Source organism: Callithrix jacchus, chromosome 15 (genome assembly GCF_049354715.1).
Source record: "Callithrix jacchus isolate 240 chromosome 15, calJac240_pri, whole genome shotgun sequence".
Classification (NCBI taxonomy): Eukaryota; Metazoa; Chordata; class Mammalia; order Primates; family Cebidae; genus Callithrix; species Callithrix jacchus.
Genome location: NC_133516.1, coordinates 6031456 through 6103544, shown reverse-complemented (window position 1 = coordinate 6103544; position 72089 = coordinate 6031456). Strand labels below are relative to the sequence as shown.

Here is a 72089-nt window from a genome sequence, read left to right as displayed (position 1 = left end):
GGGCCGGGGCCGGGGGAGGGTCGCGGTCCGCCCCGCTGTCCCTCCGTCGCGCCCTGCCTAGGACTTGCGTTCCCCACTCGGCTGCCTTCGGAGGGAGCGAGGGACGCGGCTAGAGGGTCAGGGAGAAGGAGCATTCGCCGGAGGCTAGAGGAGGCTGACCCGCGCCCCCGTCCAGCCCGCCCCTAGGCCGTACTTGAAGGATGGCGAAGAGGTCGCGCAGGTGGGTGGCACCGCTTTCACCCAGGCCTGTCGGCGCCTTCTCGGCTCAGATTCTCTTTCCTTTCCCGCTGCCCCCTCCCGCCATAAGGCCCTCCCCGGCGAGGGCAGAGGTTGTTCTCCCCGCGGCCGCTTGGCCTCGCTGGCCCGAGCGCAACCGCGATGTGTGGAGACTTGGGGACCGGGGTGTTTGAGACGCGGGGCGTAAGAGATGCCCAGGTTGCTCCGTGGTTCTCCCCACAATGCGCGTCCAGACTCCTGTCCTCACGCTGCCACTTCTTGGAGGCAGGTTTCTTGCCAGGTAAGTCGAGCGCTTTTAGGGAGTTCGCTATGCAGAGAAAAGTGGCTGTGTCCTGTCGGGAGGACTTGAAAATGGTGTCCGGCTACTCTTTTCTGAATAACCGTACGGTCAAAATAGGAACTCCGCGGTGAACCTGGGTGGCCACCCTTCTGCCAACTTGGCTACCTTGAAACGTTATGGAAAATCCTCCGGGGAATAGCTGAGAGGACTTTTTGATGTTTTCTGTAATTCCCATACCCATATTCTCAGCTTTATGTGTATATGCATATTTTAATATCTTCTACCGGGACCATGCCACAGTGTTACTATTAGTAGCTTGATGTTAAAATAAAGCAATGTGTTTGATTCACTTAAAAAAAAAACTTTCTAGAAAAATGTATTACCTGGTAGGGTACATTCCTGTTCTTTTCAAAATTATCTCGACTATTTTTAGTTCTTTTGTGTAAATATATAATCAGTCAAGTTTCATTTTTTTAATTGTTCATTTTTAAAAACTATTTGGATATTGAGTGGCATTACATTGAATTTATTTTGGAGAAAACCCCATCTTTATAATCCTGAGTTATTGTATTTATAAATATGGTAGATCTCTCCATTCTATGCATTTCCTTATTAACCTTCAAAAAACTTTTAATAAGTGTTTTCTTTCTTCTTCTTCTTCTTCTTTTTTTTTTTTTTTTTTTGAGATGGAGTCTTGCTCTGTCACCCAGGCTGGAGTGCAGTGGTGCAATCTCAGCTCACTGCGACCTCCAATTCCTGGTTTCAAGCGATTCTCCTGCCTCAGCCTCCTGAGTAGCTAGGCTTACAGGTGTGCGCCACCACACTTGGAAAATTTTTGTATTTTTAGTAGAGATGGGGTTTTATCAGGTTGGTCAGGCTGGTCTCAAACTCCTGACCTCGTAATCTACCCACCTTGGCCTCCCAAAGTACTGGGATTTACAGATGTGAGCCAAGGCTCAGGCCCATAAGTGCTTTTATCTCTAAAAGTTGATTAAGATTTTCCCAACAGTCTCTAACATATGTCTTAAGGACTCTTCTTCCATGTATTCTAGAAACTGGAACCACCTAGAACTACCCAGAACCAGTCAGCAGCCACCAAATATGCCATGCTCTTTCATGCCTCTGTTGACTTTGTTTCGTCTTCCTGAAGAACAATGCTCTAGGGAACTCTCAACTTAAAGATTCATCTTGAGTATCATCCCATCTCCTGCGTGAAGCTTTTGTTAGTCCTCCCAGGAGTATTCGTCCTCCTTAATTCTGTAATACATTGCTTTCTCATAGAAATTTTAGATTACATTTTAATTATACATGTCCATCTCTCCTACTAATTGTGAGCCCCCCAAGCAAAGGCAAGGATTATACTACTTCATTGTGTATCCCTTGTTTCTACTCTAGAGTATAAAACATAAGTGTTCATTAAGTGTTCACTGAATGAATGAATGAATAGGAAGACATACTCCTAATGTCTTTTTGCAAATGAAAAAATGTTCAGCTATTAGACTTCCAAAAATTGTTTCTCTACTCTCCTCTCCAATATCCTTTTGTGTAATTTCTATTAAATGCAATTTAGAGTTTATTGACCTGTCTTTGTATCCTACCTACTCTTTTATATTTTACCCCTTTGACTCTATGTGAGTTATACTAGGTTAATTCTCCGGCACTCCATTTCATTCCCTGATTTGTTCTCTGTGTTCAGTCTAAAGTCCAACCCATCTATTTTTTTTGTTTTTAAGTGACTATATTTTTACTTTTGAGATTTTTAATTGGCAGTTGCAGTGGCTAATACCTGTAATCCCAGCACTTTGGAAGGCTCAGGTAGGAGAATCCCTAGAGCCCCGGAGTTTGAGACCAGCCTGGGCAACATGGCGAAATCCTGTTTCTACAAAAAAATACAAAAATTATCAGACATGGTGGCACACAACTGTAATTCCAGCTACTCGGGAGGTTGAGGTGGGAGGATCACTTGAGCAAGGGACGTCAAGGCAGCAGTGAGCTGTAATTGTGTCACTGCACTCCAGCCTGGGTGACAGAGTGAAACCATGCCTTAAAGAAAAAAAAAAAGAAAGAAAGAAAAAAGGTTTCTAATTGTTTCTTTTTCTTATCCATTTTTATTTTTTATCTTTTTGTGTCTTATAATTTATTTATAGATACTATGTCTTCATTTATTTATGGGCATCTTAAACATACCAATTTTAAAGACTTTGTCAAATGTCTTTATGATATCAGTATTATCTGATGTAAATTCATGTTCTAATTGTTTATTGTGTTTATCATCTCTTTTTAAACTTTATTTTATAATAGAGGTGAGGTCTCGCTATGTTGCACAGGCTGATGTTGAACTCCTGGCCTCAAGCAATCCTCCCATCTTGGCCACCCAAAGTTCTGTTGTTACAGGCTTGAGCCACTGCACCTGGCCTGTCGTCTTTCTTAGCATTCATTTTATCTATATACTTTGGAATGCTGGTCTTAAGCTCATTGTAAATGAAATGTTTTGGTTTTGGTTCTTTACTCCCTCTATCTCTTCTTTTATCTTTACTTCTCATAGTCCAGATATTTTTTCACTAACTCTATCCTTCTCTCCAACCTGAAACTCAGTCCAGAAACAAGATGTTCCAGTGTTCCTGGAGGTGATGTTGATGACAGCACAGATCCCATCAGCAATTCAATTAGGAGCTCAGGAGAGTTCTCATCAGGAAGTTATGTCTACAAAGGCAGAGTCTCAACCTGACTCCCAATTTAAGCTCGAAGCCTAGATTTTGGTCCTGGTCTTATGTAAAACACTTTTAATTCCTATTTTGGTAGAAAAGGTGAACTCGCAGCCACCATTGCCTACTTCTAGTCCTGGAGCAGAGAAGGTGGATGGCTTGAATCTGACTACCATTTAGCATTGATATTTTCTTCATGTTCCAAACAGATTTCATTTTCTTTGTAAGGCCATCTATCTATCTTTTGTTTGTTTTCTCTCTTTATATTTATTCTATGATTTCATTATGTTTAATGTGGATGGGATGTCAGAACTTGAACTTATAAAATATTATTTTTAATGCATATGTGTTACTAATGGATAATGAGATTCTTAGAAGAGGATTATACCCTAAATTATTGCCCAGCTTCACTCTATTAATCCAAATGCCTGGTGGGATGGCAGGAGGGACACTTAAGACTTTTAGATGAAACAAGCAAAGGCCAACCTGTTAGAGCCTGCTTCTAATCCTGGTGGTGGTGGTTGTTGTTTCCTTCCAAAATGATTCATCTTGAGGCAATAGGTTGATGACATAGAAATGCCAAGAATTAGGGAAAACAAGATGAGAAATCACATATTTCCCCACACTGGAAGAAGACCATCAGCATGTTTCTGTTTAGCTACTGAGCTGAAACTCCTGAAGAGTGTCTTGATGACATTATATTTTAAAATAACTTCTTCCCAAGTACATGTGAATAAAGCCATCTCCAAGTTTAAGGTGGCTTCCAATATTACCTATGTCTTGGTATCTCCAAATCTGTCTTTTTCCCAAATGGTTTTCCTGAGCTCCAGTTCCATACAATTGCTAATGGAATATCTCTAATTGGATGCTCAACAGAGACCTCCAACTACTCACCACACTCCCAAACCACTCGTTCTGATGCTCCCTATCTGGTTAAATGGCTCCACCACTCACCCAGTTGCCTGAGACTGTAACCTGGCCATTACCCTCTGCTCCTCCCCCTCTCTCAATCCCCACATTCAATTTTTCCCCAATCTTGCCAAATCTACCCCTTATATATCTCCTAACTCCATCTCCACTCTCTTGGTATTCTAGTGTCACTGCCATAGTTCAGACTCACCATGCATTAGCTGAATAGTTTACCAATTATTTAGTTGGTCTTCCTAGCTTTAGCATTGGTCAGCCTGTAATAAATCAGTCTTCCATAGGCTCTTAGACTGATCTCTTTAAACAACAAATATAGTGACTGACCTCCACTTAAAAACAACTCTCCACTGAACTTAGGATAGAATCTTGTTTTGTTTTTGAGACAGAGTCTTGCTCTGTCACCCAGGCTGGAGTGCAGTGGCACAATCTTGGCTCACTGCAACCTCTGCTTCCTGGATTCAAGTGATTCTCCTGCCTCAGCCTCCATAGTAACTAAGATTACAGGCACACACCACCACAGCTGGTTAATTTTGTTTTATATATATATATTTTAAGTAGAGACGGGGTTTTGCCATGTTGGCCAAGCTGGTCTCTCAAACTCCTGACCTCAAATGATCTACCTGCCTCAGCCTCCCAAAGTGCTGGGATTAGAAGTGTGAGCCACCACACCTGGCCAGGATAGAATTTTAATTTAGTATCTTTGCATATGAGGCCTGTCAACACAGATCTCTTCTCATCTTCAGCCTCATCTCTCACCATCTCCTCTCCTATCCTCTAATCCACGCATAGTTAGTTGCTGTAAACCTGAGCCAACCTCACCCACTTTCTCTCTCTGGATTACTTTCTCCAGCCTGCTCTGCCTGGGTACCTCTTTCAGATCCATTAGAGTCATCACTTCCTCCAGAAAGCCTCCCCTAGACCCTTCGTTCTATATTCCTTTAGCACTCTGTGTATTCATTCATCCATTTATTTATGGCGCAATGTTCATACAACTGTGAACAAACCAGCCAAGGTCCCTGCAGCCCAGGCTAGTTTAATTTGTGTAGTTGTACTTAGTGATGTATCAGCACTGTCCAAGAGAAAGAAAACGTGATTTAAAATTTTTATTAGTCATGTTTAAAAAATAAAAATAAGTATAATTTTAATTGTACACATTTATCCAAAATATTTGAACATGTAATCTACATACATGTTACAGAGATGTTTTATTTTACATGTACAGCACAACTCAAGTTGCACTAGCCATATTTCAAGTGCTCAGTTGCCACCTGTAGTGGCTACTGTATTGGACACACAGTAATAATCTAGAGCAATGGTTTCAAATGGTATTTTAGCAGTGGCCACATTCCTCAGATAAAATCTGAGGCTGAACCGTATTAGGTAAACTGATTCAGGCAGAGCTGTTTGGATGGAAGCAGAGGAACCACCTCAGAGCCCCATCTGATGCCCGTCTCCACTACTCCCAGGAAGCCCCTAAGGCAGCTCCATAAAAATTTTACCATATAGTGGTTCCCAGTCTGTGCCCATTCGCAATTGACTCCTGCCCGTGAAAGAATTAGCCTTCCAAACAGCAGTAACTACTCATTAAGCCATGTTATCTCTTTTTCATTCCAGAAACACATGTGGTTAATGCTCAAAACATCTAACCAGAATTAGATAACAGATGAGAGAAAATACACTGAATTGGGGTGGAATGGGAGTGGTAGAAAGCTGATACTGTCATTGGCCACGTGGTGGTCAATATTGGCTATTTGATTTTTTTTGAAAAGTTGAACTTATCTCTGTTACCATGATTATTGGATGTGTGAGACCTTTATTTCAAATAGAGTTGCCTGATAAAATACTTTATTTTCATTTGTGGAATCTGGCAACCCTAATTCCAACCACTAGTGTTGTGCAGTGAGCAGCTCAGTGCAGTAGGGGGTACTTGGTTTCTAATTAAGATTAGGCAGCCATCATTAGGTGAGCTAATGTCTTTTACTGGCAACCAGACAAAACAGGACAACACCAGCCTTTGAAGTTATTTGTGGGGATTAGAGAAATGATTCATGATATTGTAAGCACAGTTGGAAAAACAATATATTTTTTTCAACTTTCATTTTAGATTGGGGTTATATGTGCAGGTTTGTTTCAAAGGTAGATTGTATGATGCTGAAGCTTGGAGTATAAATGAATCTGTCACCCAAGTAGTGAGCATAGTACCCAATATGTAGTTTCTCAACTCTTGCCCCACTCCTTCTCTCCCTGCTCTTGTATTTCCCAGTGTCTATTGGTCCCATCTATTTTATTAATTTTATTTTTGAGACAGAGTCTCACACTGTTTCCCAGACTAAAGTGCAGTGATGCAATCTCAGCTCACTCCAGTTTCCACATCCTGGGTTTAAGTAATATTTATGCCTCAGCCTCTCAAGTAACTGGGACTACAGGCATACACCACCATCCCTGGTGTATTTTTGTTTTGTTTTTGAGACAGAGTCTTGCTATGTTGGCCAGGCTGGAGTGCAGTGGTGCAGTCTCAGCTCACTACAACCTCTGCCTCCCAGGTTCAAGTAATTCTCCTGCTTCAGCCTCCTATCTGGGACTAGAGGCACACACCACCAAGCCCGGCTAATTTTTCTATTTTTAGTAGAGACTGGGTTTCACCATGCGTGCCAGGCTGGTCTCAAATTCCTGTTCTCAGGTGATCAGCCCACATTGGCCTCCCAAAGTGCTGGGATTACAGGCATGAGCCACCACATCTGGCCGAAGTCTTACATTTAAATCTTTAATCCATCTTGATTTATCACCTACATGGTGATTGTAAAGGGTCTAGTTTTATTCTTCTGCATATGGCTAGCCAGCTATCCCTGCATCATTTATTGAACAGAGATTCATTTTCCCATTGTTTATTTTTGCCAACTTTGTCAAAAATCAGATGGTTGTAGGTGTGTGGCATTATTTCTGGGTTCTCTATTCTTTTTCATTGGTCTATGTATCTGTTTTTGTATCAGTGCCATGCTATTTTGGTTACTGTGGCTTTATACTATAGAAATACTATACATGTCTTTATTTGGGTTTGAGATTTCCTGGGTGAATCAAGGATGATGGTTTGGGCATTACCAGTCTCAAAAGTTCATCCTCACAGTATCCATGAGATTGTATTCAAGGGATGAGAATTACAGGAAAATTGCTTGAACCTGGGAGAAAGAGGTTGCAGTGAGCTGAGATCTATCACTGTACTCCAGCCTGAGCAACAAAGCAAGAGTCTGTCTCAAAACTAAAAAATTTTCTGTCTCAAAAATAAAAATTAATGAAGTTTAACGTATCTGTAGGGTGTTAAACTTTAAAATAATAGAAAACATTCTAGAACAGGAGTTAGTGGATGAATCTTGCAGCCCTCTGGAGTGTTTGTACCTCTTCCTTCCGTATTTGACATCAACCCATGGACTTGCCCAGTTGAAGTTCTCTTTGATACTCATTTTTCCTTCTATCATTCTTTTTTTAATTAAAGTTTTTTATTTAAAGTTATTTTTTCTTATAATTCTTTGCAGTGAGCAATCCTTTCTTTACTATAGCACATATGTCCCTTGCTGGCTAGGAAAATGTTGTGCTAATCATCTGGTTTTGCAGCATATAGATACAAAATCTGGAGACAGGTTTTTCTCAGGAGAATAAACTAGGTAAAAGAAAAGATGAGTTCCTTCCTTCTTAAGTCATTAGCTCTCATAGTAAGAAATGAGGATGCATGAAAGAATCAGGAAAAAATTTGCAACCTAAAGAAGAAATTACCAATTATGTATTTTATTCACTTTGGACTGCCCAACAATTTTAAGATATTGAAAAGAAAAATATGTAAAAGCATGGAAGGAGGGGTAGACTGGGAAAATGTAGCACACTCAGGCCTAATATGTACCTTTCTCTGTAACTGATACCTCCATAATTAGCTCATTCCTTGCCTTTACATACTTAACTTTTTACTTATCCTCCTCATAAAATTTTATTTTTTCTATTTTGTTTTTGTTTTTTGATTTTGTGTTATTGTTTCTTCTCCTCATAAAATGGTTTGGAATCAAAATCCAGGCTGAGTAACCAAAGCTTCTTAACTCTCCCAAGATGCATCTTTCTGTGGGGACTGAGGCTCATGAACAGAGCTCAGAAGTTGCTTCGCATTTAAATTCATCCCATGGGGTTCAGTCTGAAGGAGAGTAGATGGTGAGCTGCTCTGAGTTTTAAAGCAATGCCAAAATGCCTGTCTTTTAGGTCCCAAAGCCCCTGCAGATCCTTAGAAGCAATGATAGATGTACTATATTAAACTTTAAACTAACAGAACGCATTCTAGAAATTAACAAACTGCCTTTTGCAAAAGATTCTGGGTACCCTAAGTGTGCAGGTTTGGCAATAAATCAGTGTAGGAGATGTAAATGAAGTCCCTGATTTGTCACCCAAAGCTGACATGTAGTGCCCTTGGATATTGCCTGGGATCTGGGCCTCAGACAATTTATTGTTGGTCTTCGAGAAAAATGTAACAAACCATGTCCAGGCACAGTGGCTCATGCGTGTAATATCAGCACTTTGGGAGGCTGAGGTGGGTGGATCACCTGAGGTCAGGTGTTCAAGACCAGCCTGGCCAACACGGTGAAACCCCATCTCTACTAATGAGAGTAAAACTTTGTCTCAAAAAAAAAATGTAACCAATGTTAAGGTAGGAATTTTGTGACCTAACGTAGCTATGGCCTGTTCCCCTCTTTTGGTGTTTTCTACTTTTAATTTATTTTATTGTAAGTTGACAAATTATAATTATATATATTTATAGGGTACAAATTGATGTCATAATCTATGTATACCATGTGGAATAATTAAGTCAAGTTAATTAACATGTCCATCAGGCCAGGCACAGTGGCTCACACCTGTAATCCCAGCATTTTGGGAGGCCAAGGTGGGTGGATCACTTGAGGTCAGGAATTTGAGACCAGCCTGGGAAATATAGTGAGACCTCATCTCTACAAAAAATAAACAAAATGTGGCCAGGCATAGTTGCTCATGCCTGTAATCCCAGCACTTTGGGAGGCCAAGGCAGGAGGATCACTTGAGGTCAGGAGTTCAAGGCCAGCCTAGTCAACATGGTGAAACCTCAACTCTACTGAAAATACAAAAAATTAGCCAGATGTGGTGCATGCCTGTAGTCCCTGCTACTCAGGAGGCTGAGGCAGGAGAATTGCTTGAACCTGGCAGGCAGAGATTGCAGTGAGTCCAGATCACACCACTGGGTGACAAAGCAAGAGTCTGTCTCAAAAGTAAAAGTAAAAATAAATAATATATATTAGCTGCATATGGTACGTGCACCTGTAGTCCCAGCTACTCAGGAGGCTGAGGTAGAAGGATCACCTGATCCCAAGGGTTGAGGCTGAAGTGAGCCATGATTACACCATTGCAATCTAGCCTGGGCAACAGCCCAGGATTACAGATGTGTGCAATTGCACCCTGCTGAGGTGCTCTTTCTACCACACTATCTGCCTTAGCCACCAGATAGAGGAGGTCCAAAGCTTACAGCCTCTGTTTCCTGTGAAGGCAGTTGGAGAAGAAAAAACGAGTTTGTCACCTCAAATCCTTACTCATTTTTGTGATAAGAACATCTGAAATTTACTCTTACCAATTTTGAAAGTACATTATTAAGTATCATCGCAAGATATAGTAGATTCCAACAACATATTCTTCCTGTCTAACTAGAACCTTATAACCTTTGACCACCATCTCCCCAGTCCTCCCAGCCTCTGGTAACCACCGTTCTATTCTCTACTTCTATGAGTTCAATTGTTTTAGATTCCACATTAAAGTGAGAGCATGTATCTACCCTTAATTTCTCATCATTAAAAAGAAACTCTCTTTTGTGTTAAAAACTGAAGTAAGACATCTAAGCTATATTTTAGAAAAATGTAGAATGGGAAAACGGAACAATGAAAATAAGAGAAGATTGATTTTTCCATCAGAGACCACAATAATGTTCCCGAACATGCAGGAAATTCTGTATGAAGCTAGAGCTAAGGTAAAACTAAAGTGGTTTATATCACTACAGGCAGCTTCCAATCTAAGAAGCAGTTCAGTAGTAAAGGTGTTTATTCTCTAAGCTGTTGTTAGAGCTCAGAATTAATTTTTCCACAGAAGCATTATAAATGATTGAGCTCACAGATCAGCCATGAAAAGTCAATGTAACTACATTGTGAATGTAAAGGACAGATTCATGGTTCTACTTCAAGTTCAAAAACCACCCTTTACAGGATTGTTCTGATGGGAAGACCTATATCAAGTTCCAACTTACAATACCAGGCATATTCTATGCCCATTAATCTGATGCTCCCATTTTAAAATTAACAGCAAAAATGCTCAGGCATTCCTAACAGAATGAGCTAGATTTAGTTCTCCTATCCCCAAAGTTTCCAGAAGTTATTATCCCTTGACACCTGCATAGAAAACATGTCTGGGCCTGTCCTTTTTGGGGTGTCTGAGTTAGGAGAGAAGAGTACTGCCTCCATAGGAAACAGAGGCTGTAGATTCCAACTCCTCTATTTGGTGGCTCATATGATAAGACAAATGGTGTGGTAGAAAGAGCATCTCAGCAAGGAGCAATTGCACACATCTATAATCCCAGCTACTTGGAGGCTGAGGCAAGAGGATTCCTTGAGTCCAGGAGTTTGAGATCAGCCTGGGCAACATAAGGAGACTCCATCTCAAAAAACAAAACAAAAAAAAGAAAGAAAGATCAAGAGGTTATGAGTCAGCAAACTTGAATTTGAATCTTGACCACCACCTATGTAACCCTGGATAGGTGACATTACATGTCTGGGCCTTAATTTTCATTTATTAATATTTTTAAATGAGAAATAAATAAGAAATAAATGTCAAATTTCTGAGAAGAGAACTTACAGCATTCAAGAGAATTTCAAAGGAATCTATCACCATCATTACAACCCCAAAATTAAGAACCGCCAAACAAAATGAGCTGCTAAATTCTTTCAGCCCTAGCATTTTAAGTGCCAAGTTTAGTGTTGTTGCTCAATTAGAAACCGTCTATTCATGATTTATGCACTGAGTATTGCAATCGTCCAAACAGCTAGTAACATCCTCCACACTAGTTAAGCAATAAGCAGGAGGATGAACAAAGGTTTTATATGCTTTCAACATGATTTCTCATTCCCTGAAAATCTTTTCTCTTGCTGTAATAAAAGATCTGTCATCCCTAAATCCTCAATTTTCAGACTGAGAATCTACATCGATTGAACTAATTGTATTATTTTTTACTTTGTGTGGGAGATATTTTTCTTTTTCATATCATCAATCAATTCACCCTTCTTCAATTTACTTGACATATTCCTTGTTTTTAAGTGTTCTGGAACAAAGACAGAGGTTGAAATCTAAGGTCAATATCATAACTTAAAGTGTTTCTTCTTTCAGGAAAAGGAGCATTGAATTGCCTAACCTGTGTGTGGAGTTACCACCTCATGGGAGGGATCTGCACCTTGGACTGTCTTGTTGGAAAATACAGAGTGGGAGAGGTATGGAGGGCAGGGGGTGTGAAGCCATCTGCTCTCTCCAGAGAGGAACATGAGCTTAGTTCCTTCATGTCATTCCGGGCAATCAAAAAGTCCCAAAAATCTCATACTATAGAAATAGTGTATGTTTAATATTTTAAAATCTTCTACCAGCCAGGCACAGTAGCTCACATTGGGCACAGTGGTTCACACCAGCACTTTGGGAGGCCTAGGCGGGCAGATCATGAGGTGAGGAGTTCAAGACCAGACTGGCCAATATGGTGAAACCCCATCTTATACAAAAATTAACCGAGCGTGTGGCACACACCTGTAGTCCCAGCTATTTGTGGGGCTGAGGCAGGAGGATTGCTTGAACTCAATCACACCAGTGTACTCCAGCCTTGGCAACAAAGTGAGATCCTGTCTCAAAAAAAAGAAAGATTATATGAGTGGTAAGTAACAAAGCTGGGGTTAAACCTGAAGGATGTGGTAATACATGAGATACAGGATTCAACGAGGTAACACAGCTGAGAAAACCTTAACAGTGCCTGAAACATGCCAAGGTGCTCAATAAAAGCAATTTATAGTCCTCTTTATTTCTCTATCATACCATACTTCCAAAGTTACAGAAGTAAAATAGGAATGCATCTTCCCTAACCCACATTTCCAGTGCCAGTTAAGGAATAACTTGTTGGGAAGGAAGCCACTTTCTTCTCATCTCTCTACTCTCTTCCCATAGAGACTTAACTACTTGAGCTACAGGGCCACAACATACCTTATTCCGGGGCCACACTACAAGAATCCAATAAGCACAGAGGCCGAGCAGGTCACTAACATACATGCTGGGTCAAAGAAAACCACAGCATAAGCTTGAAGCTTGAAGGAAAGGAAATTGATGTATCACCTACATGTTGGTGACAAAATAGCAAGTGCTAGGGATTGTGTCAAATAAAAGAGTAAAAATCAGGGCCATTGCCATGTGGGAGTAATGAATCCAGTGTTGACAGGTCTTCTAGTTTCTAAAGAGAAATTAAGAATGAATTTACATGTGAAATATCCCCCTTTTGAGATGTGAGAAATGAATGCAAAATATTTTAAACTGAAAGTCAATAGTGTGGGCCAGATAAAACTAGTCCTTGACCTGAGCTGTCCTTGAGTACATGAGCTGTCAGTTCCTAACCCAAGCTGTTCTATACATCTGTTCTCCCACTGTTACTAGCAGATCTCAAAGGGCAGTGCCCAGCCATGATTCTATCCCATCACAGACAGTTGGTTTTTTCACCCAGCACAGTTAAAATGGGCTCAGAACACACCATCCTTCTGCTGTCCCCCATACACTGCCCTCCTTCTGGAGACAAGATGAAATGCCATCTGGAAACTCCAGTGCCTTGTTAATACCTCTGCACTCAAAAGGAACCTCCTGATTGCTCTTAACAGGGAAGGAAATTTAACTGTGAAAAATGCCACGAGAGCTGCGCAGAATGCAAGGGACCAGGGGCCAAGAACTGCACCTTGTGCCCTGCCAACCTGGTGCTGCACATGGGCAACAGCCGCTGCCTCCACTGCTGCAACGCCTCTGATCCCACCAGTGCCCAGGAGTGCTGTGACTGCCAGGACACCATGGGTGAGGGGAGAGCAAGAGCAGTCTGCAGAGGAAGGGCATGTGCTCAGAACACCAATGAGGACGGAAGGAGAGGGCATGGGAAGTTCAGGAGAATCAATATGGCTACCTTTTTATTGAGTGCTTACTATGGGCCTACTGTACTTGAAACTTCACGCCCATTGTCTCATTTCACAAGTAGAGATTATCAGTCCCACTTTACAGATGAGGAGACTGAGGCTCAAAGAGTTGGATTTGCATGCCCATATCCACACCAATAATAAAAGTTTCATCTGGGGACTGGGTGTGGTGATTCACACCTGTACTTTGAGAGTTCACGCCTGTACACATCCCAGGATTTTGAGAGTGTAGGGTGGGCAGATCACTTGAGTCTAGGAGCTGGAGACCAGCCTAGGAAACTTGGAGAAACCCCATCTCTACTAAAAATACAAAAATTAGCTGGGTGTGGTGGTTCATGCCTGTAGTCCAAGCTACTCAGAAGGCTGAGTGGGAGGATCTCTTCAGCCCAGGAGGCAGAGATTGCAGTGAACTGAGATCGCACCACTGCAGTTCTGGATGACGGAGCAAGATGCCATCTCAAATATTTTTTATAAATGGCTCATCTGGAATTAGATTCTCTGCTTGCCTTCGAGACTAGAACTCAAGTAGAGCTAGCATTTTATCTTTATGAATTTACTTTGTTCCTTTTTTTCATTTTTCCCTCCTGGGGAAAAAAAGGAAGAGAATCAACTATCAAGGAAGCTGATGTCAGTATTATCTTGATTCTGTGGAAGAATCATTCCATGAAAGTCAGCCCAAACCTAGACTTCTCATTAGAGACTGATGACATTTCAGAAATGAATTTTTCTTGAAGCATAAGAAGTAAAACTCCCTTTACCAATTTCCAGTCCCTCAGCTGTCTCCACATCTAACCCCATCCATGTAGGTACTTGATTCTCATTGGTCACAAACTTAGAAAGATCTCAAACAGAGATTTCTTCTCAAAAAAGAAACACATATTCTTAAAATATACTTTCTATACCAGAAGTAGATAGTTTCCTTGGGGTTCAGAAATAACATTCCCCAACAAAAAGAGATGCCATATTTGTGAGTCTGTCCATTTTTAAGTTAAGAAAACCCCAGACCCGTAACTGCTACCAGCCATTTCTTTTTTATTTTTGATCAGCATTTTCAATTGGGTTTTAAGTATCATATCTCCAAAAACATTTTCCTTCTTTTAGCTTTCCTACCCCTCTGAGCACCTGGTTTTCTCTGTTCTTCATACACACCTACATTGAGGTCTGATTGCCTAATATCCACAGTGTCAGCTAAAAATAATAACCCTCACAACATTAACACCTTTAAATGAAATTAGTAGTTTGTGCATGTTGGGTGCAGAGTTCGTGAAAGCCTGTTCCAACTAAGAACTATCTTGTCAGCTTTCCTGATCCCCCTGAGGCTCCTGATGAGACACCTGCAGCAATCTGCAAAAGTCTAAATGCTCCTGATTACCTGATCTTTCTTTACAGAGACACCCTTCCCCCTCAAAGAAACCATATCACAAAGGCTAACCCTGACTCTGCAGATCTGGGTTGGAGAATAGTATGCAAGGCATGGTTGCGTATGGCACCCTCGTAATTAAAACAACCTCAAAAGGATTTTTATATTGATTCTACTGCTTCAGGCAGTATTTATCTCACAGTACCACACACAGATTGCTTATCAATCTCTCCAATAGCTTTAATGTTTTCTCCAGGGAAGAATTTTGTGCTGAACTTGCTAATGATTAATGTAATAATGGTAGGTCTGTTACTTTAGAAGAAGAAACTTGGCTTGATAGGTAAAATCCCGTGAGAATTATGATAAAATAGAAAACTTGCTTAGCACTAGCAAAAAAGAAAAATACATAGTCATGATGAATCAGATTTCATTGGTCAATATTTAATAAGCAAAAATCATTGCATCTTGCAGCAGTGTTATATTCGTTTATCTAGTATGTAGAACATACCTAGAATCTCTCATGAAAGTATCCCCTGAACAAGGGAGACCCAAGAGGCTCAATAAATATTTATGGAAAACCTACTGTGTATTTCAGCTTGTACATCCAAGATGGCCTGACAGATTTTTCCCTCTGGTTCTTTCAAACTCCCATGTGGTGAGTTAAAGAACAGAAAAAAAAATAGCCTTTTTTTTTGATTACCCAAATTATACCACCTGGATAAATGAATAAAAAGTAAGACAAATCATCATTATTACTAAAGTTATAGTTGAATCTTTCCTTCCATGAAACAGTTTTGGTAACTCCATATTCTCAATCAATGCATCAAAACAGAGGCTGACGGATGACAGGGTCAGAGCTCTGGATTTCAAAACTCTTAATAATGGCTGGCTGTGGTGGCTCACACCTGTAATCCCAGCACTTCGGGAGGCCGAGGCAGGTGGATCACCTAAGGTCAGGAGTTTGAGATCAACCTGGCCAATATGGTGAAACCCATTTCTACTAAAAATACAAAAATTAGCCAGGCAAGGTGGCATGCACCTGTAGTCCCAGCTACACAGGAGGTTAAGGCATGAGAATTGCTTGAGCTTGGGAGACAGAGGTTGCAATGAGCCAAAATATTGTGCTACTGCACTCCAACCTGGGTGACAGAGCAAGACTCCAACTCAAACAAACAAAAAAACCTCTTAATAATGATAGAAAAAAACTGCATATCATTAAAATTGATAGGATTTAAAGATGGTACTTCTTTTTCTAACAGGCTAGGAGCACAAAATTCCAGGAAGCCATGGAACAGTTGTCAGAGCCTTCTGTCCTAATGTCTTCAGACTGTAGCATGGAGCTAGGATTCCTAGATTTGAATTCTGATTGTTCCACCAACAGTCTTGTCTCTGACAATGTGACAATTTACTTTCTCTCAATGGAATTTAGTTTCCTCGAACGTCAAACAACAAATTGGGCTAAGTAATTGTTAAGGCCCCACATGGTTCTCAGAGTCAGCAGTTTTATAAATTCTGCTCTTGCCCTTAAGTGGTGGGACAGTCAGGCTGGCCCCAGCGTAAGGTAGCTTGGGAGAAGACTCAGTCTTAGAAAAGAAGTTGGAATCGGGGGAAAAAAATAGAGCATTTAGCAATAACTAAAGCTTGGTCCAAGATGAAATATTTTTTTAGGAGGGAAAGAGAAGAATCAGTTGATAAAGTTGGACACCTGGTGGCTGACCTATGAGATATAGGGATAAGGGAACTCCCTTTGAATGGCAAACTGACCTTTCTAGAAGGATTTATTGACTTCATCAGACATAGACTAGAATTCTCAGGGGGTACATACTCCAATTTTATACAGTGGTGTGCCTTCTAGGAAATTCAGAGACAGGCCAGGTGCAGTGGCTCATGTTTGTAATCCCAGCACTTTGGGTGGCCAAGGTGGGAGGATCTCTTGAGCCCAAGAGTCTGAGACCAGCCAGGGCACCATAATGAGACACTGTCTCTACATAAAATTAAAATTAAACAAAGAAAAAGCAGAGACAGTGATTCCAGCATTTTCGATTTTGAAAATAAGGGTGAAATTCTAGCTCAGAAACTAATTCTCTCTATTCTATTTCTTCCACCTTTTCCCTCTTGCCTCTTCCTTTGGGGACTTCCAACAGAAGAATGCATCCTTCGAACAAGCAAGGTTGGGCCTGCAGCTGAGCACTTCAAGACAGCTCTGTTCATCACCTCCTCCCTGATGCTGGCCCTTCTGCTGGGGGCAGCTGTGGTTGTGTGGAGGAAGTCACGTGGCCGAGTCCAGGCAACAGAAAAGGCTGGCTATGAAAAGCTGGCGGACCCAAACAAGTCTTACTCCTCCTATAAGAGCAGCTATAGAGAGAGCACCAGCTTTGAAGAGGATCAGGTGATTGAGTACAGGGGTCGGGACTATGATGAGGATGACAATGATGACATTGTCTACATGGGCCAGGATGGCACAGTCTACCAGAAATTTAAGTACGGGCTGCTGGATGATGATGATGAAGATGAGCTGGAATATGATGATGAGAGTTACTCCTACCAGTAAACAGGCACACCGCCCCCCCGCCCACCCACCATTATTTCACTAAACAGGCACACCGCCCACCCACCCCCTACCCACCCACCATTATTCCACTCTCAGGCATGCCTGTGAGCATCACTGTTTTTGGTTTTATCCACACCAGGCTGATGTGTGAGTGTTTTTATTTGTCTTCTTTAATCACGAGTCCAACCAAAATATGTAAGAATGATGAAATACTTTGTTCTTCTTTTGAATGACTAAACTCAATTAACAGTTCCTGTTCAACCACAATTGAGGAGCAAGGATAAAATTCAGAGATATTTTCCTCAAAATAATATGTCAAGACACAAAAAATGCAGGAAGTGAAAAAAATGAGATTTGTGCAAACTCTTCTATGTGATTAAAAAAAAAAGGACAGCAGATCTATAGAAATTTTATTTCCAAGCTGCATTGTGGAGGCGTCTGCTGCCTCCTGCTATTCTGATTTTTCTTTATCTAATTTTCTGTGATTAATGGGGGTACAAAGGAGTGGTCAGTTTGCAGGTATTTTTCTCCCCTTAAGCTGTCTTTAGGCAGAGATTTGTTTTGTAAGGGCCAAGAAAAGAGGATTCTTATCAATTGACTCCAGACCACCCCTGGTGAGGAGAAGAGATCACCTCTGTTGGGCTGCTCAGGACCTACTTGAGTTAAGAGAAGAAAAGAGAAGTTGCATCATAGCTGAGGAGACAGGAGGTCACCAGGCCCTAGTTCCTCCACAGGAATCCAGAGTCACAAGGATTCTAAAGGCAAAGCAGGCCCAGGAGGGAGACAGGCAGGGCAAGCTCAGTGAGAAAGAAATCACAGAGTTTCCAGGAAATGCACCCTCATGATTTTCTGAGTACCATTCCCCTGGGAGACATCAGCTGCTAAGACATCGAATAATAAAAGAAAAATGGCAGTGTTAACCTAACATAAAATGGAATAAAATGACAAATACTTCATCCACTCTAAAAAAATTTAGAGCTTTCCTTCATCAACAACCCATCATAAAACCATGGACTCTCCATAGAAAGAGCTGGAATAGAGTCTAACATGGAAAACAAAAATCCCAATATGCTGCTCACAAGCTGTACTCCAGCTGCCGACCAGCCTTCCAGCACTGCTTACCACTAAGATTTTTGTTTCTAGACCTCCTAGGCTTCCCTTTTTCCACTCTTCTGTCAAGCGTGTTCTTGGATTCATGTACCTGAGGACAGTTTTTCTCCAGATTGGAACACAGAGTGGGGCTCTTGCTATGCAAAATGATGGTTGGCAGGGTCTTACAGATTTTCTTTCAGACCTTACAGGCAGTACTAGAAGTGGAGCACCAGAAAGTGAAAGTGACATTTTCAGAGAATGATAATTATAATCTATTGCACACCTATGACCAGATAACAAACTAAGTAATTCCTCTAAAAAAACACCCCACTTCCCCACTTTGGTACTCAACATACTCCCATGATGTTGGTGTTGCTATTACTCTGTTTTCGTAGGAAACCTGAGGCTTACAAGAGAAAAGTAACCAGCCGAAAGTCATGCAAAGCTCATCAAGATGCAAGAAAAAATAATGGCCACCCTAAAGCGTGTGTTCTTAAACTATCTACTGACATAAGGTGGAAAATAAGCATCCTATATATAATTAAAGGCATGCCTATGGTTTTCATCTGTAATATCAATTTTGTCTTTACTAAATTCATGCATTTTCTTTTTTTATCATATGTAATCACTGACATAGAAAATTTTTATGAAGAAGTCTTCAGTTTACTAAAGGCTTGTGTTTCTTTAGAAGAAAGCTCATAAAACAGGGTTGACAGTCTCTGGAAAGAGCCAGCTAGTAAGTACATTAGGATTTGTTGGCCAGAAAGTCTCTGTCATAAGCACTTAGCTTTGCTATTGTAGTATAAATGCAGCTGGTACACAATGGATTGGTGAGCTGTACTCCAATAAAACCTTATTTATGAACACAGAAATTTAAATTTCAGATAATTTTCACATATTATAAAAGTTTATTCTTTTGATTTTTTCAACCTTTCAAAAATTTTAAAATTCAAAAGCTATTCTAGTTCACAGCATTACAAGAACAGGTGGTGGGTCAGATTTAGCCAACAGGCTGTGCTTTGCTGATTTTACCTTTAAAACACTCTTCAGAGATCATGTGCATCACGTACATGAATGATACACGTCCACAAATTGTGATAATTTACAATTATCTTCTTGGCCAGGCATGGTAGCTCATACCTTTAATCCCAGCAGTTTGGGAGACTGAGGCAGGCAGGTCACCTGAGGTCAGGAGACTAGCCTGGCCAACATGATAAAACCCCATCTCTACTAAAAATACAATTATTAGCTAGTTGTGGTGGTGCACACCTGTAATCCCAGCTACTCAGGAGGCTGGGGCAGGTGAATCACTTGAGCCCAGGAGGCAGAGGTTGCAGTGATCTGAGATGGCACGATGCACTCCAGCCTGGGTGACTAAGCAAGACTCTGTCTCAAAAAATAACTAACTAACTAAAATTATCTCCTTGCCAGGACTGGCAGCTCATGCCTGTAATCCTAGCACTTTGGGAGGCTAAGGCAGGAGAATTGCTTGAGCCCAGGAGCTCAACGTCAACCTTGGGCAAAATAGTGAGACTCCCATGTCTATAAAAAATGTAAAAATTAGCCAGGCATGGTGACAAGTGCCTGTAGTCTAAGCTACTCATGGGACTGAGGTGGAAGGATCACTTAAGCTTGGGAGGTCAAGGCTACAGTGAGCTGTGATTGTGCTATTGCACTTCAGTCTGAGTGACAGAGCTAAGACCCTGTCTCAAAATAACATTATCTTTTCAAAATATATGTGAAGCCCTGATAGTTTTCTTTTCAATTCTTAGAAACATAAAAATATATGCTCAATAGTCATCATATCAATGGAAGTCTTTCTCAGCTCTGTAATTGCAATTAGCTTACAAAAACAAGCAGTTTTGTTTATATTGTGTTCATCTTCTTCAATAATTCTAAAGCTCTGATAGACTGAGTTTCCCATTTCTTTCTGTAGACTGGAAATTGTTTTCTATGAAAAAAATCTGTGTTGATGATACACAGTTAAAGAGTGGATGAGGTTGAAATGAACTGAAGTTCAATACTAAGAAAAATTGTGGGCTAGGCATGGTGGCTCATACCTGTAATCCCAGCACTTTGGGAGGCCAAGGCAGGTGGATCATGATGTCAGGAGTTCAAGAACAGCTTGGCCAATATGGTGAAACCCTGTCTCTACTAAAAATACAAAAAGTAGCTGGGTATGGTGGCGCATGCCTGTAGTACCAGCTACTTGAGAGGCTGAGGCAGAAGAATTGCTTGAACCCAGGAAGCAGAGGTCGCAGTGAGTGGATATTGCACCACTGCACTCCAGTCTGGGTGACAGAGTGAGACTCTGCCTTAAAAAAAAAAGAAAAAATGTGGTGTTCCTCTGTGTGGCCTGCAATGGAAAGAAGGCTCATGCTTGTGTATTGAGCTTTGATACCTTTCCTTCTTTGTTTTTAGTCATACAACGTTATTCTCAGTATTTTGAATACTACACAATGACTATCTAAATAGATAAATATGTGGTTGGAAAGCAAGGCACCTTTTAGTTCTCTGCTTGCAAATCATTTGGAAATATTAAGAGAATCCTTGTAGATTGGAAACACACCAAGAGGCTGAATAAAGCATGGGAGGTTCCAGTTAATAGAAAGTGATTTTAAAATTGGAAATAAAATTAAATCAAGACCAGATAATACTATGGAGACTTACTTATTAAAGAACTATTCCTGAGCGTTTTTATGTGCTTAGCATTACATTTTACCAAATGAGATACACAATAAGAGTGCTATTTTTTTCTTCTTTTAATCTACCTACACCTAAAGACCAAGCTAGCCTTATCAATTCTGAATTTTCTCCCCTAAAAATTAGCCCAACCTGTTTTTCAGCCTCATCAGCACTGCCTCAATCAGGCCCTCAGTGTTTCTCATCTAGACCATTCATACTTCCTCCTGAAGTATTGCTCAGCTTCAATCTCTTTTTCTCCTGGTGTATGCTCTACACTGCTATTCCAAAGATAATTTCCAAGTTTCCTCAGATCATTCCATTGCAGGCTCCCTGTCACCTACACTGATTATGACATTCAAAACTTTCCCACATATGACCACTGGCTTTGCCTCTGGACTTATCACCCTCAATTTCCCAGCCTCCTTCTTATTTCTCAGTTTCTCCATGATGCTCCAATAGTACTGAGTTGCTTCTAGGTTCTCCAGGATAATATCCTGCTATCTCATGTCCTTGGGCACATATTATTTACACCCCTTGGAATATTCTCCCACCTTAACCAGCTGGAAAATTCCTGACCTTCTTTGAAAAGTCACATTTCCTTATAACCTCCTCATTCAGAAAATTGAAGACGAGAGAATACTTTTGAACTCATTCTCTAAGTCCAGGATTATTCTGATACCACATTCAGACAGACGTTTTAAGAAAATGAAAATACAGTTCTTCATGACCTCAGATGCAAGAAAAATCTTAACAAAGTTTCATAAAATTGATGTACTGGGAATTCAAGTTTAGTTTACCATAATGAAATTAACTGTAGCAATTTGGCATAAAGACAAACATTCTGCAAAACAATTTGGCAGTTTCTTAAATGTTAAACATATACCTACCATATGACATACTATTCTTGTCTTGATATTTACCTAAGAGAAATGAAATGATATTTTCATATGACCATCTGTGCATAAATGTTCACAGTAGCTTATTTGCAAGAGATCAAAACTGGACACAATTCAAATGCCCATATTCAAATGAATGAACACAGAAATTGAGCTATATTCACACAGTGAGATACTACTCAGCAATAAAAAGGAATTAACTATTGATACACATCACACATTAATACATTACAAAATAATTGTGCTGAAAGAAAAGCCAGACAAAGAAAAGTAAATACTATATGGTTCCATTTATATGACATTTTGGAAAATAGAAACTAACCATGAGAGAGATCAGATACGTGGGATTTGAGAAAAGCAGGGAGGTTATGGCGGAGGGGATTGTGAAGAGGCAAGAGAATACTTTGTGGGGGTATATTGGATATATCTAGTACTTTGCGGATGGATATATTCCTTATTTTAATTATGATGATAGTTTCATGGTTGTATACATATGTAAAAATTTTTACAGGTCCTGCACTTTAAGTATGTGTGTTAATTATATGCCAACAAAACCTCAATATAAGTGTTAAACAAAAATTAACTACCAAACTACTAAATATGTGCATCACTCTAGGAAATGAAAGACATCTCTTCAATTGCTTTATGTGTCTTCACTTTTTTCCCAAAGGAAAATTTATATTTTGCTTCATTACTTTGTACTCCATATTTCTTTTTACTGTGCTGTCATTTAGTTTAAAAAATAGCTTTCTGTCAGTCATTTCTAATCTGTTTTAAAGTAAATAATTGTAGTGTCCAATTGCAGACTGAGATAACTCACAAATTTTCACACAGCTTGTTCTCCTGTAAAATATATGTGATTTTGAGTACTAATATTACACAGTGAATTCAGAATTGTGTGTATGTATGTACATACCATAGTCTTATAAATAACTTCAGATTGCAATAATTAACTTGCAGTTAATTCTTCCAGATGCATAAGTTTGGGCCTCTTGAAAAATGAACTAAAACAAACTCCTTGCTTGACAATAGGAACACACACACACGCACACACACACACACACACACACATACACAGACCAAACTGAATAATCTTGTTTTCTCACTTATAATTGTGGGCATTTATTTATGGAGTTCTTTGAGCTATATTAGCATAAAACCCCACCTATAATTATCATTCATATTAGGATAATGTTTCACAAATGTGGTCAGTATCGTCTTCCTCAAAAGTACAACTAGATAGAAGAAATAAGTTCTAGTGTTCTAGAGCACTACAGGGTAACCACAGTAAACAACAGTTTATTGTATTATTTTTTCCCGGGAGAGAGGTTTTTGCATGTTACTGACACAAAGAAATGATAAAGATTTGAGGTGATGGACATGCTAATTACCCTGATTTGACCATTGTACTTTGCATATATCTACTGAAATATTCCTCTGTACCCCATAAATATGTACAATTATTATATATCAAGTAAAATATATGAATATGTATGCTAAGTAAGTAAATGAAGTAATTTTCCATTACTTAACATTTCATTAAATGTACATTTCCAAAGTTATATTTGTTCCTAAGACCTTTTGAATGATCACAATTTCTGCTATTCTCCATAAGGCTTCAGTTTGACAGGATGATGAAATCTTGAATAAAACACAAAGGAATGTGTTTGTATTTGTACTGCTTCCCTTGTAGATGGAACGGCCACCAGACCGAGGCTTTCTGGGATGCATTCATTCTCTGTAGTTGAAAGGGATGATCCTGGGTCTGAAAGAAAGAGCCACAGTGACTCCAAGAGTGGAGCCAGGGCATGCCTGACACTGCACAACTATGGCCATGTGTGTCACCATGGAGGGAGATGTGAGAGAAACGCAGAGGGATTGCTTGTGACTGTGCCTTCTCTATGTATCATGGATTGTTCTGCTCAAATAGTAAAGGAGCTGGTAAACATAGGAAACAAAGAATATTTCATTTGACATTATAAGGAATACAACAATTATGGTCATTTGAAAGTAAATAATATCTGTCGAGAATTCCTAGCTTTAATTGGGAACAAATGTGCTTCTCTTCTTCAAAAGCCACAGGCTACTGGTTTTATATCTATTATCAGTCCTCTCTGGATTTCTCAAAGGATTTTCTGTATATCCTACCATTTTCCTTCTGTTTATTGCAGTTTGGAAGTAGTTTGTTATCAGGATTATCAAAGCATCATTGCTATTTATGACAATGACTTTAAGAGATGCAAGAATATTAGGAACACTTTAGAAAAAATATTTTATCCTGGAAGGCAAATACTAATTTCAGGAACTACTGATCTATTATAAAACAGAACCACTCAGACATTTAACTCTAAGACTTTTGCATATCTGTTGTCAGAGGCATATGTTGGGGAACATGACTCAGCTTCTGCTCAAGTACGAGGTGTTGTCTGCAGCGAAGGAAGAATTTGATTGTGGTATCAATGGGACTAGACAGTACTCTTTGAATATAATTGTGTATCTTGGAAACTGAGTCATCAAAGCTATTAGATTACATAGCATCACTTAAGTATCATTGAGCTCTGTATTTTTCATTATAGAGTACAATAGGCTTTATTTGGTAGAAAAATTGGGTCTAAGATGGAAGCAATTTGTGATTTTTGAAGAAACTTTTGGGGATTAGTTACTTTGAGGTTGTCAAGATAGCACCATAGTAAGTTCTCTGCCTTTCCTCTAGATTTATTTATGATTTGGAATCAGTTTATGAATTAAAAAATGTGACAGGTACAGTGGCATGCACCAGTAGTCCCAGCTACATGGGAAACTGAGGCAGAAGGATCACGTGAGTCCAGGAGTTAAGAGACCACCCTGGGCAACATGGTGAGACCCCCATCAGAAAAAAATCAATTCCCAATACCATTCTGGAATGTTGTTAATATAACTAGGTAGAATTGTGATCAGTCCTTTACTACAATGTTAAAATGGTCCTCAGTCCACATTTGTTAAGTACAATCTTAGTGTTTCTGTGCAACCTAGTATATTAGAAATAGAAACTGTATTGCATTTGAATATGAAATAACTCTGAATTGAGGGTCATCTCTTTTAACAGTTGTGATTAGCTTGATTAATGACAATTATCTGTACTTTTCAGGCAATGCCTAGGCAAGTACCCAAGGCACAATAGCCTCCTCCTTGCCTGTGTGTGTGTGTGTGTGTGTGTGTGTGTGTGTGTATAGTGGTAATATTTCTGGGAATTTGTCTTACATAAAATGATACCATCTTTCACAAAATGACCTAGAGGAAGTTGGAAATTTCATTATCCTGGCTTCCTGATGAGCAAGATCTGCTTCTCTTTCTGACTCACGCTGATGCAACAGTATACTTAGCTTCACTTCTCCAGTAAATAAGGAAGAGATTTATTATAAAAGACAATACTAACTGATTTTCAAGGGGATGGGTGGTTGTCAAGCTCAGTTTTTTCATGCACTGAGAAAAAATTATTGTAAGCTCTCCATAAAAGAGGAGGTAAAATTTAAGGATTCTAAGTGGGAAAATAGCTTTAAATTAGAAATTGATGACAGAAAATAATATGTAATCTAACATGAAAATATTTTGAAGACTATTAGGATATCTCCCTTAAAGTTTATTTAGTTCTGCAAAATATGTATTGAAGATATGTTATGTATTACTTTATGTCTTATATTTAAAGTGCTGAAATTAAAGAGAAACAAGTAGAAAAAAGTAAAGATGATTATTATTTTATCACCCAGGTTATTTCAAGACTAGAGACATTCTTTGTTTGTTTGTTTTTTGAGATGGAGTTTCGCTCTTGTTACCCAGGCTAGAGTGCAATGGCACGATCTTGGATCACCGCAACCTCCGCCTCTTGGGTTCAAGCAATTCTCCTGCCTCAGCCTCCCGAGTCGCTGGGACTACAGGCGTGCACCACCATGCCTAGCTAATTTTTCTATTTTTCAGTAGAGCCGGTGTTTCACCTTGTTGACCAGGATGGTCTCAATCTCTTGACCTCGTGATCCACCCGCCTCAGCCTCCCAAAGCCATCGCACCCGGCCTGACTAGAGACATTCTTTAAATAAACCCAAATTATGACTCCTTGCACTTAAGTTTTGCTAACCTAAAAAGTATGTATGATTTCAGAGATTTCTGCATATTTTGGAATGGCTCTTCACTTCCTTGTAATTTCCAATTAAATCACCCATTTTACCCATTAACTAAAACCCCTGTTCCATTACTGCTTCACTTCATGGGGATATGCCCCTGACCAGAGAAATTATCCCATTGAATTTCTGAGCCACACTGTTTTGTGTGGTTAAAATAAGACCGTCAAAGTATGACTTCACAAATCATATGGTTATTGCCATGCAAGGAGAATTTGTTTTCTTAGGTTTGCAGTGCTTGAAAAGGGGGAGAATAATGTGAACAAATCTACAGGGAATACACCCAAGAGATGAGGCACATTAACCACTGAGTGAGCGAGTTCCAAATATTCAAGTCTAGTTCCTGAAGTACGAATGAAGCAGGCCTCTGCGGAAAGAAAAATCCAATTAAAGTTTGAGGTGCACCATTGTTTCCAAGCGAATTCTCTGGAAAGATGGTGTCTGACATCATGCAGATCCTCAAGGACGCCTAAGGTCCCCTGACACTAGTGGATGGTGCCGGTGTTGCAGGCCAGGCTTCAAAGCTCAAAGACTGGCAGAGTAGGGCACTGTTTCTGCCTGAGTTCAGTCTTCCAAGTAGTGACTGGCAGTGCAGCCCTGTCGTAGAATATGCTCGCCATATTTGGAGAAATGGCTGAGATGGACGTTCTCAGAGTGTTCATCAAACTCTTATGTATTTCCCGTGGTTGAGGCCGGTAACTCGCATATGATGGGTCTGATAAGCTCTGACATCGCATTCTTTTCTTTTCTTTTATTTTTTCTGAGATGGCGTCTTGGTCTGTCATCCAGGCTGTAGTGTAGTGGCGTGATTTCGGCTCACTGCAACCTCTGCCTCCAGGTTCAATCGATTCTCCTGCCTCAGGCTCCCAGGTAGCTGGGATTACAGGTGCCCGTCACCACACCTGGCTAATTTTGTATTTTCAGTAGAAATGGGATTTTGCCCTGTTGGCCAGGCTGGTCTCGAACTAGCTGGCCTTGAATTCGTGATTTCGTGATCCTTCCACCTGGGCCTCCCAAAGTGCTTGGATTCCAGGTGTGATCCACAGTGCCTGGCTGACATTGCATTCTTGAGGTGTGGGGCAGTACAATCTAAGTTCTTGTCACAGCAAAACACAGCAAGCTGTTTAACTCTTTGGAATCATTCTAAAACTACATGACACACATGAGCTTCAAGCTTACTGATTTATGTGTGCACCTTCTCTGAGGAACATCTTTTGGTTATCCTTGTCCAGAATGGCAAATATTTTTCAAAGTGAAAATGAAAAAATTAAATTAGAAAAATATGGTGGCAATGAGGTGGATCATTACAGTGTTCAAGCTACAGATAAGAAAATGACATGCCCTCCAACTGTCATTCTGTTTGTTTTATTTTTTAGTAATATTCAAAATATTTATTGCAAGTTAGCATTTCAAGGATGAAATTAAGATGCCTTTCAGTTCGAGTTTGGCAATTTTACATATTTGATGTGAAACTCTGCTTTTAAATGTTTCTGGGAGTCTTTACTGTTGCATATGAATAATAAAAACTAAATTTGTATTTTATATTGAAATAAGATATACAGTGTTTTATATGGCAAATATTCTTCTTCCTTTTAAGGGAAGAAGAGAAATATTAAGGTGGATGTTAGTCAAGTAAATCACATTTAAAAGTAACTTTCTAATAGTTGAAAAGTCACTTATGCCATACCTACATGAAGAATAAAGTGAACTGACAGTCATTCAGACAGCCCAGTGGGACATCAAAACTCTCCAAACCTTTCACAATAGGAAAACAAAGGCAGGCCTTCTTAATTATGCTACATGGCAAGTCAAAACATGAATGTAATATCTGAAAAAGCCTGAAAAAACATATCTGGCTAACTAGATCTTTTTGCAGGCAGTGAGAGAGTGGTGGGAAATGTGAATGTGTCTGTGTGGGGTAGTGGCAGGGGGATCAGAATATATGGATACAAGGAAAACTGTGACTCTTGGCAAATTACTTGTTTTGGTGCTCCTCTTCATTTTTTTTAATTATGGCAGAAGACTTTGTTTACACATTTCTAGCTGTATAAAATACAAATTCTTCAGTTATTGCATTTCCATAATACATTGAATTACACGAGAAAATTACATTAAAAAGAGGCGTGATTACAGAAACAAAATGTTACTTAAATATGATATCATCTTATAATTCATAATTATATTTGTAAATATCATGTTTATAAGTAATTTATGAGAAACTAGAGCCATATGCAAAGCTTTTCATAATTAATTTAGTGTTTTATTTTTTAGGTAAGCCATATATTTTATTTCTGTTATTGCATTTTAGGTTTTGGGGTACATGTGAAGAACATGCAAGATTGTTGCACAGGTACACACATGGCAATGTGATTTGCTGTCCTCCTCCCCTTCACCTATCATCTGGTATTTCTCCCCATGCTATCTCTCCCCAGCTCCCCACCCCCCAGCTGTCCCTCCCCTATTTCCCCTCAACAGACCCCAGTGTCCCCTCCCTGTGTCCATGTGTTCTCATTGTTCAACACCCACCTACAAGTGAGAACATGTGGTGTTTGATTTTCTGTTCTTGTGTCAGTTTGCTGAGAATGATGGTTTCCAGGTTCATCCATGTCCCTACAAAGGACACAAACTCATCATTTTTTATGGCTGCATAATATTCCATGGTGTATATGTGCGACATTTTCCCTGTCCAGTCTATTATCAGTAGGCATTTGGGTTGGTTCCAGGTCTTTGCTATTGTAAACAGTGCTGCAATGAACATTTGTGCGCATATTTCCTTATAGTAGAACGATTTATAATCCTTCGGATATATACCCAGTAATGGGATTGCTGGGTCAAATGGAATTTCTATTTCTAGGTCCTTGAGGAATCGCCACACTGTCTTCCACAATGGTTGAACTAATTTACGCTCCCACCAACAGTGTAAAAGTGTTCCTATTCCTCCACATCCTCTCCAGCAACTGTTGTCTCCAGATTTTTAAATGATCACCATTCTAACTGGTGTGAGATGGTATCTCAATGTAGTTTTGATTTGCATCTCTCTGATGACCAGTGATGATGAGCATTTTTTTATATGTTTGTTGGCCTCATGTATATCTTCTTTTGTAAAGTGTCTGTTCATATCCTTTGCCCACTTTTGAATGGGCTTGTTTGTTTTTTTCTTGTAAATCTGTTTGAGTTCTTTGTAAATTCTGGATATCAGCCCTTTGTCAGATGGGTAGACTGCAAAATTTTTTTCCCATTCTGTTGGTTGCCGATTCACTCTAGTGACTGTTTCTTTTGCCATGCAGAAGCTGTGGAGTTTGATTAGGTCCCATTTGTCTATTTTGGCTTTTGTTGCCAATGCTTTTGGTGTTTTGGTCATGAAGTCCTTGCCTTTGCCTATGTCCTGAATGGTTTTGCCTAGGTTTTCTTCTAGGGTTTTTATGGTGTTAGGTCTTATGTTTAAGTCTTTAATTCATCTGGAGTTAATTTTAGTGTAAGGTGTCAGGAAGGGGTCCAGTTTCTGCTTTCTGCACATGGCTAGCCAGTTTTCCCAACATCATTTATTAAACAGGGAATTCTTTCTCCATTGCTTGTTTTTGTCAGGTTTGTCAAAGATTGGATGGTTGTAGATATGTTGTGTTGCCTCCAATGCCTCTGTTCTGTTCCATTGGTCTATATCTCTGTTTTGGTACCAGTACAATGCTGTTTTGATTACTGTAGCCTTGTTAGTTTGAAGTCCAGTAGTGTGATGCCTCCCACTTTGTCCTTTTTGCTTAGAATTGACTTGGCTATGTGGGCTCTCTTTTGGTTCCATATGAAGTTGAAGGTGTTTTTTTCCAGTTCTGTGAAGAAGATCATTGGTAGCTTGATGGGAATAGCGTTGAATCTATAAATTACTTTGGGCAGTATGGCAATTTTCACAATATTGATTCTTCCTAACCATGAACATGGAATTCTTGAGTCAATGAATGCTGGACCATCCCTGAGGCCTGCAGAGGAGACATGATGTGTATTAAACAAAATGGTGGGTATTTATGCATCCCCCGAGCAAACCCCACGTATCGAGGGCCCTACTTGAACCCCTATTTGACCCCCACTCAGGTCCATACCCAGCAGCTGCCCCACTGCTCTCAGCTCCAAACTATTCCACAATCTCCAGGCCTCTTATATGCCACTTTGGATACCAGATGAAGGCAACCAGTGTGTGGATGTGGACGAGTGTACAACAGATTCCCACCAGTGCAACTCTACCCAGATCTGCATCAACACTGAAGGCAGGTACCCCTGCTCCTGCACCGATGGATACTGGCTACTGGAAGGCCAGTGCTTAGATATTGATGAGTGTCACTATGGTACTGCCAGCAGCTCTGTGCGAATGTTCCTGGATCCTACTCTTGTACATGCAACCCTGGTTTTACCCTCAATGAGGATGGAAGCTCTTGCCAAGATGTGAACGAGTGTGTAACTGAGGACCCCTGTGTGCAAACCTGCATCAACACCTACGGCTCTATCGTCTGCCACTGTGACCTAGGATATGAACTTGAGGAAGATGGTGTTCACTGCAGTGATGTGGATGAGTGCAGCTTCTCTGAGTTCCTCTGCCAACATGAATGTGTGAACCAGCCCGGCATGTACTTCTGCTCCTGCCCTTCAGGCTACATCCTACTGGATGACAACCGAAGCCACCAGGACATCAATGAATGTGAGCACAGAAAGCACACATGAAACCTGCAGCAGACTTGCTACAATTTACAAGGGGGCTTCAAACGCATTGACCCCATCCGATGTGAGGAGCCTTATCTGAGGATCAGCCATAACCGCTGTATGTGTCCTGCTGAGAACCCTGGCTGCAGAGACAAGCCCTTTACCATCTTGTACCTGGACGTGGATGTGGTGTCAGGACACTCCGTTCCTGCTGACATCTTCCAAATGCAAGCCACGACCTGCTACCCTGGTGCTTATTACCTTTTCCAGATAAAATCTGGGAACGAGGACAGAGAATTTTATGTGCAGCAAATGGGCCCCATCAGCGCCATCCTAGTGATGACGCGCCCCCTCAAAGGGCCCCGGGAAATCCAGCTGGACTTGGAAATGATCACTGTCAACACTGTCATCAACTTCAGAGGCAGCTCTGTGGTCCCACTGTGGATATATGTGTCTCAGTACCCATTCTGAGCCTTGGGCTGGAGCCTCTGATGCTGCCTCTCATCAGCACCAAGGGACAGGAGAAGAGAGGAGAGGAAACAACAGAGAGAATGAGAGTGACACAGACGTTATGCATTTCCTGCTGAACATTTCCCCAAAGAGTCAGCCCCGACGTCCTGACTCCCACCAGTACTATTGCAGACCTGTCGCCCTGAAGGACATGCCACCCCCAGTTCCTATGATGCAGTTATCAAAAAGTATTATCACTGGCTCCCTGATATAAGATTGTTGGTGATTTTTCAAGGCCTTCAGTTTATTTCCATGTTTTTTAAGGAACATAGATTAGGTTTGTGGTGGTCTATGTTCAAAGACTGTGAACAGCTTGCTGTCACCTCTTCCACTCCTTCTCTCACTGTGTTGCTGCTTTGCAAAGACCTGGGAGCTGGTGGGGAATGCTCGGAGTAGCTAGTTTGCTTTTTGCATACCCTGAGAAGGCTATGTAAACAAACCGCAGCAGTATCGAAGGGTTTTCAGAGAATGAATTTCAAAACCATGTCTGGTATTTTCAGCCATAAAAGAAGATTGAATTGCCCTTAAATTTGTATCACTGTTTAATCCTGTCTTGTTCATTTTGAGTATTAAAAAAAAAATAAGTTGTAGAATTCCTTCCAAAGGCCTTCAGACATGTGCTATGTTCTCTTTTCCCAAACCCAGCCTCCTCTCCATTTTAGAACAATGTTTTCTTTGAGGACTCCTTAATCTTGCTTTCTTTAGAATTTTTACCCAATTGTATTGGAAGGCAGAGGTCTCCAAACTGATTAAATATTTTAAGAGAAAAAAAAAACCTATCTGGTCAAGACAGGAGCCTGATTTATCTTGTTCACAGCTATATTCCTCAGCACCTAGCACAGTTTCAGGTGCTCAATACACGTTTGTTGAATGAATAAATTTGACCTTATTTATTCTTAAAAGGAAGTCATAGAAGGTGTTTACTTGGTTATAGAATACTTTTTTCTTTGGTTGATTGTTGGTTTCAATGGTATTTGCCAATTCATTTGCATTGTATCAAAATGTAAAACTTGACATCTTTGTGAAATCTGGAGGCTTCCATTTTTATGTCATCATGCACCTAATCTCTAGAAAGAAACTGGAAGTAATACATATTAGGCTGTGATTTTCTAATTTTGAAAAGTGGTTGATTTTGGTGATTATGTGATGCTGCAAAGAGGTGCTGTGGTGGCTGTGCAGGTATTACTTGATATTGAGTCAACTCAGGGCTCTCTTGGGGAAAACTAAACCGTCAATTGAGATCTTGATAAAATAAGATGGTGGCTCAGTGGTGCTGTTTTTTCTTAGGAATATAAAAATTTCCTTTTTCTGAGGTTACATCTTTTTTATAATCTTTGTTTTGAAGTGGAAGACCAAGCAGTCAGAATGAACTTCTGGGTTTTAATTAAGGATACATCATGGTATAACTAAAAGAGTATGAGCTTCATTTTAAAAGGACCAGCAGAATCCTAGCTTCATAAATTAACTGCATGATTTTGAGCAAGTTGTTTAATGTCTATTGACCTCAGTTTTTCATCTATAAAATGCAACTGTGTGTCTCCTAAGGTGGTTGTGAGGATCAGGTGAAATTTATATTTCAAGTGTCCAGCACAATGTTTGGCAGATAAAGTACTCAATAAAGGTTATCTATCAATAAAAATCAATACAACATTAAAATCATTATATTTTAGAAATAGCAGAAAAGTAGATCAGTTTTAAAATCAGCAGGTAGAATAAAAAAAACCAAAAAAAAAACCTGATACTTTTTTTCTGAGTTTAAGTTAAACACCCATATGAATTTATTAAATCCAGACTGTGTTAAAGGGTGGTGGTAGGGGGGAAGTGGTTGAGGGATGAGGGACAAGATGATGGACGGCCATGGGCATCCCGTAGTGGGGCCTGGCCCCAGCCCCATCCCCACCCACCCCCTTGGCAGCACCACTTCAGCTTCACCATGATTCCCAGTGGTGCTGGGCTGGCAGGGCGAGATGGCTGGAAACACAGAGGGACAGACGGCACCTCCACACACAAGCCCTGGCCTGCCCTGGCCTGCCCTGGCCCCTACATCACATGCTGGTCCCTGACCCAAGGTGAGCCTCCTGCCACCCTGGCCTGATCTATCTAGGGAAAGGGCAACAGGGAGAGGGGGTGAGGGGGCCAGGGCACAGCGGTTGTGGTCACCAGGAACCGGAACAGGCAAGGACCAGTTGTGACTAATTCTTTTTATTGTCCTCTGCTGGCTTTGGAGGGGCCTCCTGGGGCTCACTGGCAGGGCTGGCCCCCTGGGTGGGCTTGGTGGGCAGGGATGTGGAGGCCTCCTCCCTGGTAGCAGTGGTCATGGTGGGTGAAGGTGCAGGCATGAGGGACCCTGCTGCTGTGGGAACCTCGGCCACAGGGGTGGAGGCTATGGGGTCCTCTCCACTCATGACAAACGTGTTGACCTGAGTGGGGTCGACACGGTAGATCCTCCATTGGTAGAGGTAGATGAAGAAAACCACATCATCCCTCAGGCAGCCAATCTGGTACATAACAGGCATCTTGATGACAGAGGCAAACAGGTCATCGATGAAGGTGTTGAGGGCCTTGTAGTTGAGCATGCGCCATGGCAGGTGGGCCACGGACTTGAGCTTGTAGTTGATGAAGAGCTAGGGCATCATGGTAATGAAGCCAAAGGTCAGCAGGAAGCCGTAGAGCATGCTGAGCACCCAGGAGTACCAGCCCTTGTGCTCCAGGTACAGAAGGCTGTAGACAGCGTAGTAGCCCAGGAGTGGGAAGAGGATCCAGGACAGGCACTGGAATGCCATATCATCATACACCTAGGTCGAGGACTCGATATGCGTGGACTTGTCTTTGAATGACATGTGGGAGAAGATACCTGCCACCCTGTGTTCCCGGTCCAGCTGGACATCCATTACCTTGGTGATCTTCCAGAGGTTGAAGATGGGCTATCAGTGCACCTTTGGCGTGCTGCAGGCCAGTCAGCATGGCGTGGCCTGGATGCAGAGGCAGGCCATCATCCTGGCCACAGCCCCTGGAGAGAAGCTCCCCCTGTTCCCGGAGCCACTGCATGTGTTTGTGCCCCGGGCCTGCCAGCTGAGCGTGGTGGTGGATGACAAGAAGTTCTTGAGCAACATAACCAGGTTGAGCTCGGGTCCTTTCTGGACCATCACGGTGCGAGACACGTTGCCTGACCTGCTGGAGGTGCGGAATGGAGCCTCAGCGCTGGAGATCTCCTACAACGGGGAGCCTCAGTCCTGGTTTCAGAGGCAGCTCTGGGGCATACAGTACCAGCCCATCCTCAGGGACCACATCTGTAAGAACATGAGAGCATTGGTGGCTGCCCGCATGTGGCACATCCTCTTGGCCCCTGGCTCAGACTGGCGAGATCTGCCCAACATTGAAGTGCGGCTTGGACAGCACCATGGCCCGGAAGCTGCGGTATACCCACCACGATGGGAAGAATGGTTGCAGCAGCTCCGGGGCCCTCTATGGAATCTGCTCCTGTGTGGAAGATGGCAAAGCCTGCGACTCTACAGCTAAGCAGTTCAACACCCTCATCCCCTGGTGCCTGCCCCACACTGGGAACTGGCACAACCACTGGGCTGGCCTCTAGGGAAGGCTCGAGTGAGACGGCTTCTTCAGCATAACCGTCACCAACCCTGAGCCCATGGACAAGCAGGGCCGCGTGCTCCACTCCGAGCAACACCATGTGGTGAGTGTGCGGGAGTGTGCCCTCTCCCAGGGCTTCCCCGACACCTACCAGCTCTTTGGCAACATCCTGGACAAGCACAGGCAGGTGGCCACTGCCCCTGGCCAAAGCCATTGGCTTGGAGATCAAGCTCTGTGTGTTGGCCAAAGCCTGAGAGAATGCCTCAGCTAGAATAAAGGAGGAGGAAGCTGCTAAGGACTAGTTCTGCCCTCCCATGTTTCTGGCACCAGGAATCCCCAATATGCACTGATATTGTGTTTTTAACATGTCAATCTGTCCGTTCACATGTATGGTACATGGTGCTTGTGGCCTTGGCTGACATGAAGCTGTTGTGTGAGGTTCGCTTATCAACTAATGATTTAGTGATCAAATTGTGCAGTACTTTGTGCATTCTGGATTTTAAGATTTTTATTATGCATTATATCAAATCTACCACTGTATGAGTGGAAATTAAGACTTTAAAATGCAATAAAAAAAAAAAGAGAAAATGTCAAAGGAGAAATCCTCAGACATCACCAAAGAGTTAAGACCTTCAGATTTCATTTGTATTTCTGACAGCAAGAACATTTCTGGTGAGGCACCAGAGGGTATAAAGGCAGAACCATTGACCCCCATGGAAGATGTACTACCACCCAGCCTATCAGGACAGGCCAAATCCGAGGACAGTGACTGTCAAGGAAAAATAGAAACTTGTTGTTCCAGGAAATCTGAAAGGTCTTGCAAAGGTGCTCTTTATATAACCCTGGTGTCTGAAGGCATGCTCACCTCTGCGAGCTAATGTTGACAGAGGGAAACGAAGCTCAGGAAAAGGAAAGTCCTCTGATCATGAAGGGTGATGGAATGAAGAAAGCTGGACATTTAATCAGAGTGGGACCCATGCGAGCAAGAAGTTCAAGAAGACAAAGCCAAAGGGAGACTGTCTCCTTGGCTCCCCAAAGCTGGATGAAGAATTTGAAAAAAAATTCAACAGCCTTCTGCAATATAGACCTGTTACATTTGACCAGAAAAGTGTTCCTGTCCCAAGAAAAAAGAAGACTGGAAATGTGTCCTCAGAACCGACTAAAACCAGTGAAGGTTAGATGTGACCTGTACCTTCCTGCCATGTGGTCAGAATCTCAACTGACCCTTCAGCTAAGTTTCTGCAGCTCCCTTTAGACATGTAATTGGATTTGGAAATGAGGCAACAGGGAGTTAGAATCTCAAGTTGCTTTCCAAGTTTATCTTTGTTTCTTGCTTTTTTCCTTCTTTTCTTTTTTTTATTTGCATTTTAGGTTTTGGGGTACATGTGCAGAACATGCAAGATAGTTGCATAGGTAAACACATGGCAGTGTGTTTTGCTGCCTTCCTCCCCTTCACCCACATTTGGCATTTCTCCCCATGCTATTCCTCCCAAGCTCCCCCCTCGCTGTCCCTCCCCTATTCCCCCAATAGACCCCAGTGTGTTGTGCTCTCTTCCCTGTGTCCATGTGTTCTCATTGTTCATCACCCACCTATGAGTGAGAATATGCAGTATTTCATTTTCTGTTCTTGTGTCAGTTTGCTGAGAATAATGTTCTCCAGATTCATCCATGTTCCTACAAACGACATGAACTCATCATTTTTGATTGCTGCACAATATTCCATGGTGTATATGTGCCACATTTTCCCAGTCCAGTCTATAATCGATGGACATTTGGGTTGGTTCCAGGTCTTTGCTATTGAAAACAGTGCTGCAATGATGAACATTCGTGTGCATGTGTCCTTAGAGTAGACCGATTTATGGTTCTTTAGATATATACCCAGTAATGGGATTGCTGGGTCAAATGAAATTTCTATTTCTAGGTCATTGAGGAATCGCCACACTGTCTTCCACAATGGTTGAACTAATTTACACTCCCACCAGCAGTGTAAAAGTGTTCCTATTTCTCGACATCCTCTCCAGCATCTGTTGTCTCCAGATTTTTAAATGATCACCATTCTAACTGGCGTGAGATGGTATCTCAATGTGGTTTTGATTTGCATTTCTCTAATGACCAGTGATGAGCATTTTTTCATATGATTGTTGGCCTCATGTATGTCTTCTTTTGTAAAGTGTCTGTTCATATCCTTTGCCCACTTTTGAATGGGCTTGTTTGTTTTTTTCTTGTAAGTCTGTTTGAGTTCTTTGTAAATTCCGGATAACAGCCCTTTGTCAGATGGGTAAACTGCAAAAATTTTTTCCCATTCTATTGGCTGCTGATTCACTCTAGTGACTGTTTCTTTTGCCGTACAGAAGCTGTGGAGTTTCATTAGGTCCCATTTGTCTATTTTAGCTTTTGTTGCCAATGCTTTTGGTGTCTTGGTCATGAAGTCCTTGCCTACTCCTATGTCCTGAATGGTTTTGCCTAGATTTTCTTCCAGGGTTTTTATGGTACCAGGCCTTATGTTTAAGTCTTTAATCCATCTGGAGTTAATTTTAGTTTAAGGTGTCAGGAAGGGGTTCAATTTCTGCTTTCTGCACATGGCTAGCCAGTTTTCCCAACACTATTTATTAAAACAGGGAGTCCTTCCCATTGCTTGTTTTTGTCAGGTTTATCAAAGATTGTATGGTTGTAGATATGTTGTGTTGCCTCTGATGCCTCTGTTCTGTTCCATTGGTCTATATCTCTGTTTTGGTACCAGTACAATGCTGTTTTGATTACTGTAGCCTTGTAGTATAGTTTGAAATCCGGTAGTGTGATGCCTCCTGCTGTGTTCTTTTTGCTTAGAATTGACTTGGCTATGTGGGCTCTCTTTTGGTTCCATATGAAGTTCAAGGTGGTTTTTTCCAGTTCTGTGAAGAAAGTCAGTGGTAGCTTGATGGGGATAGCGTTGAGTCTATAAATTACTTTGGGCCATATGGCCATTTTCACGATATTGATTGTTCCTAACCATGAACATGGAATGTTTCTCCATCTCCTTGTGTCCTCTCTTATTTCGTTGAGCAGTGGTTTGTAGTTCTCCTTGAAGAGGTCCCTTACGTTCCTTGTGAGTTGTATTCCAAGGTATTTTATTCTCTTTGTAGCAATTGTGAATGACAGTTCATTCTTGATTTGGCTCTTTTTAAGTCTGTTATTGGTGTATAGGAATGCTTGTGATTTTTGCACATTGATTTGATATCCTGAGACCTTGCTGAAGTTGCTTATCAGTTTCAGGAATTTTTGGGCTGTGACAATGGGGTGTTCTAGATATACTATCATGTCGTCTGCAAATAGAGACAATTTGGCTTCCTCCTTTCCTATTTCAATACCCTTTATTTCTTTTTCTTGCCTGATTGCTCTGGCTAGAACTTCCAGTACTATATTGAATAGGAGGTGAAAGAGGGCATCCTTGTCTAGTGCCAGATTTCAAAGGGAATGCTTCCAGTTTTTGCCCATTCAGTATGATATTGGCTGTTGGTTTGTCACAAATATCTTTTATTATTTTGAGATACGTTTCATCGATACCGAGTTTATTGAGGGTTTTTAGCATAAAGGGCTGTTGAATTTTTTCAAATGCCTTCTCTGTGTCAATTGAGATAATCATGTGGTTTTTGTTTTTGGTACTGTTTATGTGGTGTATTACGTTTACAGACTTGCGTATGTTAAACCAGCCTTGCATCCCCGGGATGAATCCTAATTGATCATGATGGATAAGCTGTTGGATGTGCTGTTGCAATCAGCTTGCTAGTATTTTATTGAAGATTTTTGCATCTATGTTCATCATGGATATTGTCCTGAAGTTTTCTTTCCTTGTTGAGTTTTGCTGGGTGTTGGTATCAGGATGACGTTGGTCTCATAAAATGGTTTGGGAAGGATTCCTTCTTTTTGGATTATTTGGAATAGTTTCAGAAGGAATGGTACCAGCTCCTCATTGTGTGTCTGGTAGAATTTGGCTGTGAACCCATCTGGACCTGGGCTTTTTTTGTGTGGTAGGCTCTTAATTACTGCCTCAACTTCAGACCTTGTTATTGATCTATTCATATTTTCGGCTTCCTCCTGGTTTAGGCTTGGGAGGACACAAGTGTCCAGGAATTTATCCATTTCTTCGAGGTTTACTAGTTTATGTACATAGAGTTGTTTGTAATATTCTCTGATGATGGTTTAAATTTCTGTGGAATATGTGGTGATTTCCCCTTTATCGTTTTTTATTGCATCTATTTGGTTATTCTCTGTTTTCTTTTTTATCAGTCTGTCTAGTGGTCTGTCTTTTTTTGTTGACCTTTTCAATAAACCAGCTCTTGGATTTATTGATTTTTTGAAGGGTTTTTTGTGTCTCTATCTCCTTCAGTTCAGCTCTGATCTTAGTTATTTCTTGTCTTCTACTGGGTTTTGAGGTTTTTGATCCTGCTCCTCTAGCTCTTTCAATTTTGATGATAGGGTGTCAATTTTGGATCTCTCTACTCTTCTCATGTCAACATTTATTGCTATATACTTTCCTCTAGAGACTGCTTTAAATGTGTCCCAGAGATTCTGGTATGTTTTTTCTTCGTTCTCGTTGGTTTAGAAGAACTTCTTTACTTCTGCCTTCATTTCATTGTTTATCCGGTCAACATTCAAGATCCAGTTGTTCAGTTTCCATGAAGCTGTGTAGTTCTGGGTTAGTTTCTGAATTCTGAGTTCTAACTTGATTGCACTATGGTCTGAGAAACTGTTTGTTATGATTTCCGTTGTTTTGCATTTGCTGAGGAGTACTTTACTTCCAATTATGTGGTCAGTTTTAGAGTAGGTGTGATGTGGTGCTGAGAAGAATGTATATTCTGTATATTTGGGGTGGAGAGTTCTGTAAATGTCTATCAGGTTTGCTTGTTCCAGGTCTGAGTTGAAGCCTTGGATTTCCTTGTTAATTTTCTGTCTGGTTGATCTAATATTGACAGTGGAGTGTTAAAGTCTCCCAGTATTATTGTGTGGGAGTCTAAGTCTCTTTATAAGTCGTTAAGAACTTACCTTATATATCTGGGTGCTCCTGTATTCGGTCCATATATATTTAGAATCATTAGCTCTTCTTGTTGTATCGATCCTTTTGCCATTATGTAATGTCCTTCTTTGTCTCTTTTGATCTTTGTTGCTTTAAAGTCTATTTTATCAGAGATGAGAATTGCAACTCCTGCTTTTCTTTTGCTCTCCATTTGCTTGGTAAATCTTCCTCCAGTCCTTTATTTTGAGCCTTTCTGTATCCTTGCATATGAGATAGGTTTCCTGGATACAGCACACTGATGGGTTTTGGCTTTTTATCCAATTTTCCAGTCTGTGTCTTTTGATCAGTGCATTTAGTCCATTTCCATTTAGGGTTAATATTGTTATGTGTGAATTTGATACTGCCATTTTGATGCTAGCTGGCTGTTTTGCCCGTTAGTTGATGCAGATTCTTCACTTTGTTGATGCTTTTTAGCACTTGGTATGTTTTTGGAATGGCTGGTACTCATTGTTCCTTTCTATGTGTAGTGCCTCTTTCAGCAGCTCTTGTAAAGCAGGCCTGGTGGTGACAAAATCTCTCAGTACTTGCTTGTTTGCAAAGGATTTTATTTTTCCTTCACTTCTGAAGCTCAGTTTGGCTGGATATGAAATTCTGGATTGAAAGTTCTTTTGTTTAAGGATGTTGAATATTGGCCCCCACTCTCTTCTGGCTTGTAGGGTTTTTGCCAAGAGATCTGCTGTGAGTTTGATGGGCTTCCCTTTGAGGGTGACCTGACCTTTCTCTCTGGCTGCCCTTAGCATTTTCTCTTTCATTTCAACCCTGGTGAATTTGATGATTATGTGCCTTGGGGTTGCTCTTCTTGTGGAATATCTTTGTGGTGCTCTCTCTATTTCCTGGACTTGAATATTGGCCTGCCTTGCTAGGTTGGGGAAATTCTCCAGGATAATATCCTGAAGAGTATTTTCCAGCTTGGATTCATTCTCTTCATCACATTCAGGTACACCTATCAAATGTAGATTAGGTCTCTTCACATAGTCCCACATTTCTTGGAGACTTTGTTCATTCCTTTTTGCACTTTTTTCTCTAATCTTGGCTTCTCGTTTTATTTCATTGAGTTGATCTTCGACTTCTGATATTCTTTCTTCTGCTTGGTCAATTCAGCTGCTGAAACTTGTGCATGCTTCGTGAAGTTCTCGTGTTGTGTTTTTCAGCTCCTTCAATTCACTCATATTCCTCTCTAAGTTGTTCATTCTTGTTATCATTTCCTCGAATCTTTTTTCAAATCTTTTTTCAAGGTTCTTAGTTTCTTTGCATTGATTTACAACATGTTCTTTTAGCTCATGGAAGTTTCTCATTACCCACCTTATGAAGTTTGATTCTGTCATTTCATCACACTCATTCTCTGTCCAGCTTTGTTCCCTTGCTGGTGAGGAGTTTTGGTCCTTTGGAAGAGGCGAGGTGTTCTGGTTTCGGGTGTTTCTCTCTTTTTTGCACTGGTTTCTTCCCATCTTTGTGGATTTATCCATCTGCCATCTGAGTGGTTGCTGATTTTCTGATTGGGTCTCTGAGTGGATGTCCAGATTGTTGATGATGAAGTATTTCTGTTTCTCAGTTTTCCTTCTAACAGTCTGGCCCCACTGCTGTACGACTGCTGAGGTCCACTCCAGGCCCTGCTTGCCTGGGGGAACTCCTGTACAGCTGCAGAACCGTGAGGGTTGCTACCAGATTATTCTTCTGCTATCTTTGTCCCTGAATCATGCCTGCCAAATGTCAGTCTGATCAGTTCTTTGTGAGGTGACTCTTTGGATATAAGGGGTCAGGGAGCTGCTTGAGAAGACAGTCTGTACTTTATAGGAGCTCTAGTGTTGAGCTGTGAGCTCCATTGTTCATTCAGGGCTGCTAGGCAGGTTCTTTTAAGTCTACTGCAGCAGAACTCATAAAGCCCCCCTTTTTTTTCCTCAGGTGCTCTGTCCTGGGGAGTTAGGGCTTTATTTATGAGTATCCATTGCACTTTCCTGCCCAGCGACGAGGCAGTTTAGTCGCTGCCTGCCTGTAGTGGCTATCATGAGCTTCCATGGGCTCTGCCCTTCTTCTGTGGGCTCTGCCCTGCTGCCGTTTGTAATTCCCTGTAGCTCTGTTTATATGGGTGTGGTTAGAACTGCAGTGGTGATGGTGGCCTGCCTCTGTAGTGGCAGACTCTTTCTGTTATGGTGGTTTGCCTTGGCAATGGCAGGCTGCATCAACAATGGCAGTGGACCTCTGTGGGGGTCACATGCCTCAGTAGTGGCGGACGCCCCCCCACACTGAGCTGCACCGTTTTGGGTTCAGCTGTTCTTGCCATGAAACTCTCAACCTCGAGTGTTTCCAATTGCTGTTTTGTTTGTTATTGTGGGGGTGGGACCCACTGAGCCTGATCACCTGGCTCCCTGCCTCAGAGCCCCCCCTTTTTTTAAGTTGAACAGTTGACTCTCTCCCAGGTGTTCCAGTCGCCTGCTCAAGGGTGCTGGGATCTGTGTGATTTCCTGTGCAGCGACCCACTGTGCCGGCTCAAACCACGTTGCTGCCCAGGAATCTCCTGGCCTGGCTTTCTGTTTAAGTCCTGTTTAATCAGATGAATGTGCTAATCTGCCTTCCGAAATCTGCAATTGCCGGTTTAACAGGGCAACCAAACCAGTGTATTTTGTACGGAGTGTCGCTGCACTGAGGCCTCAGCCCAAAGAGCTGTGCCAGCCCAAACTGCCATGCTGGTGGCCCATGGGGCTCTTACACCTGGGAATCTAGTCTGTGGACAATAAAGATCCATATGGAAATGCGGCGTCCACTCACCCTCTGCAGATTAACCGGGAGCTGCAGTCCTGAGTTGGTCCTACAGTGCCATCTTCCTCCTTCCTCCTTTTTCCTTATTTTCTGTGGCCCCTTTCCATTGGCATCTCAGTCTGTATATTTGCCGGTAAAGGTGTAGCAAAGCTTTTGCAAAAATGTTACACATGGTCTTCAACCTCTTGCTCTCCAGAATTCTAATTTGGGGTGTTAACCTTTTCTTGAACAGAAACTGCTGGTTGAGTCCAGTTCTTCTGTTCCTTGTGTCCTGTCCACAACAGGTTGAACTCTCGGACTGTAAGTCATTCTTTTCACCTGATAAGCAGATGCTAACTCCTATTTACTGGCATTATAGACCAAAGAAAATAAAACTGCCTGAAATCTTCCAGCCAAAAAAAAAAAAAAAAATCAAAGTAAAAAGAATGACTAATAGCAGCTTCACCTTTTTTTCCCAACAAAGTCAGTGTACTACATTCCAGAACACCAGACAAATACAGATTTGCTCACATTAAAGTACAATTAATACTTTTTTTAAAAGAGCCCACTACTTTAAGCAAAAACAACTCTCTTGGAAAAAAAAGGTTCTATTGAAGTGTTAAAAATGCAAGCTAGGCATTGCTGTTCTCTGCTGATTTTTTTTTTTTTTAAAAAAAGAACAACTTTAAACAACCAAAATGGCTACAATGGACCCAACTCTACCAGAATGTATCAAAGCAATGTGAATAACCGAGCAGGGCAGCTACTGTTCTGAGCATGCAGGACTTCTTTCCATTATTACATACAGTCAGGGATGGCAGAGTCAACAATGTGACTCAAGTAGTTACTGAGAGGCTGAATTTACAAAAGGGTTTCTGGACCCTGCATCCAAACAGCTGCTACATGTCCCCTGTGTCGACCACCTGCTAAAAAAGCTGACCTCTGAATGAAACAAATCTAATTACTGATGGCAGCTTCATTACAAATGAATTGTTCCACAGTTCATAGGAACTGATGTGAAATTTCAATGCATTTCATTACCTTCCTGCCACATCATATTTACTGACTGAAACTTCCCCCTGGAAATAAATATACAACTTCCCCCAAGAAAACCAACGCCCTGGCATCAGGAGGTTATATGCATCTGCAAAAACTTAGAGAGAGGTCTTCCCTATGGCTCCTGCAGGAAGAAATGTTTCTCATCTCTAGAGCTAACATTCAGTTACAAAGGAGACCTTTTCCAGGGACACATTATCCAGTTCTCCAGGCAAGCCGTTATCAAGAGAATTTTAAAAGAAATGCTGCTGAGGAGGAGAAGGCAGCAGCATCAAGCCCAGCTGCGCAAAGGGCGGGCTTCCCGAAACGCAGGGCCCTCCCAGGTCTCCAAGTCTGGACACAGCTGGGAAAAACAGACTCATCATCATCATCAGGATGGTGGGTAAATACCTGTCACCTCCCCCCCCACCCTCCTACCCTGACACATTACAAAGAAGTTATTAATGTCTACACCTTAGATCGAAATAACGGTGGTTCTACCTTCACCCCCCCCCCGCCCCAACTAGGTATTTCTAATTCTCCTACCGGATGCACACAAACTACTTGTTAATAATAACGCAAAGATAAAGATACACACACAGAACTAAATGCTGAAGAGGCTAACGGAATTTCTTTCAACTAGGTTTAAACAGAAATATTCAATCCTCATAGGGAAAAAAAAAAAAATCAGCCCTAGAGAGAGCCGGTCAGTGAAAGTGCAGAGAGACTGGAGCAGGCGACCTAGGGGGAAGGGCGAAGCCTGGCGCTGCGCGATTCCACATGGAAGAGTGACCTCTGGAGGCACCCGACGCACAGTGGTGCCCGTGGGCTCCCCGGGTTGCCTCTCCCGGACTCTGGGGCCCGCGGCTGCGCGAGGTCCTAGCCCGGCCTCACCTGGCGCCTTTCAAGCCGGCTTCAAAGCAAAGATGCTGCAGCCAGTACGTCATCAGCAAATACAAGAATCTACATTAAAAATCGGATTCACGCAAAAGCAGACGAGGCTGCGCTGAGGAACTTCTCGGTATGAGCGGCGTTGGAAGTGCCTTCTAGCATCATACAAACATTTGTTTAAACCGATTGGTAACCGGCGTTTTTGCCCTTTTCGTGAAGGGATTCTTGGTTAACATGATAGTGAATCTGAAATTTAACACTTTTAAGAGAATGGACACACTCCCTTAATTAAGACGTGATTTCTAAATCAGCCCCCCCCCATTTCTTTTCTCCTAAAACCAGGCCCAACTTGCTCAACTTCAGTTAGGCAGTGGATTTTGCTTCTGATAGCAAACGTTTACTCCAGAAGCCAGCTAATGTCTGCACACTTCTCCAAGTTTCCGGAGACTACAATTCCATGATTCTGTAAAATATCTTTTGGCTGTGACTCGAAATAAGGTGTTATGCAGTGCTGAATGCCCGGATGACGCCGAGTTTTGGCCACACAGGTTTAGGGATGGCATTTTCTAAAATCTGAATGCACTCTGGTGGCCCAAACTGAAAGTTACTCTGCACAAAGCCTGGCTCGCTCCCGCCTGGGGCGTCCGATAAGAGCAGGTCTGATGATCCTAAGGATTCCATTCCTGCCAGGGGTCTCAAGGGCTTCGGGAGCAGTGACGACTGGGCAGGGCCCCAAGCTTTTATAGCAGGTGCCTTACAAATAGGTCAGCTATCGACAACGCATACTCGGGGGCTACCGGCAAAGGAATGAAACGGGAGGCCGAAGTGCAGCGGGCCCTCCGGTAGAAGCCTAAGGCCATCTCCGGGGCATGGAGGAGAGAGCTCACCGCCCGAGTTTCCTGTGGAGCAAGCGAGCTCCCCGCGCACCCTCGGGCTGGCGGCACCAGGCCAAGGCGCTCTGGCTCAGGGGCGCTGCAGTCAGCGCCGCGACTCCAGGCTCCCCTCTCCAGGACGCGCTCCGCGGCCCGCGTCTTGCCGCCCTGGTCGCCCGCCCGCCAGCGGGTCCCGGACCGAGCTCCCCGCGAACGCAGCATCTCAGCCTCTCTCCAGAGCCAGCCAGTCCCTGTGCGCCCGCCAGCCTAGATTGTGGATATGTTACCTTCGTCCTCGAAAACAGGAGAGGGTCAGGTATCGCCATCGGACATCTTCCCGGACGTGACACCCGAGCCGCTAGGAGCTTTTAGCGTCCGGGAGCGCTCGGGGGAAGAAAGGCGAAGAGGCCGTCCCTTTTCCATCCCCGGCGTTGGAAGGCCGAGCGAGGAGTCTCCACTTGGAGTTCGAGGAATTCCAATAGATATGCTCTAAAACTATCGATTTGGAAATCGCAGTTCAGCATAAAACCATCAAAACTCCCCAGCAGTACTTCCACACGGAGTCCCTTCTCACAGCCATGGCGAAGCCACTCCCAGCTCCGCGCACTCCAGGCCAAGAAGGGACGGACGCGACGCAGGCTGGACCCCCAATCCTCCGGGGCAGACAGGCGTGGAAGGCGGCGGGCGCCCGCAGGCAGCTCCGGGGTGGGCTGCGCAGCTCCAGGGGTCGCCCGGCCAGGTGCGCTCGCCCCCGGGGGCCCTCAGGGCGCGAGGCAGGAGCCGACGCGCAGGGCGCGGCGGCGCGGCGCACTGGGGTCTCCGGGGCGCTGCGCTGGACGCAGCTCCGACTGCCGACTCCCATGCGGCTCCAGGGTGCCGGGTCGGCCGCTGCGGGCGGGTGGGCGCGGGGCAGCGGGGCGGCGGGGCGGGAGCAGGGTGGGACACAAAGACCCAGAGCGGAGACGGCCGGCGCGGGCGGCAGGCGTTGCGCCCGGAGCGGGGCCGCCTGTGACTATAGATCCAGTGCAGCGGGCAGCGGCCCGAGCGCACCGGCGCCGTGTCGGCGCGGTTCCAGGTCCCAAAGCGCAGCGCGGAGCGCAGGAGTCTTGCTCTTGTCCAGGCTGGATTGCAATGGCACAGATCTCGGATCACTGCAATCTCCACCTCCCAAGTTCAAGCAATTCTCCTGCCTCAGCCTCCGGAGTAGCTGGGATTACAGGCACGCGCCACCATGCCCAGCTAATTTTTTGTATTTTTAGTAGAGACAGGGTTTCACCATGTTGAACAGGATGGTCTGGATCTCTTGACCTCAGGATCCACCCGCCTCGGCCTCCCAAAGTGCTGGGATTACCGGTGTGAGCCCCTGCACCTGGCCTGCTTCCTGTCTTTTTATCACAAAGTTACTCTTCATTTGAATGTCTGCTTTCCTTGGAACAAATTGCTAGGTTATCAGAATGCAAGGAGACAAGTCATCCTGTCAGGTACAGAATTCAATGCTGTCAAATTTCTTGTATTGGGGAGAATTTTAGGTAGGTGGAAGAAGAACATTTCCCTTCATATAACAGATCAAAAGTGTCATGTCACAAGCATGAGAACCATTTGTCATGCTGAAAGAAACTCCTTTTCTTAAGTTTATGAATAATTACATCGTGAGTGACAAGATAAAAACTGTACTTTTATCTAAGTGCACATGTAATCATGAGTAAAGTGCTTCCTGAAAGATGAGCAAGTATATTGCTTGAAAAATAATCTCACACTTATCTGTCTCACTTAGCAATCAAGCACAAGGAAACGTGTTATTTCTCTAATAATTCAGGCAAGGAAAAATGTGATCAAAGCATGTGTAAAAGCACATTCATAGCTTCTGTCTGTATCTTCATCAGTGGTCATCCCAGAAACTTTCATTTAATGAGACAGCAAAGATTAAGTTTATAATAAAAGAACTGTATGAAATAATTTCAGAATGCTATATTATTTGTCTTCTGACTTAGGAACTGTATGAATTAATTTTAGAATGCCATGCTATTTGTCTTCTGCCTTTGTTTAATTCTTATGGAATTTGAATTTTTAAAAAATGGTTCTGAGCAAGTACTGCAGTGAATACAAGATAACTAGATCCTAGCACTGGTCTTCCGTTTACAAGTTGCACCACAGACTGTGGCAAGTCATCTGATATGATCTGGCTCTTCTCTGCATCCCCACGTAAATCTCATGTTGAATTGTAATCCCCATTGTTGTGGGAGGGAACTGGTGGGAGGTGATTGGATCTTGGATGCAGATTTCCCGCTTGCTGTTCTAGTGACAGTGAGTTCTCTGGAGATCTGGTTGTTTAAAAGTGTGTAGCACCTTCCCCTTCGCTCTCTCTCCTGTTGGCCAAGTGAAGATGTGTGCTTGCTTTTTCTTCACTTTATTCCATGAGTGTAAGTTTCCTGAGGCCTCCCCAGCCATGCCTTCTGCACAGCCTATGGAAGTGAGAGTCAGTTAAGCCTCGTTTTAAAAATAAATTACTCTGTCACAGGTAGTTCTTTATAACAATGAACTAATACAGAAAATTGGTACCAGAGAGGTGAGGCATTGCTATAAAGATAGCTGAAAATGTGGAAGTCACTTTGGAACTGGGTAACAGGCACAGGTTGGAACAGTTTGTAGGGATGAGAAGAAGATCGGCAGATAAGGGCAAGTTTGAAATTTCCTAGAGACTTGTTGAATGGTTGTGACCAAAATGCTGATAGTGATATGGACAGTGAAGTCCAGACTGAAGTGGTCTCAGATGGAGATGAGGAACTTATTGGGAACTGGAGTAAAGGCTGCTCTTGCTAAGCTTTAGCAAAGAGACTAGTGACATTGTGTCCCTGTTCTAGGGATCTGTGGAATTTTGAACTTGAGAGAGATGATTTAGGGGTATGTCAAAATAAATTTCTTTCTTTTTTAAAATTATACTTTAAGTTCTGGGATACATGTGCAGAATGTGCAGGTTTGTTGCATAGGTATACACATGCCATGGTGGTTTGTTGCACTCAACAACCCATCATCTATATTAGATATTTCTCCTAATGCTACCCCTCCCCTAGCCCCCACCGACAGGCCCCAGTGTGTGATGTTCTCCTCACTGTGTCCATGTGTTCTCATTGTTCAATTCCCACTTATGTGTGAAAACATGTGGTGTTTGGTTCTCTGTTTCTGTGTTAGTTTGCTGAGAATTATGGTTTCCAGCTTTATCCATGTCCTTGCAAAGGACATGAACTCATCCTTTTTTATGGTTACGTAGTGTTCCATGGTATATATATGCCACAATTTCTTTATCCAGTCTATCACTGATGGGCACTTGGATTGGTTCCAAGACTTTGTTGTTGTGAATAGTGCTGCAATAAACATACATATGGATGTGTCTTTATAGTAGAATGATTTATAATCCTTTGGGTATATACCCAGTAATGTGATTGCTGGGTCAAATGGTATTTCTGGTTCTAGATCCTTGAGGAATCACTAGACTGTCTCTGTTGGAAGAAATTTCTAAGCAGCAAAGCATTCAAGAGGTGGTTTGGCTGATTCTAAAAGACTATGCTTATTTGCATAAACAAAGAAATAACCTGAAATGACCTGAAACTGGGACTTATGTTTAAAAGGAAAGCAGAGCATAGAAGTTTGGAAAATTTGCTGCCCTGCCATGTGGTAGAAAAAAAAATACCCATTTTCTGGGGAGCAATTAAAGAAGGCTATATAAATTTGCATAAGTAAAGAGGACCTGAATGTTAATAGGCAAAACAATGGGGAAAATGCCTTCAAGACATTTCAGAGAACTTCAGTGCAACCCCTCCCATTGGAGGCCTGGAGAGAAAAATGGTTTGGTGAAACAGGCTCAGGGACCCACTGCTCTGTGTGGCCTAGGGACATGGTACCCTGCATCATGGCCGCTTCAGCTCCAGCCTTGGCTAAAAGGGGCAAAGGTACAGCTTCTGCCATTGCTTCAGAGGGTGTAAGCCCTAAGCCTTGGTGACTTCCACATGGTGTTGGGCCTGAAGGTGTGAAGAAGGCAAGAGTTGAGATTTGAGAGCCTCTATCTAGATTTCAGAGGATGTGTGGATGTCCAGGCAGAAGTCTGTGGCAGGGGTGGAGCCCTCATGGAAAACATCTACTAGAGCAGTGCAGGGGAGAAATGTGAGTTGGAGCCCCCACACAGAGTCCCCACTGGGGCATTGCCTAGTGAAGCTATGAGAAGAGGGCCATTGTCCTCCAAACCCAAGAATGGTAAATTTGCTGACAGTTTTCACCATGGGCCTGGAAAAGCCACAGGCACTCAATTCCAGCCTGTGGAAACAGCCGTGGGGGCTATATGCTGCAAAGCTTTTGGGGCAGAGCTGTCCAAGACCTTGGGCACTTTTCATTCCTTTAAGTAGAGAGGCTTTTCAGCCAAACTTAATTCCTTAGTATTTCCTTTTTTCTTCCAGGCATTTTGTTGTTGATGAGAGCATAAGATATTTATTTTATTGGAAAACATCAGGCAACATATTTTATAAACAATAGCTCTATAACCTGAAACAATTGAAATAATTATGGCTTGAAATGATAGAAATTTGATTGGTTTCTAGATTTATTGTTGTTGATTTTTTTACATAAGGAGCATACTGTGCCCATTTATTATAGAATGCAGTTAAAAATATATTTTTTGAGGTTAGCCTCTCCAGTTTAAAAGCACTTAACTAGAAATACCTGGATGGTGATGCAATGGTCTCTCCAAAACAGGCTCCTTCATACCAAGTACCATAAACAGGGTGTGAGAACGTTCAATCAATTTCTTGATATAAACAATCAAAGCATTTAATAAAACCATCTTCCCAATTTCCAAAGCATGCATTGTTACTTGGCATTAGGTATTTCAAAATGACAAACATTGTTATGGCATTGTAAGGCCAAAATATAATACCTATTTACCAGACATACATGTTACAACTAGAAAAACATTACAAATGTTAATCTAGCATAAGAATTCCAGCAGGAATTAATGGAGAAAGACACTGCATCCCTCTCATATCACCACAGAGCTACTGTCCACTTGACATGCTTTGAATTCAAATCCTGTTAGACATTGGGGACAGCATTTTCTACAACATACCATTCACAGGTAGGTTAATACAACTCAGTCTCCCACTGCCATACTTTTCACCCAAGTGTACAACAGGTATGAATATATGCTATCAGTTTTATTTACAAGTTTTTTCTCAATGTCTCAGTGGGGTAAAAATACCCAACTATCTCAACCAACAGTTTCCAAAAAAGTTTTTGTTGGAAAAGATTCATGTATAGAAACCACCACATCAAAGAAATAACAGAAACTGATATCCGACTCCAAACACCGAAAGTAAAATGTCTCACCCACTGCGAGTTGGCAGTGAAACTGCTATTCTTTGAATTGTATAAGCTAAACACTACAGAGAAACTTCAGATCAACTGCTTTTGCAGAAGTACAGGTTACGTGTCGCACAGTTTAGGACTCCGAGTGAATGAATGTATTCCAGGAAGAGTTCCACCAGCGAGTGCTGTTGCAAAGAGCGTCGAGAATGAGAATCTGGGAAAGATGATAAGTTTTCCAGATGCTTTCCTGTCTTCCAAAAAGATGTAAAACCACGGTGTAACTTCATATACGAACAAAGGTTAGTTTTGAAAATCAGTACTATACATGCACAAACCTGAGAACATGAGGGAAGAAAGGAAACGCGACAATTTCCACGCTGCATTGCTGCTGTTTTCATGACCTCTCTGCACTAGGAGGCTTCCTGTGGTACCTCCTCCTACCAGTAGAGAGTGGACCCTGCGGGCTGCTTAGAAACAGGAAGCTCTCTCCTGAACCCACTGACCAGTCTGCCCTTGGCACAGACAGAACCTACCAGAGAAGAACAAGTACAAAATACTATCATGATCAGTTTTCTCAAGACAGTCCCAAATGTCCTTGTGCAATCACCACAAACTTGGGGATTGGCCCAAGCCATTCCCGGGTGCCATGAACAGTCACTGGTGTGCAGCATTAGAACAAGGGGACACAGCCTTGATTCTCTTCTGAGCAACATGAACTGGGATTTCTGCCACCCCAATCTTGGCTCCCACCTCCGAAGAAGTCGTGACCAGCCACCTCCACAGTAAGATTCCTCCCATGAGTATGATTTGGAATGCATGCTCGTCACGTGCCAGTTCAGCTGAGGTGGATCCGTGTGTACTCCGGCTTCCTGGTCTGGATAATTTTTGGCTTGGGTCTCTTCATTCTCTCCATCTCCTCTTCTTCCTCCTCCTCTTCATCGCTCTCACATACGTGGACTACCGCGCTGGGAGTGGTGTCAGTCGCTGCATGCAATTCATACTTTTCCCCTGGCCCCAGCTTGGAGATAGCATATAAGAGATCATAGTTTATGACTGGGGTTGCGTCTTCCACTTGTTTCCACCCCACTGGTGGAGAGGTGGGAGGGGAGATCAGAAACTGCTTGTCGGGGTTTGGCGGAGCCAGGTGCGAGCTTCCTATGTGTAAGGTCTGAGCAAAATATAACTTCATTTCCTTTCCCAGAAACTCAGTCTTATGCAGCTGGAGCCTGACATCTGCTGCGGAGAAGAGGTTGCTGAAGTTTATTCTGACTCGTTTGAAACTCTTAAAATACTGAAAGGCGATGTCCTTGCCATATGTCCTAAAGACAGACTCAAATTTGGCCCGGCACAGGCCATCCACGAACAAGGGCGGGTCCGGGTGGCAGGCGATGGTGGCGCTGGGCAGGTCCTGCAGGTCCACCTCCTCCATCTCGCAGTCAATGAAGCTCCAGTGGCCGCCGCCCTCGTCCGCCTCCGCAGTCCCTGTGAGGGGCACTAAGGGCAGCAGCGTCACCCCGGGCCGCGCTCATGCCTCGGCCGCCTCCGCCGCCGCCCGGTGCAGGGGCCCGGCCAAGACGTCCTCCATCCCAGCTCCCGCGCGCCCCTGTGCACCCCCGCGGGCTGCGCCCGGCTAGTGCTCCGGAGCCTCACGCGCGCCCGGCCATGGTTAACCCCTCCGGGTCGCGCAGCGGCGACCACCGTTCCGCGCGGGAGGGGCAGAAACTCGGCGCGGCGCCCGCCTACCCAGCCCCGAGGGCCGACCCTGTTGTAGATTTTTTTTAAGAGAAAAAACATATTCAGTCAGCTTTTAAAGTGGCTAAGGAATTCTACTAAAAATTGTGATGTAAGGGAAAATTGTCCTCAGCTTCTTAGGCTACCATTTGACACTTACTTCACTACTTAGCTTTACCCAAATTATGCTTTTCTCATCCTTTTCTTGCCTAATGAGACGCATATTCTTTCTCCTTTCTTTGCTGTCAAAAACAAACTATATTTGTTTTTCCATGCTACGCATTGATAAAATATTGTCCCAATGTGGTAGAAAATGACAAAAAAGTCAACTATTAGTTCTTCCAGTTGTTTTAATTTTTTTATTTTCACTATATTTTAGTAGAAAAAAATTAGTTTTAGGTCAAAAGAAAGGAACCCAAAAATGGAGGCATTTTAAGACATCCAGTAGGAAGGACAGATAGAAAAACATTTCTCCATATAGATATGGGTACATACGTTTATACATGTAAGTATAGATATAAATATATATGTAAGTATGTATTTTTATATCAATCATAGTTCAGATGTAATGTCAAAGTATTTAGGGGAACTATTACATAAAGTACATTTGTTTATTAAAAAGAAGGATTTTCATAGTAGAGTATAAAGTTATTTGAATAGTTAATAAGACTAGTTAGGACAGAATTAGAAAAATGTATGTGAACCATCTCCAAGATATGAGAGAATTATGTGCCAGATGTACTAATAAAGAAATTAGTGTTGAATATTACATATGACTCTAACGTAATTATGAATACTAAATATATAACTAGAATGTCATTTACCAAGGTTTTCCACATGAAATAATACTGTTTTTTAACCTTAAAACATACATTGTAATAAATGTTATGATGTTCAGAATTCTAAATGCAGCATGATAAAATCTTTCTTCTATTGTTTGCTGGTATACATTTAAAAAATCTTTTGCTCCTTTTTGGTGGATAATAACACACACACGTACACACATACATGCATCCCCATTACCTTTCTTGGGATAGTCACCATTAAAAATGTCTGGACTTACATATTTCTAAGATCAGCTCTGTGTGTAAGAAATTTAATGTAGCTGCCAATTTTGTGTGGTTCTGGGGAAATAATAGTTTAAAATATTCTAGCTGGCTGAGGGCAGTGGCTCAGGCTTGTAATCCCAGCACTTTGGGAGGCTGAGGCGGGCAGATCACAAGGTCAGGAGTTCATGACCAGTCTGGCCAACACAGTGAAACCCCATCTCTACTAAAAATATAAAAATTAGCTGGGTGTGGTGGTGGATGCCTGTAATTCTAGCTACTCAGGAGGCTGAGGCAGGAGAATAGCTTGATCCTAGGAGTTGGAGGTTGCAGTGAGCCAAGATTGAACCACTGCACTCCAGCCTGGGCAACAGAGCTAGACTCTGTCTCAAAAAAAAAAAAAAAAAAAAAAAACTAGTTTGCCTCTAATTTTACTTCTAACTCCAATCTGTACTCCTGAAGCAAGATGTTTTTGGATGAGACAGCAGGCAGATGAAGGCCTGAGAGTGGTAGAAGAGCTATTCTGGGCTTTCCTCCCTCAGGGCTAGAGGACAGCTTGGAAACTAGCAAAGGAAAACATGGACCACTTCAAGTCTCAGAGCAAAAATTCTAAGACACAAAATTGGGATGGAAAATAAAGGTGATATGGTAACTGACAAATGGAATTTACACAAATCTGAAAATTCTGAAAAAGAAAAAGAAGCAGAAACAATGAGTATGCAAAGAGAAGAAAACTCTGAGCAAATTAAAACGTGATCTGCACAATCCCATTACTGGGTATATACCCAAAGGAATATAAATCATTCTACTATAAAGACACATGTACATGTATGTTTATTGCAGCACTATTTACAATAGCAAAGACTTGGAACCAACCCAAATGCCAATCAATGAGAGACTGGATAAATAAAACATGGCACATATACAGCATGGAATACTATGCAGCCATAAAAAAGAATAAGTTCATGTTCTTTGCAGGACATGGATGGAGCTGGAAGCTATCATTATTAGCAAACTTACACAGGAATAGCAAATGAAATACGGTCTATTCTCACTCGTAAGTAGGAGCCAAACAATGAGAACACATGGACACAGGGAGGGGAACATCACACACTGGGGCCTGTCAGGGGTTTGGGGGATATGGAGAGGGTGAGCATTAGGACAAATATATAATGCATGCAGGGCTTAAAACATAGATGACAGGTTGATAGGTGCAGCAAACCACCACGGCACATGTATACCTATGTAACAAACCTGCATGTTCTACACATGTATCCCAGAACTTAAAGTAAAATTAAAAAAAAAAGAGTTAGCTGCAGATTGAAAGAGCTCACCGTTTTAGACCGATGAGATTTGTATTGTTTGAATTTCTTATATGTTTTGGATCTGGACCCTTTATTAGCTGTATAGTTTGCAAATATTCATTTCCCATTCTGTGGGTTGTCCCTTTACTTTGTTAATGGCTTGCTGTGAAGACGTTTTTTAGTTTGATACCATATTATTTGTCTCTTTTTGCTTTTGTTGCCTGTACTTTTGAGGTCATATTAAAAAAATCATTGCCCCAGCCAGAATTGCGGGGATTTTTCTGTTTTCTTTTAGTAGTTTCACAGTTTCAGATATCATGCTTAGATTTTTAATCCACTTGGGTTGATTTTTGTATGTGGTATGAAATATGGATCCAATTTCATTCTCCTTCACGTGGATGGCTAGTTGTCCCCACACTATTTATCGAAGATATTGTCCTTTCCCCATTGTGTGTTCTTGGCACCTTGGTCAAAAATCAGTTGATCCCCGGAGTCACCGTGCCGGAGTGACCGAGCCCGGGACTCCACTTCCTCCTCTTTAGAGATGACAGATGAGGGGCATCTCGTGTTCTGGGGTGCCCTAAATGCGAGATGCCCCTCATCTGTCATCTTCAAAGAGAAGGAAGGAAGCGGTGGCTCAAGCCTGTAATCCCAACACTTTGGGTGACGGAGTCGGGAGGATCACTTGGGCGCAGGAGTTCAAGACCTGCCTGGGCAACATAGGGAGACCCCGGTCTTACCGGAAGAAAAACATTAGCCGGCGTCGTGGCGGGCTCCTGTGGTCCCAGTTACTCTGGAGGCTGAGCCGGGAAGATCGTTTGAACCCGGGAGGCGGAGGTTGCAGTGAGCTGAGATTGAGCCACTGCACTCCAGCCTGGAGTAGCGACAGAGCTACTTGGGCAGACAGGAGTGGTGATAGGCAGGGAAGATGGTGCCCAGGGCCGGGAATAGCCAGCTGACCGCAGGGAGGCGGCTGAGGCCCGGGAGCCAAGAGTTGAAGCAGATCCCAGGGCCAACTCCGCAGCCGCATCTCCAGCTTTGTTCATGGGTCTGGGAAGCAGTGGCCTCTGGCCACCCCACGTGCGCGGCGGGCCCACTTCTCCACCGCAGCGCGGCCCAGGCTGCCCGGGGCCTGTGAGTTTCCCGCCAGGGCCGGGCTCGGTCTGGCCGGAGGAGGAAGGCGCGGCCCTGGTGGGGAAGGCGCAGGGATGCGGCTCAGGCCACGGGGCAGGGGTAGAGAAACGACCCCGGCGCCGTCTAGGCGCCCAGCTCCGTTCCCCACCCCTTCCCCCCCCCACCCCGCCCCGCCGCCAAGAGACTCCCGTGACCGGTGGCTGCTGGGGGCCCACAGAGCCCTGGAACTCACCGGGGTGACTCGCGGCACAGAAGCCGGTGGAGTCTGAGATGGCGCTCGGAGCGGCGGCCGCGCTCCACTGCGGAAGGATCGGATTTCGCCGCTGGTTTTAAAATTGTGCTCGCCGAGCCCAGGACGCTGGGAGAAGTGTTCTGCCCCCGCCGGTCGCGGTGTCCGCATTAAACTGACTTCCAGAGCTGCCTCTGCTCCCTGGAGGGGAGGGCACCGGTGTCTCACCAGATCGCAGGTCCTCAGCTTCCCGCCCGCCTGCCTCGCTGCAGATGCAGGGGAGGACCCCGCCTTGCTGCGCTGACCTCTGGCGGCTCTGTCCTGGCGTAGGATGCCTCTATCCAGGAAACTGCGGAGGTCAGACTCCTGCGCCCGAACCTCTCCAGGTCCTCACCATGAAATACGGACATCTGCGCCCACAGGCCCTGCGCAGCCAGGAGGCTCAGCGCCCGAAGCTCGTCCCAAAGCTGTGCACCCTGCAGGAAGCGGCTGCAGAGAAAGTGCTGGAATGGCCCTGTGTGGGTGTGGCAGGTGGGGACCCGGTCCTCCCCACTTCTCCATCTGCAGCTTCAGACTCTTCACATGGTTTAGCACACCGTGGGCGCCGAGCCCAGCAGGAACAGGGTGCCTTGCTTCTCAAAAGTTCACAGGCACGCATGGCTTGGTCCTCCTCTCCAAAGTGTCTCAGGAAATAAGCCTTCCTGTCCTCCTCCAGGAACCCCTCCACTCTTATGTTGATGGGCTTCTCGGCCAGGAGCTGCAGGTCCTTCAGGGACCTGGGTCCCGCGGTGACCAGCAGGGTGGCCTCGGGTAACATCTTCCTCTTCAGCAAACTCCCCAGGAGGACCGGCACCGGCTTCAGTTTCTTCCAGTCCCCGAAGATGTCCTGGATCAGCGCCCCGGGTGGGACGCTCAGCTCATCAAGGCGTTGACCATGAGCTGGATTCTCTGAGCTTAGCCTAGGATGTTTGCAATGACATCCTGCAATTCAGGCCGGTCTTTGGCAATCAGCTCTGCAAAACTGCAGGGGCCCAGGTGACTGAGCCCCTTGCAGCTGATGTAGAAAGCGTATCTGGCCTTCGGGCCGAGGTTGTAGTCTTTCCAGTCCAGCATACACTTTTTAAGCCGCCGTGGTTTTCCCCACTCCCGCAGGACCCTGCAGACCCACCGTGTAAGGTGATAGCTACGTGGTCTGCTGGGATTCAAGAATGGAATGAACCTTTGGTTTCTCTGAGTGACATGGTCGTGGAAATTGTCACTGTCTCCTCGCCAAAAGCTGTTCCTCCGGACCAAAGACTGTTCGTCCATCACGTTTCTCCATCCTTCCTTCTCACCTGGCTTTGCTAACTCCAAGACCTCTTTTGAGTCTCTGAGCTCAGGGTTATCTGCGTCTTCCACCTGTCTGTCATCCAGCAACTCAACCTTTGCCATCTGAGACAATTCCGGAAGATTCCTCTGTTCCAAGATCTTCACAGTCGCATTTTTTATCCAACATTCTGAGGATGTGTTGTCCAGAATTTCTGCCAGTTTCTTGCCATTGGCCTCTTCCGCCTCAGACCATGGGGTCTTCTGTAGCACATCTTCTAGGGGAAAAGCCATAAGAGGGATTTGAAAGTCCCTAATTCGCCCTTGCTCAGCTGCTCCAGAAGGGGCTGCAGAGTGCACTCTAGCTGTGGTGATGTCATAGTGCTCCACGTATGAGACCTTGGGTTAAGGCTGAAGAGTTCCTTAGGGCAGGTTTTGCTTCCAGCCTCCAATTATTGATTTAAGTGAACTTTTTTCAATTTACTTTTATTAATTCCTCCTCTTTCATCCATCAGTATGATTTTAATTTGTTTTGTATCTTTGGCTTAATATTATTTTAATTTCTATTTCATTTAATAAATGGCTAATACCCTGATAACTTTAAAAAAATCAATTGATTATACATGCATGGATTGTTTTCTGGGTTTTCTATCCTGTTTCATCATCCAGCTTATTTTTATGCCAGTACCATGCTATTTTCATTACAATAACTTTATAAGATATTTTGAAATTAGGGAGTGTGATGTCACCAACTTTTTTCTTTTGGCCCAAGATTGTTTTGACTCTTCAGGGCCTTTTGTGATTCTGCACATATTTAAGGATACTTTTATTTCTGTGAAAAATAACATTGCAATTTTGGTAGAGATTACATTGACACTGTAGATTATTTGGGTAGAATGAAAACTTTTGAAAGTGGGTTGTTGAGGCTCCACAATATTATAGTATTGCATCTATTTCTTCCTTCACATTATTTAATAAGTGCTTTATGTATTTAGCTGCTCTGATGTTGGGTGCATATTTAATTACAATTGTTATGTCCTCTTGGTGAATTGACCCCTTTCTTATTATGTAATGACCTTCTTTGTCTCTTTTTGCAGTTTTTGATATAAAGAGTATTTTGACTGATACAAGTATAGATACTCCTGGTCTCTGCTGGCATTGAATATCTTTTTCCATACCTTCAGTTTCAGTCTGTATGTGTGCATGTGGTTCTTTTCTGTTTTGTTTTTAATTAAATTCAGCTATCCTGTGTCTCTTGGTGGATAATTTAATCTGTTTACATCCAGGTAATTATTAATAGGTAAGGATTTGCTGCTGCTGTTTTGTCATTGGTTTCCTGATTTTTTTTTTTTTGGTAAGTCCCTTGTTTCTTTATTTCTCTCTTGCTGTTTTCTTTTGGCTTTGCGGTTACCATGAGGCTTGCATAAAATATCTTAGGCTTCCAACAGGCTACATGAAGCTAATAACAGTTGAACTTTAATCTTGCACTCTCACTCCCTCCTTTTATAATTTTGATGTAGAAATTATTATTTGTTTTTGTAATTTGTATTTCTTAACAATTGCGGCTACAATTGCTTTTAATAGTTTTGTCTTTTAATCATCACAGTAAGGATAACATTGCTTTACATACCGCCCATACAGTGTTAGAGAATCTGAGTTTGATTATGTGTTGCTTAATACCATTGAGCTTTTTACTTTCATATTTTTTTGCTGTTTTTAAGTAGAAACCTTTCATTTCAGCTTAAAGAACTGCCTTTAACCAATCCTGTAAAGTACGGATAATGTGATAGACTCCCTTGGTGTTTGTCTGGGAAAGTTAGAATTCTCTCTCTCTCTCTTTTTTGAGATAGTCTCGCTCTGTCACCCAGGCTGGAGTGCAGTGATGCTATCTCGGCTCACTGCAACCTCTCCCTCTAAAGTTCAAGTGATTCTCCTGCTGCAGCCTCCTGAATAGCTGGGATTACAGGTGCCTGCCAACACACCCTGCTAATTTTTGTATTTTCAGTAGAAATGAGGTTTCGCCATGTTGGTCAGGCTGGTCTTGAACTCCTGGCCTCAAGTGTTCCACCTCCCTTGGCCTCCCAAAGTGCTGGGATGACAGGTGTGAACCACCATGCTTGGCCAACTCCCCCTTATTTTTTAAGGACACCGTTGCCAAGTAAAAAATTCCTGGTTAGCAGTTCTTTTTCTTCAGCCCTTTGAATATATCACCCTAATCTCTCTTGGCCTGCAGAGTTTCTGCTAAGTCAACTGAAAGCCGTATTGTGGTTCCGTTGAATGTGATACATTTCTTATCTCTTGCTGCTTTCAGTTTTGTTTCTTTGTCTTTGATTATTGATTTTGCTTTATCTTGGTGAATTCCTCTTTGAGTTGAATTTGATTGGAGACTTCTGAGCTTCCTGTATTTAGATGTTCTCTTTCCCCAGATTTGGGGAATGCTTAGCCATTTTCTTAAATATGCTTTTTGGGCCTCTTCTCTATCTTCTTCTGAATCTCCTATCATGTGAACATCACTTTGCTTGATGGTATCTCATAATTCCTGTAGGCCTTCTTTATTCTTTTTCTTTTTGCTCTTCAGACCGGATAATTTCTAGTTATCTATCTTAGAATTCATTGATTCTTTCTTCTGCTTGATTAAGTCTACTCTTGAAGCATTCCATTGAATTTTTCAGTTAAATTATTGTATTCTTTATGACTCAGAGTTCTATTTCATTTCTATTTATCATCTCTAGTTTTTTGTCAAAGTCTCATTTTGCTCATGAATTGGTTTCCAATTTAATTTTATTTAATTGCAGTTCCCTGGACTTCTTTAAGGGAGTTCCCTGAGCTCTTTGTTAGTCATTTTATAGATCACCTTCTCTTTCAGATCTGTTATTGGATCTTTATATTTGTTTCGTGGTGTCATCTTTCCCTGACTTTTCATAATACCTTTCATTCTTGTATTGATGCCTCTGTGTTTGAGGTGATGACCACCTCTTTGAGGCTTTGACAGATCTTTACTACTTACTAGGAAGGGATTCTGGATGTGTTAGCTGGCAGTGAAGCTGGACCTTAGTGTCAGGTTCTCTAGTGGGCCTGTGTCACTTCCTGTACCCTAAGGTTGAACAGTACTGCTAACTGGACTCTGCAATTAACTCTGATCAGGCACCATTATAGACTGTTTCCAGTGGCTGGGTGGTATTGCTGTTCAGAGTCTGTAGTTGAGCAGGCCTCTGTGCTAAGCTCTAAGGTAGACTGAAGACTCTGGTGTTCTTACTTAGCTACACAGGGTGATCAGGGCTAGAAGCCATTATGTCCTACACATATGTGTGGACTTGAGCTTGCCTCCTGGCCGAGGGTAGGCTTAGACAAAGCACCAAAGCTTAGTGGAGTCCCTGCTCAGCTTCTGGTGCTGGATGGAGCCAAATATACCATTTACAGAAAAGTGCTGATTTTCACTTGCCTTCTAGCCTGGGAAATGCTGTAGAAAGCACCAGGTCTATGTAGGAAAGCCAACAGAGGACTCTGTGTGTACCAGCTCTGCCAATACATATGGTCTCTCAACTGATGCAGGCTTGAAAAAGCAGTATACCTCCTTCCAACAAGCAGTCTTGAGCATCTCTGTGTGCAGAGTGCAGAGGATGGGGCAGATACTTAGAGCTTTTTGGCAGAGGAATAACTTGACCGATTACATATGCCCCTTCACCCCTTCACTATATCTGATCCTTGCTGACCCCTTTTCTCCCATGCCTGGGCTTCCTCTCCCGCTGTTCCTTTACCTTTGCAGGGTAGCATTATGCTGGCCGTTTGGTCAGACATTCTGAGCTCCAATCCTCCTCTTACTATCCAGTTATGTGACCTTGGAAAAATTACTTAATCTTTCTGAGCCTCAGTTTTCTCATTTGTAAAATGGGTAGAATCACATTTCCAAGGGTTGTTGGGTAGATTATATGAAATAATGCATGTAAAATTCTTTCCACAGTACCAAGCACTCAATGAATGCTAGTTGTTCTCATTATTAGTATTAAAATGCATCCACTCTTTATTTTTTCATCTCCTACCCTGTCTTCAAGGCCCAGCTGAAATGTTGCTGCCCCTACAGGGATTTCTCTGATGCCAGCCAAACTGATCTTTACCTTTTCATATCTTTTGTACTTACAAGCTCTCCTTCATAATTACTGTTTAGCTACATATGGCACTGTGTTTTTCTTCAGTGGTCTGTAGAACCCAATGTACAAATGTGTAAAGATGTTCAATGGCATGCCACTTTGTTAATAAAATAATTATTCCCTGCATTTATCTTCTCACATGAGGCTTAAACAATATGAGAGCAAGGACTATGTAAGGCAAAACATAGGATCTCCAAAACTACCTTCTGACTTAGTGACTGAGGGGGGAGACCACAAATGCTTTTGCTTGCCATCAGTATCCACCGTCTCTCTCCAATATCTTCTCTGGTTAACTCCTGCTTTTAGTTAGCCTTTTGATTTAAATGAGCCCCCTTTTTCTTTAAAAGACTGTTGCAGTCAATTTCTGGGTACAAAATGCTGGGACAATCATTGGTTTGTGGAGGTTTTCTGTGCCAGATTCTCCTGTTTCCTCAGTCAAAACCTTAAGCATTCTGCACAGCAGTGTGGAATGGGCCTTTCTGCATTAGCCACATCAAATGAGCTTGGGAGACAGCCAAGTCTGGGGTCTTTATTCATTAATTCCAATGGTTCTAGGAAAACAGTGTGAAGCTCTTGCCAGCTAATTGTAGATCATGCATGACAGAGGGCTGTCTTTTTAGTTAGTGAGATCTTCATCCCCACTTCATCCAGTTTCCTGGTCTTGATTAAAGGTATCCTGTTAAATTGTAATAGGGAGGATTCACACAAATTCCGGATAGTGGTTACCTTTTGGGGTGGAGGTTGAAAGAAGAGAGAGATGAAGAGAAAGAGAAACAGACACAATTTCAAATGCACTGTTGACATTCTGTTTAACTGGTTAATGTTTACTTGAATGTTGGTTATATTTTTTATACTCTACAATATAAAAATGCATGTACTTATATATTTAAAGTAGAAATACTGAGAATTGCAAGCCTAACAAATATTATTCTTTTCCCTGCCATATTATTCCTGCATTCAAAATGCAGTCATCTAGAAACCTAAAACTTACTATTGGAAAGGTCACCTAGTGATCTTCACTTAGTCAGCAGGGTTTTCATATACCAATGCCTAGGATGCTGCAGGAGGTGCCTCAGGTACCAGCACTAGGGGCAAGGGGATGACAGCAGGTGGAGTCTTGGCCCATCATTGCTTTCAATCACATTTGATTTTGTTGTACATTATTATGATTCTGGGTAAGAAATGGTTAAAGAACCAGGAGGGATGCCAGAATAGCTATCTTCTGATTTAAAAGAATATCAAAGAAATTAGATGGATGGTTATGACTCCAAAAAGAGGAATGAGGATAAGTGGTGGAAGTTCCTTGAGAGAGGCATTAGTTTGTTCCAAATACAGTGTAGTTTGCCTGAGGCAATCCAAGTTGATTTACGCCTGTTGTTCCAGCCTAATTTAATAATTACCCTACAGCACCTCCTTTCACACTCTAAGTGTACCAGTTTGGATGATAAATTGTTAAGGTCACCCTAGCTATAGGGAACACTCTTATAACAAACAAATCTAAGATCATAAAAGACATCTTCCTGAAGCAGAAGCAAGAAGTGAATGAAATACAGAGGACCAGTTAGGGAGGTTTGCTTGAGCAGTTGTTTTCAAACTTGAGATTTTTATTAGGTGTCCCTAGGATGAAGCCTGGGAAGCTGAATTTCCACAATCTCCCCAGTGATTCTATTGCTTGGCTGTTTTAGGACACATTAAGGGGCCTAATGGTTCTCCAATTGTGGACTCTGACTCCCAAGGGTGGGTGGGACATACAATTATTTTAGTTATTCTAAATGATGCCTTTTTCATTATTTATAAAATTATTTTTATTTTCTATTTTTTCCCATAAGTTATTGGGGAGCAGGTGGTATTTGGTCACATGAGTAAGTTCTTTAGTGGTGATTTGTAAGAGTTGGGTGCACCCATCCCCCATGCACCATATGTGTTGTCTTCTATCCCTCTCCCTCCTCCCCCTCTTCCCCCCAAGGCCCCTGTCTCAAGAGCCAGTGAGAGAAATATGGGAATCTTTTAATGCTGCCTTCTTCCAGTGCCTCAGTCATCATAGCTTCCTTGAAAACATGCTTCCTGACATGAAAACCCCTGTAGTCGGCCTGTGTTCCAGCCAGGCTATTTGATGATTGCCAGTCATTTCATCTACAGCTCACTCACTGCTAGCCTTCTTGTTCTGATTCTCAAGGTTTCCCTCGTCAAATCTTATTGCTTTCTGTGTTTATCTGCTCTTGCAGTATAGTGTGGTTACTGTGCACTCACCTTTGGGGCTTCCTAGGAATTTGATTCTCCCCCAAGTTTGATTCTTAAATAGAGGCTACTTAATTTGAAGAGCAAATGTTAAAGCCGCCTTAATCTTTTGGTTCCCTTGTGACTTAGCTGTTCCTAGGAACTCCCAGTGGAACTGAGGTGGACACCATGGTTGGAGTTTTTAAATGAGTCTATTATAAACTGTTGCATCCAGTACTCCTCAGGCACTAGCTGAGCTAAATGTTCAGGACTTTGCTTAGGTTTAAATCATTTCCATGTTCTCCCTGTGTCCCTTCTTATCCCAGGTCTGATACTACAGCTGGCCATTTTATCCACAATTGTTCTGCATGCACAATGGTGGCTCAGTCAGAACAGGCCTATTCTTGTTAATTTCTTGAGTCTTATTTAAATTTATACTGTGCCCACTGCTTCTTGTTCATCTCCCTGATACTTTGATGTCTGATGCTGTGATTTAGTTTTCACTATTTGTTTTGGGCTTCATGGTGTTTGACCCAGTTGGAATCTTCTCTGGCTTATGAACTGATTTCCATCTTAAGCTCTTTGCTTGGCATACTGTCTGACTTACATATTCCTTTAGATGGATGATGTTAATATAGGCCTGACCCATGAAGAGTCCTGCAGGCTGTGGTGGGCCTCATAGGAGAGGTTTTGAAATTTTATTTGCAACCCAAGGTCCTGGGTTCTTGACTCATCACCCCAGGGAACCAGTGGTTGAGGCCATCAAGACACCACAGTATTGCAGACCATGCCACAGCCAGAGGCACTCATGGCTCAGCTAGTGAAGAAAAGTTGGGAGTTACTAAGAATTCATTTGTAAACACTCTTCTGCCTGATGGTTTGTTAAATGTGTACTTCTTTGACAGCTCTACAAGCAAACTTGGGGCTTTGAGGGCCTGGAAACATTATAGGAAGTTTTGCTTTCTGTTTGTTGAGGTTAGTAGGTGCTGAGAAATACATGGATCACGTCAACAACCCGAGTGCATCTCTATGGTGTTGTACCAAGTTCTAGCATGTCTTTTGATTGACATGGTTGCTGAACTCAAATGGAATTGAAGTGAGCAGGTACTTATCTAGGTGAAAGCATGGAAGATTGGGTTTTTTGTGGCCCTTCATGTTCTTTTGTTGAGTTGTTCTTCTTCTTAATATCTTTAAGTCTTCATTTTAGGATAGGACCATCTGCTGTCATTCTGCTTTGGCTTGAAGAACTTTTTAGATCCCTTTGTGACTGAATTATAGATCATCACAATACTCAAATGGGGTATATACAAATCTGGAGCTCATCTTTTAGTGTATGGATACTGGGCAATGGGAAGGACATGTTGCCTTTAAGTGACAGCCTTGGTGCTGAGACAGTTGAAGCACATAGGGTCATAGGGAAGTATTTAAATTGCTAATTGGCAGATGCTGTACATTACAGCATAAAGAACCCAGGAGAAAATAAGAGAGAACCCTCATTTAGAATCATCAAATACTCCTCCTGACTTCCTTAATAGCCTCTTAAAATTACAGGATAATAAGAAAAGTGAAATAAGCTGAATTGAGAGTGGATGGCAAAGAACTTTTAATTGAAGATTTTATGGAGATAGTTCTAGATTCACATGAAATTATAAAAAATAATACAGAAAGATCCCCTGTATGTTTTGCCAAGTTTCCCCCAATAGTAACATTTTACACAACTAAGATATGGACATTGATATAATCTAATCTAATTTAGATTCCTCAGTTTCAATTATACTCATGTCATGACTATGCCATGAAATCATAATGTCTGTCTGTCTCTCTGTGTGTAGGTGTGTTAAGTGCTATACAATTTTACCCACAGGCGTGGGTTCCTGTCTCCACTGCTGCAGTCCAGGTACTGAACAAGTCCAATGCTATAAGGATCTCTTGGGTTGCCCTTTCGTAGTCACACTGACTTCCTCCTGTTTCCATCCCCCAACTCCCCAAGTCCAAAACCTTTGGCAACTACTATGTCTTTGATTTCTGAAATTTTGTCACTTCCAAAAAGTCATATAAATGGAATCTTATACATGTAATATTTGGAATTGGCTTTTTCATTTAATTCCTTGGAGATTCATCCAAATTTTTGTTTGTATTGTTTGTTTTAATTGTTTAATGGCAGACTGGTAGCTCCTCTTTTTCGCCAAGTCTTAATGTTCCATCAACCATGTCTAAAGTTCCCTTTTCCTTTTTTCACTGAGTCCTTGATCCCTTCTAGCCAAGAGGACTCTGGGCCATCTAATTTAGCCCCCATGAGCCCCATGGTGCATGTGCAGATAGGAACCTTGCAAGGCCCTTGTTGCTGAGCTATGGCAGATGGGAGTAAGTCTGTTTTCATAGCTTAGATGCAGACATGAAATCCATTAGCTAGAGGGATTGCTGATATGCTTGGGAATAAAATCATCCTCAGAGGAAGAGAGTGAGGGGCTCAGGCTTGTGAGTATTCAGCACAGTACTCTCACTGTTGAGGGGCCAAGACCATTCTGATTCAGAATACAGCATGCCTAGTGTTAAATAGAGGTCAAGTTCAAATGTAAAGTGAATAAAGATAAAAATGTAAAGCTGTTTACACACAAGGAGTTCTTGAGGTTTGGAGCATAGGCCAGTACTCTTTGAGGTTAAATTTAAAAGAAAATAGCATGAAGTTGGGTTGAGGGATTATTTTCCTTCCATCCTTGGCTGCCCAGGTACTCAGATGTGGGGGCCCCTGGGGCCACTCAGTGGTGTTTGCTTTCAGAGACACTGGGTAAGGAGGCACCAAAATAGCTGACGGCCAGGTGCAATAAGTGGTTAGGAGAAAGCAAAGATCAAGTCAAGAGACCAAAGAGCAGGATAAGAATGTGAATATCAACAACAGAAGTAATTAGAATGAGGCAGCCAGAGAAAAGTGTAGGGAAATATTGGAGAGTGGATTCTGGAACAAATCCTACCAGTGAGCTGAATAGCAGTGTTTCTCCCTTGGTCTGTGATAGGGATCAGATGAAAGTCTAAAATCAGTAAAGGAATGTTAGTAAAGTTATCTAACTCTGTGCAGAAGATGGAGAAGTGGTTAAGTTGAGAAAAATATTCTAAGAGCATAAAGGACAATTGTGGGACTCTGAACATGTGACATACTATTTTTTTTGAGTTTTTCTCTTATGACATGTAAAAATCAAATTACACAGAACAGCCGTGTCTGAGAATCTCTGGTTCAAATAAATCAACCAGAAATCAGCATTTAAAGTATAGTCTATTTTCAAGAGCTGGTTTTATTAAGTAAAATGAGAATGACCTACCAATGTTAGCCATACCAATTTTTGTGACATGTTTGATAGAAGGCATTTTCTCTCCATGAGGAGTTTTATCTAATCAAATTTTCCATATATCCCTGTGCTGTGTGTCACTGTTGCCCCACCCTGCCACAGCTCTGTTGGTGAAATGTTGAGGTGACAAGGGCTGTACAATCACATCTGCCTTAGAGACAGCAAAGCAACCAGCTGGAATTGAGAAGCCAACAGAATGTGGGGTAGAGATTAGGAGATGATGGAGTGGGGATATGATAGAGGTAACCCAGGCAGGAATGGCTGCATCAGGGATTGGCAGGATCGGGGAGATGAGTGAGCTGAAAACACCTGTGACTCCCTGAAGGCAGAAAATGCCCCTCAGAAGGAAGAAATATGGGTGCAGAAGATGGCGGGAAAGGATGGGTGTAGAGACAGAGATGGGGAAGGGTGTGTGTGTATTTGTGTGTTTAAGTTTAATATCTTTTGTTGTGAACTGGTAAGCTGGAAAGGATCTTTTTACATAATAACAAGCTATTTACCAGGCAAAGCACAATTGCATCTAGACTAGTAAGAAAGATGTTAGAAAAAACTTAGTTGTAGTCTTGGTCCTGCCACTATGGAGCTTTCGAGGCTCTAGTTAAATAACTAAAAGGTACAAATAGCATTACCTATCTTATATGAGTGTTAAATAAAATAATGTATATAATGTCCTAGAACATTGAAGCTACACAGCAAATGCTGTTATTAACCACATCAACTTGAAAATCATGCAGACTTTTATCAAAATATTATTCACCTGACTATTTTAAATAAAGAGATTTTCACATTCCAACCTCCACGGTTCTTTTGGGGTTTATCTACTCTATGTGAACTCTGTGATATAATTCACCATAATTTTAAGCATGAGCCCCAATTTGCATGCCAGCCAGACATAGATAAATGTATATATAGAAAAGGCTTGAATCGTCTTCAAGATATTCTAATTATTCATCTTTGTAATTTTGTTTCACACAAAAAAATTCCTCCAAGGAGTAAGCAACATTATCATTTGTCTAAATCCAATAGACTCAGAATGTTTGGTAGGCTATTTGCCACTGTAAGTACAACTACTTTTGCAGAAATAGCAGAGAGAATAATGTAGTCTGTATTAAGTCACCTCCATGCCTCAGATTTCTCTACTTGCAACATGTGGCTTTTACACCTTACCAAACTTGTATTTCCAGAGCACAGATCTGTGCATGTCTTGTCCCTCACCCTGATCCTCCAGGGGCTCCCCATTGTCTAACAGCTCATCTGACATGCCTGGAACACATTTCTAGCCTCAACTCTTATGATGCCTCCTCAGAGACCTTATGTTCTAGAAAAACTGAGACACATTCTATCCCTTGTCCCATGCTTTTCCAGTGGGAATGTTTAAATTCTGCACATGCACTGAGGCTCAGATAAAATGGCATGTCTTTTTGAAGCTTTTCCTAATTCCCATGTTTAAATCCGAGGTGATAGTTTTTGTCTCTAAACTATCACAGAACTTTATTTTACCCATTGTGTACTGTACTGTGCCTGCCTATCTAACTGCTTGCCTTTCTCCCTCTCCTCTTCCCACTCCTCCCTCCTTCCTCAAACACCATGTGCACCTATGTTTGTCACAGGCTGAGCATACAGTTTTGAACAATGCAGAAAAGACCAGCACTCTAGTGGATGTGACAGTGTTGTTAGGGCAAAGACAACCACAAATCAGATAACCAAAAAGCAAATTTATAATTACAAAATGAGTTGAGTACCACCAAGGAAAGTACAGAGCACCATAGTGATTATGTTTTGGCCATGTCCTCACCCGAATCTCACCTTGAGTTGTAATAATCCCCACATGTCAAGAATAGGGCCAGGTGGAAATAATTGAATCATGGCGGCAGTTTCTCCCATACTGTTCTTGTAGTAGTCAGTCTCATAAGGTCTGATGGTTTTACGAATGGGCGATCCCCTGCACAAGCTCTCTTGCCTGCTGTCATGTAAGGTGTGACCTTTTCCCTCACTTGCCTTCCACCATGATTCTGAGGCCTCTGAGCCCTGTGGAACTGTGAGTCAATCAAACCTCTTTCCTTTATAAATTACCCAGTATTGGGTATGTCTTTATTAGTAGCATGAGAACAGTCTAATATAAGAAGCTAGCATAACAGAGGATGGAATTTAGATTTTGAGGTAGAGAGGAAAGAAATTTTGGACAGAGAAATGGTGCAGAACTGTCATAACCTATATAAAATTGCTAACAAGGGATGACAGGCATCACACATTCAGGTATCCTAGCCCCTAATCCACAGTGAAATGGTCAGGCTTTTCCAGAGAACTTTCAGCATTTTCCATAAGAAACTTTCAGGGTTTTCCTAGATATTTACCCAGTTGTCTAAGAGCAGAACCCCTTGATTAGCCTCTCTTCTAGTTAATTATCAGTTTACCCATTTGTCCAAATTTACACGTTGAAAATGATCGGTTTTCAAACTGTCTTTGGTTTTTCCTTCTCCGAACCTCTTTTTCATTTTATATTTCTGGTTTTGCTTTTGTTAAATAAATTAATGATAAATATTATTTGTTTTCACTGCATATAATTAGTATGTTAATAAATAACAATATGCCTGTCAGTTGTTTTTGGAAGAAGTTAGCATTTACTGAGATTTTGTTATGTGCCAAACATGGTGCTAAGAGCTTTAAATTGTTTCACTTAATCCTCATAACATATTTCTAAGATCTATTGTTATTCTTTTGTCATCAAAATGGAAACTAAAGCACAGAAAGATACAAGAGAAGACCAAATTTGAATCAAGCTCTTTTATTTCAAAACCTGTGCATCTACTCGCAAATCACCACTTCCAAGCCATACCACTTTTTCAAGCTTCTTGAAGGGAGAGATAATGTTTCATCCATAGTGAGTCTTGACTGGTGAGATGAAAAATGACGTAAAATAAACACACCTGATGCCACGTATTACAGAATAGAGGCTTATGCTGATCTTCTGAAACATGACTTTCAATTTTGAGGCCCCAAATCAGTCCAAATTTTAAATGCCAATTTTCCGTGGTAATACAATAATAAGTCTGGCTCACAAACAATAATTCTATGTTATTCTCTAAGATAACTGTTAGATGACATTGTAAATATATTATGTTTTCTATTTTTTCTTGGCTCACTTTTACCAAATAGATTTTATTTTGTTCTATTTATTTTATAAGGACATTTATTGCACAAAAAGATTTTAATCTGTGATTTCCCTTCCTTTCTCTTTCCCTCCCTCTTGCCCTCCCTTCCTTTTTTCTCTCTCTCTTTTCATCTTTCTTTCCTGGTCTCTTTTCCTTTTTTGGTATTTTCTATTTTTTTCTTTCTTTCCCTTCCTTTCTTAATCCTTTCTATTTATTTATCCATCCATCCATCCTACTTTCTCATTCTATAGTAGCAAAATTGTTGTAATTTCTGGAAATTATAAACATCCTTCTCTCTAACAAAAATTGTTCTCTGCTTGTTAGCATTCTCATAGTTGTTCAGGAATTTGCATGAGTTAGCTTACTAGTCTAAGCATCTCTTGTTGAGGGCAATTCATAACTTTATTTGAAAAAGATTTTCATTTTCTAAGTAAAATTCAAAGGCACTGCTTGCTCCCCACACAGACAATTTCTAAAACTTTCAGAAAGAATTCCACCATGCATAAAATATGAGGCCATATGATAAATAGTTAGACCTTGAAACCTTGAACACTGACATGCTTATCTAATCCTAAACTGTGCTTCAGTAGAATAACTTTATTAACTTCCAAGGTTTAACAGTATTTCCAGTAAAGCCAGAATGTCTCTTAGGAATAACTACTTAGCTGTCATATTGGTGTTGTCCTTCAAACAATCAAAACAGTACAGATGATGGAAAGTAATTTTTAAAATTTTGTAACATACGCTTGCGGGTGTACATTTAGATATATGCATGCAGGATTAACCTTAAGTATGAGAACATTATGAGCAGGCTAGTAATTTGGTATCTCCTTAAGCAATATTCTTTACTTGGTTGTTCCACATTTATTTAGTGGTATGGAGGAAAACCCAGTTTTCTATTAGTAAGAACTGTATTTTTCTACTATGCAGCCATAAAAAGGAACATGATCATGTCCTTTGCAGGGACACGATGGAGCTGGAGGCCATTATCTTGAGCAAAGTAATGCAGGAACAGAAAACCAAATACTGCATATTGAGACTTACAAGTGGGTGATAGACGATGAGAACACATGGTCACATAGAGGAGAACAACCAGCAGTGGGGGCTTTCAGAGGGTCAAGGGTGGGAGGAGGGGAGGATTTGGAAAAACTAATGGGTACTAGGCTTACCACTGGGTGATGAAATAATCTGTACAACAACCCCATGACACAAGTTTACCTATGTAACAAACCTGCATTTCTACCCCTAACTTAAAAGTTATTTTTTTCTTTCTAGATTCATGTTGGCTAACATTTCTTTTTTGTGGCTCTAGTTCTTTCTCTATTTTCTATTGTTGCTTGTTAAGCTGATAAAATTAATTGGAATGTACTTAAAGGTTTTAAATTTAGATTAACATTTTACTACAGCACACACTATGTCCTGCTGCTTTTCTTGTTTGTGTTTCAGATTTTTCTTTGATTTTATTTCTCTTTCAATGGCCTACTCTCGGTGTTGGTGTCTGAGCTTCATGTGTACGGAACAGAAGATTTTTATGCCTGTAGATGTGCAACAAGCAATGAATCTCTAAATAGTTTTTCAGATCTTAAAGTGTTCCCACTTATTACTTAATTCAAGAAGGTTTCAC

At 42.1% G+C, this 72089-nt stretch overlaps 1 protein-coding gene and 5 pseudogenes across 3 annotated transcripts; 3 read left to right on the top strand and 3 right to left on the bottom strand.

The window, feature by feature from the left end:
• Positions 1 to 28370: 28370 nt before the first annotated feature.
• On the bottom strand, positions 28371 to 46924 carry LOC144579414 (uncharacterized). Its single transcript, XM_078350068.1, has 2 exons — positions 45791 to 46924; positions 28371 to 30103 (listed from the first exon to the last, which is right to left on the bottom strand). The coding sequence occupies exon 1, from the start codon at positions 46363 to 46365 to the stop codon at positions 46021 to 46023; it is 345 nt and encodes a 114-aa protein (XP_078206194.1). The 5' UTR covers positions 46366 to 46924; the 3' UTR covers positions 28371 to 30103; positions 45791 to 46020.
• LOC100399320 (fibulin-5 pseudogene) lies at positions 30117 to 31500 on the top strand (annotated as a pseudogene).
• LOC100412250 (DNA (cytosine-5)-methyltransferase 1 pseudogene) lies at positions 34167 to 35218 on the top strand (annotated as a pseudogene).
• On the top strand, positions 35504 to 44750 carry LOC100406353 (HMG box transcription factor BBX-like; annotated as a pseudogene).
• Positions 46925 to 50076: 3152 nt separating the features above from the next.
• LOC144579413 (calcipressin-1 pseudogene) lies at positions 50077 to 56777 on the bottom strand (annotated as a pseudogene). 2 transcript variants are annotated; one of them, XR_013526875.1, is made up of 2 exons: positions 56303 to 56777; positions 50077 to 56124 (listed from the first exon to the last, which is right to left on the bottom strand). The product of XR_013526875.1 is annotated as a calcipressin-1 pseudogene, transcript variant X1 (transcript). The 2 variants fall into 2 exon arrangements; XR_013526876.1 differs by having other exon boundaries at positions 50077 to 52349.
• Positions 56778 to 56852: 75 nt separating this feature from the next.
• LOC144579412 (NACHT, LRR and PYD domains-containing protein 7 pseudogene) lies at positions 56853 to 57950 on the bottom strand (annotated as a pseudogene).
• Between the last annotated feature and the right edge of the window lie 14139 nt (positions 57951 to 72089).

What these genes read in the sequence shown, in the direction of transcription:
- LOC144579414 (XM_078350068.1), bottom strand. Translation starts at nt 46,365, where the DNA reads ATGGGAGTCGGCAGTCGGAGCTGCGTCCAGCGCAGCGCCCCGGAGACC.